This window comes from Lycium ferocissimum, unplaced genomic scaffold (assembly GCF_029784015.1).
Source record: "Lycium ferocissimum isolate CSIRO_LF1 unplaced genomic scaffold, AGI_CSIRO_Lferr_CH_V1 ctg4242, whole genome shotgun sequence".
NCBI lineage: Eukaryota > Viridiplantae > Streptophyta > Magnoliopsida > Solanales > Solanaceae > Lycium > Lycium ferocissimum.
In genome coordinates, this window is record NW_026725616.1 from 1 (window position 1) to 56,729 (window position 56,729).

Below are 56,729 nucleotides of genomic sequence, written 5' to 3' on the forward strand. Positions count from 1 at the left end.
CAATGGAATAATTCTAGTTCAGTGCAATTTCAATCAATTCACAGAAATAAGAAAGGAATTATCACCTCAACCTTAATCCAAGAAAAAATGGGTCGTAACATTAGACAACTGTAGTAGAGTTCATATGTCGTAACATGCAGTTAAAGAATAAGATTTATTTTGTTGTACAACAGGCGATAGCACAGAACACACAAGATGCAGAGCGGAAAAGCAATATGACGTTAGAGACTTAACCTGAAATGTGAAAATCATCCACTGACGTTACAGAGAAGATTAGGGTTCAGATTTTACTATGAAGAAGATGACCACACTATCACATGCCGAAACCTTGAAATTAAAAAAGGAAGAAAACCAATTACCTCCAAACGCATGCATCCAAATATTAGAAAGTTGTGCAAAATTCCCTCCATATGGTGTTAGCGGAAAAAAAAACATAGGAAGTCCGAAACCAACAGGAAAAATTAAAATCAAAGCTCGCCTGCAAAAAATCCAATCAAAACATGAGAATAAAAATAATAATCTCATAAAAAGGAGGTGAGAGAGAGGGAACAACTGAAATGTAAGTGACCAGAAGAAGGAAGAAACGGCAAAATTGAGTCAGACTCTTGATAATCAATGGACTGTAGTGTAACCCAGTTGTATCGACCAACGGGAAAGTGCTACAGCACGTGTCATTGAGAAAGGAAAAAGAGGGTTGAAATGAAAATACCAAAATGCCCCTAAGAGATGATATTATTTTGGGAGTACCCTTCGTCGTACAAGGGAACTTCCACTTATTAATAGTTTAAAATTAAAAAAATAACTAAATATTCTTAAAATTGAATAATATTCTCTTACTTTAATTTTGTTCTGTAATGATATTCAACACTTTTATATTTGTAAATGACGATAAATAAATATATGATTACTCAATTTCTCATATTGGATTATCTTAGTTGTAACATGTTTCTAATACGTAAAAAGAAAAAAAATAATACCAGGAACATCTTTTTTGAAATATTAAGTGGATACGAATCTTATACCATAGTAACATTTTTGTAGCTCATAATTCAATGTATGTAATTATAAATAATTATCTAATATTTTTTTTGATTGAGCTTAGAAATAACGTGCGAGACGTTTAGAAATAAGATTATTTTAAAAGCATGAATATAAATGTTGGTTGATCAAAATATCCTTCAAATATTTAATGACTTTTATACCCTTAATAAGCCTAATCCTAATTCTCTAAAATCTATAAGAAACGTAAGGAGTATTATCCTATTACCACTAGGAACTTAAATCTATAAGAAACGTAAGGAGTATTATCCTATTTCTATACTGCTTCTTTACGTTTTTGAAATTACCAATTTTTCATAGTAACTTGAGTAATTTTTCTCCTTTCTTTTTCTATTTTTCCTAATTTAATTGATATGCAAGCCAAACACTTCTAACAAAAAAAAAAAAAAAAAAAAAAAGCCATTGTTCCACATTCCCCTTCGTAAACTCTTTAAGGAATATTAATTTTTAAGCTATGAAACCGCTTCAAAAAGAAGATAAAAAAACCCAGCAAACTTCTTGAAAGATATTAAATAGCCATCACAAAGTTGATTGGTTATTTTATGCATTGGCAATTATAAAATATTATGTTGAAAACACAATAGTTGAATAGTTTCTTCGTGTAAAAATTCCTTTGTGAAAACTATCATGACGTCAGAACAACGATAGGACGACTTTTCAAAATAAATTATTATAGCTTACTTTTATGATCAACTTAATTTTTGTAAAATAAATGACTAAATATTCTGAAAACCAATTGACATTCTTATTAATTAATTTTGTTTAGTAACAATTTTCAACTCGTTTATATTTGTATGTAAATGACAATAAATAGATTGTGGGTCACTTAGTTCCTAATATTGGATTTTCTATATTTTCATGTGGGGAAAAAGAAGAAGAAAAATATACCAAGAACACCATTTTCTAGATACAATTTTATGCAATAATAACATTTTTGTACTTCATCAAATAAATTTATTTAATTACAAATAATCTTACCTAATATTTTTTTACGACTATTGGGATTGTTAGGTAATAACGTGCGAAGCACGTTTATAGAGACCAGTTATATTAAAAGCGCAAAGGGCCTTAGAAATGTTGATTGAACTTTTTGCCCTTCATTAAAAGACTCTACAAAAGACAAAATCGTCATTTACTATTTTCCTCAAATTTTATTAAATTATTTTACTTTATAAATATATACCATACCTCCAGATTTTTCGTCAATTTAGATTTAGGAGTATTAATTGCTTATTTGCTTTGGTTCATTCTCCATTTAGGTTTAGGAGTATTAATTGCACCTCTAGATTTTTTCATTCATTTATATATAGATTTAGGAGTATTAATTGTCTAGGAATCCTTCCTTTTTTTTTTTTTTGTCCTTTTTCATATTACTTTAAAATTTTCCTAATATTTAGCCTTTCTTTTAGGTTCCCTATAAACTATTGAAGTCCAAAAAAACTACAAAATCAACGTGATCAATATTTTTGGTATTTTGAATTCAACTATAAATATGCCACTTTGATATTATATTCCACATATACAATTTCGAAAATTTAAATCACCAAAGAGAAAAACAAAAGGAAAAATTGTGTTCAATTACTTTCCATCCAAAACTCCTATTCCCGTAATTTCGTTGGTAAGTTACTTTAGAAGATTTTTCCTTATCTTTAATTTTAAAGAATATAATTGTTATTAAGTACTATTTACATATTTTGGTGGCAAATAAAATCCTATTAGGGTTAGAAGTGCATCTATGCATCTATAAAAGAATTTTATCAATGGTGAAAAAATAGTTCGACGGCCTTTTCTTTTGAAATTGTATTCTTTTTCCATTATTACAATCTTTTATAATTTACATGGGTTAAAATTGCATATGATTGATAGAAACAATTAATGATCTGATTATTTTCTTATTTTTTCATAGATTGGTTGATTCATGTCACAAATTTTATTGCTCCGGTCTGCTGATTTCCTCTGCCTTGCTACCTAGCTCGAAGGCAAAAAACGTTAGAGTTTTTTTCATTTTAATCGTCAAAAGTCTATTAAAATGCATATCTTGACTTGTATGTACATACTTGTTGATATATATACACTCATGCGCAACACATAAGGTCAATTAGCAGATTTTCATTGTCATTCACACTCTATTTTTCCCTATTAACAATAATCTTCACATAAATTTATGTATAAATAAAGCTAACACTTCCAAGGATAATATTGATTATGGTAGTTCTTTAATAGGAAGGATGGTTTTTGTCCACTCTTTTTCTCTCATAGTGCATGTAGAGACGCATGCCAGTAGTTTGGCTAACAGAAATACTGGAATATGGTCTCTCATGCTTTTACTACGGATCTTCGAGGTACTACTACATGCTGGCTTCGAGGATAATTCTTTCTTTAATTTGTTGAATACTTTGGGTGCATAATATAATTTTGCACTCATAAAAATGGATAACAGTTATTTATAGAAGGATGTAGAGTTAGTAAGTTGCTATGTTCATGATTAATATCTACAATTTTTTGTTTTAATGAAAATTGTAACTTCTTAGGGAAAAAAAAAAAAAGAGTTGAGCAAAGGAGGTGTTTTTGGCTATTCATTAAGCAGTTTATTATATTTTCTCTGCACCTTTTGTAAAGAATTCATTGTCATATCATGTGAACTTTGTCACAAGAATTTTATTCATTGCTTTTTACATTCTAAAGTTTACATAAGACAAACAAATTTATTTTTGGATAATGTTAATTATTGTGAGAAAATCCTAGGCCAACATTTTTAATTCTGGGAATTAAGAATGCAAGTTTACAGATGACATTTCCATATTTTACAGAGCCTTAATTGAAAATGGATGCTATTACTTGGACTTCCGGTTAACCTTAAGGCATTAACGTTAGGGATATTCATAGTTCGGTTTGAATGAAATATATATTAAAAAAAATTACTTAACTTGATTTTTTAAATACAAGAACCAAATCAAACAAATTAGTCATTTTTAATTAGTTCGATTTTTGCAAGTTTTATTTTTTGGGGTTTTATTTTTGTCAGTTTTTTCGGTTTGTCAAATTTTTAGTATGAATGATTGATTAATTGAATAATGATGTGATCTCTTGGGAAGAGTTTATTTCAAAAGTCGAGGTGTAACATATTAGAAGCTCCTTATCTTGGACAAGTTGGAGTGTCACCAAAATTTAAAGAATCAATTTATCACAAAAATGTTCTATTAATGTAATTTTAAGAAGGAAAAAAATGCAATCAACAAATTATAAAATAAAATAAAATAGAATGAAAATGGGATGGAACTGAGATATATAAACAATCTAAACCTTAAAAATAATATACCTAGGAAATAAAAATGAACGGGGGAAGGATTAGTTAAAGGTGAAATTTCCTGCATACCATTTTAACTTCGTTTTAAAAAATTATTATTTGCAAAGATAATAAAGCACATTGTAAAACTATCTCAAACATTGAACTCTACTACATTGAAATAAAACAAAGTCGCCGATTGTTACACCTTCCGTTTTGTGAAGTAAGGAGATTTTGGCTTATTGGTGGTGTGTACCTTTGGTTCGGTAATCCGCACCAGAGTTTTGGATATGAGATATTTTACCTTGTATGTGTATAGGAGTATAAGTATGCATTCTTGACATTACGAGGGAATTAGAAGTGAAACGAATTGAATCGGAGCAGTTCAAAAAAATTGTTGAAACCAGTCAGCGTCGACGGCCCAAAGGACGACCGTCGACACGTTGACGAGCCGTCGTCTGGCACCGTCGATAGGGTTCTGCAATCAGGCATCTCAAGCAGCAGTTCGACGGGGCATGTCGACGGACCGTCGACCCTGCTCGTCGACCCGCAGATCTGGAACTTTCCAGCCCTGATTATAAATATAAGATCCCACGTTTTTATTCCATTATTCTCCCAAAAAACAGATCCTACATTTCTCTAGAACTCTCCAAAACCCTCCCTCTATTTCTACAACAAATCTATACAAAGAAACCAAGATGAAAAGCAAAGATTAAGAGATTCATGTACTAGGAAGCCTATTCGGATTTGTGAAGAGTAAGAATTTCTTTGGTATACAAGTGGGGGATTTCATTCTAATGGAGTAGATTGACTCAAGGCTTATTCCTAAGTGATTAAGGTGAGTTTTATGTTTATTTCATGTTATTAAGAGTATTGAGAGGTTAAAAGACTTGAATTATGGAAGGGAGGAGAATATGGAGTGTAAATACGAAAATAGTAATATTCTTGAATCATGACTTGACTTGAATCATAGTTCTTGATATGTAATGAGTATAATCTTGCTATGAATAGTATTAAAGATGTTGTAGAGGCATTGTATGACGATGGATACGGTATGGTTCCATTGTTAGGGTTATGAAGGATTTTGATAGGGAATGTTGAGGATTTAATAATGTCTAGCTTGATTAAGCTGGGAGTTGTTTATTATGTGGAGGAAGTCATAGAAATAAAGGGGATGTTACCCAATTTTCGTTAGCTTTAGCTTAAGTCTAAGTATGTCTTCAAGTATCTAATCTTAGTACCAATTCCCTTGAAGGTAGAATCGCAAGCTTGAGAGGCACGCAATTAGACGATAGAGTTGAAGAAATACAAAGGTATGTAAGGCTAGCCCTTCCTTCAAAGGCATGATTCTTATATATATTGTGACTCCTTTCCGGTAATTCCCATGACCTTCTTACATTCCAAAAGATGAAAGCTAAAGAGTATTAAAAGTTTGCTAAGAGATATAGATGAGATATATTCCACGATAATGAGATGATGCTATTATGATGTTAATGATCTTTATACGATTCCTTGATGCTATTAATTGTTGATAGCCTCACCTTATAGTGCTAGTTCCTTCAAGGTGAGACATGACGATCATGATGTTCCATAATGTAATCGGAGGTTACCGACCTTACGTCACTCCGATAGAGTCACAGTGTTTACTTGAGCTCTTATGCATGCTTCATGATAAGTATATATATATATGTATGATTTCACCACGCCTAGATGGCCGAGCATGACACCTCGAAGGCGGGTGGCTTATGATTACACCGTGCCTAGATGGCCGGGCATGACACCGCTAATGCGGGCGGCTAAGATAACACCGTGCCTAGATGGCCGGACATGACACCACTAGTGGGTGGCGTGTGATAGTTACCCGGACGCGGGTTAATATATTTGGTATGCATGATATGTGTTTTCCCTTTAAAGTTAAGCAGGTTATACTTTCGCCTTATGTTTCATTATTTCTTTACTATGTAAGTATTATTCATGCCTTAAATACTCAAGACATTTTTAAGACCGACGTCCTTTCTTTTGGACGCGTCATTGCCCACAGGGAGGGAGGCCCCGAATTCTGAGAGCTATTCAAACGGACTTCCAGGAGCGCTCACTATTGAGGTGCCATTTTTAAGACATTATTTTGTGTACATATTTGGGCACGACGGGGTCCTGTCCCGTCCTTATGTCTAGTACTCTAGTAGAGTCTCGTAGATACGTACGTGTGGGTAGTAGATGTCCCATGATGACCACATTGTATATTTGTATATTATTTTTGATAGCCCGAAGGGCTTATGCACATGAATGTAGATATGTTTTGGAAGTGATAATGGTTTCCTTGGGGCTAGTTGTGTTGAGAATAATAAATGCATTCAAGATGAGTATGATGACTAGCATAAAGAGTGGTGCTCGGTAGTCAGCTCTGGGTACCCGTCATGGCCCCCTAGTCGGGTCGTGACACCGATGATAAAGTTTGTCAACTACTACTTTACAACAATTTATTCTTTCTTGTATACAATATTTACTTATTGACGCCATGCACACGTGCAAAGCATGTACACGTTGTTTGAACTTTTTACCCTTCATTAAAAATTCTACAATAGATAAAATTGTCATTTACTGTTTTCCTCAAATTATTATTTAATTATCTTTATAATATAGAGAAGTAAAAACACCCACTATTATTTTTGGAATCTTTTTTGACTTTAGCAAATACTTTTTGAAAAATATTTAGAATCAAATAATTGTTTTATTAAGTCTTTCCTTATTTAAAGTAGGTATGAATTTCAAATATTTAGGACTTTAAAATTCATTAAAATTTTACCTTATATAAAACTTTTCCTTCCTAAAGTAAAATCATAGGATATTTAAGACTCACTAATACTTAGTACTTTGAGCTTAGCTAATATAGAATTTTTATAATTAATTATGTAACGTGAATCCTTGCCGACTTATAGCCTCGTTTGGCTCTTTCTAAAAACAATTTTTTATTTTAAAAAATTTTTTTCAAAAGTACTTTTCAAAGTATTTTGCTAAAAGCAAGTTGTGTTTTGACAATTAATTTAAAAAATCTTTTGAGCAGAATTAGTGTTTATTGCTTTTAAAAGTGCTTTTATGTGTATTTTTCTCAAAAGTACTTTTCAAAAAAAAGTGCTTTTGGGTAAAAGCTATTTTTTAGCTTCTTGAAAAGCTTCGATACTCCCCAAAAGCACTTATTTTCTTCCAAAACTCGCTAAACACCTTTTTTTTTTTAAAATAAGCAACTTTGAAAAAATAAGTACTTTTGGGGGAAAAATGCTTGGCCAAACAGGCTATTATTCAAATAGGACTCCAATTTCAACCTTTTAGCTATTTGGGATATATTTTGTATCTTACATGTTCTTGAATTCTAGAGCCATAACAACTTTCTAGCAAACGATTTTTGACCACATATGTTTACTGTCAATTTTTTTAAATTGACGGTACATAAGTTTACCGTCAATTTAAGTTCATTGTTTTAAGTGTTATTTGGTTCTGTCATTAACCTAATTGTGTGATTTTATTATGTATTTTGTGTGACTTTGAGTTTTTATGCTTAATTTTAGTTGAAATTTGTTCATATTTTTAGTTGCCATAATTTATATTCGTTAGAATTTGTGACCTCACCCAAAAGAATGAGGGCGAAACTAAAATTTTGGAAGGCACATTGCGTTCTCACCATTGTTTGCATCTATTTTCTTTCTATATAATATGTATCTTTTTTGGAGTTTCTTTTATCTCTGTGCCGACATACCTTTACCTCAATTTATGTTCATTATTTTAGTGTTTTTTTGATTTTATCATTAACCTAATTAGATTTTATCATTAACCTAATTATGTGATTTTATTATGTGTTTTGTATGACTTTGAGTTTTTATGCTTAATTTTAGTAGAAATTGGTACATATTGTTTTAGTTGCCATAATATATATATTCGTTAGGATTGTGACCTCATTAAAAAAAAAAAACGAGGGCGAGACTAAAATTTTGGTTAGCTGCAAGCAATTTAGCGGTTTTACGACGAAGTTCATAATTAAATTTAATTTTCTTTATTATTTTTGTTATTAAATGAGGTATGCGCTTTGGTTAGACGCAAAGCGTGTACGCTGAGACTAATAAGATAAAAAATATGCGTTGACATAATTTAAACTCTCTAAAGATTATACGTTCACTTGATTAGTTCACAACTTGACTAAGTCATCCAAAGTAGGACAAAAACTTGAATTGATTGATAATTGCTACGATCACTTTCTAAAGTTAATAAAAAGTAACAGGTGGCCTTCAAATTTGCCATAAAGATGACTTAGGCTTATATTTTCAATTGATTAGAAGTACAATTTTGGAATTCAGGCAAATCAACCACACAAATAAATGCATGGCTGTCAACTTTGCCATAGACTTGGGCAACCACAGCAAGTAGAAAATTGAAGGAAGATTCAGAATTTGAAATTTATGTGTTTCTATAACAATTTTAAGTTATATATATATATATAGTATAAATATATACATCGTTAATGTAAGAAACTTTTAGAATTATCTAGTCATTCAAAAAATATTTATATGTAAGTTCACTTGAAATATAAAATTTATAATATTGAAAATAAGATATATTACCGGCTCACAAAAACAAATAACTGACGATAGTGACTAATCCGACACACTTTAAGGAGTTGTTTCATTGGGAAACAAGTTATCCATGGATTGTTATCCCACCCTCTCACAGGAATAAAAATAATACTATAATCCGGGGATAACTAATCTCGGAATTAGTTATATCTCAATCAAATATGGGATAAACTCATCTCAAATTTAATTTCAGAATTAATTATCCCTTATCGCTTGTACCAAACGAGCCCTATGGATTGATATTCCAGTCAACTTGCTCGTCTCTAAACTTGCCTTTCCTGGTCATGAAGTCATCTAAACAAACAAAATTTTGCCCCATTTGTCACTGCATTCTTGAAATGATGACTGATTACATTTTCATGTTGCCATGTTGGAAAGGCACTGACATGTAGAGGTGCCTAAAGTCCTATGTAAACCTTCTACTAGCTAGGTTTACAACATCAGCAAACAATAGTTTTAGAAAAGAAAGAACAATTATAAATAGTCCAAAAAATAATAATATGGAAACTACTTTACTGGGGTTGAAGGATATGAGGAATATTAAGTTTTGGTTGTTGGTGCTTTATCTAGTGGTTATGGCCCATCAGTGGCAGAGGTAAGTCTATGAACGGGCTCAATTGAATCCACTTCGTTCAAAAGTTACACTATACAAGTGGATTAACAACAAATCTTTTTGTGTATATATAAACTGTTAAATCTCCTTAATATTATCAGCTCAATGATAAGGCCATAGAAGACATTGCTTAGCTTTAAGCCTCCAAGGGTTGAAGCTCCAAAAGTACTAATCTAATTATGTATATTATAAAATATAATTTCTATAATTATCATTAATATCAAGTTTCAAGTTTTTCTCTCTCTCTCTTTTTTTGGATTTGGTGGAAATAAAATAACTAAACCAAATACTGTAACAAAAAATATTCAGTCCAGGTTGATATCTCGATTTAATCCGAATAATTCACACCCCATCATAGTACCACCCAAATAAATCATCTGACCAAACTATAATGTGCTTCACCTTTTTAGTTCAATAAAAATGAACTTGATTAATGGTGTTTGGACTAAAAACGTTTTTACTTTATTTTGTTGATATTTTTGAGTGTTAATTTTGGATGTATAGCTTTATTGAGGTATGGTGTATACTTGGGAAGATGAAGATGTGAAAATGAAGAAAATAAGATATATTTGTAATTTTAAAGAGGAACCTTTTGGTTATTTTTTAAAGCAAATGACCGTGTCACGACTCTATTGTTGTGTGTGACATACATATTAAACATAAAAGTGGTGTTTATTAGACACACCACATTAATGCTCGTTAAAAGATAAATTAAAGTGCAAAAAAAAAAAAAAAAAGCAATAGGAATCAAACCCCGTGCCTCTCGCATGCGAAGCGAGCGCTCTACCATATGAGCTACAACCCCAGTTATTATTGAGCAAAGAAATTAAGGTGTTAACAAATGTATTAATCGTTCTCTCCATTACTTGTAACTTTTTTTTCCTTCTTCCTATTTAATAGGTGTGAACAGATATGATTTGGGGAAATAGTTTTGTTTCAATACTGAGACTTTACTTACAGGTTCAATTAATATATTACCATGGTTAAATAATTTAATAAGATAAAAACATGTCCTAAATAAAATTGATTTAGTGAGAAAATTTTATGTACAAACACTTGTTATATATTTAATAGTTTGGTGTTAACACCTTATACAATAAAATTACAAATTTGAATTTAAGTTCTATGTAATTAATGTATAAGAATATGTATACAATCAAGTCATTTAAAAGGTAGTTACATATAACTCTATTTGATAAGCATTGATTAATAACTTATAATAAATAATAAGTTATCTGCTATAAAAAAAAATTACATTAATAAGATAAAAAATATGCGTAGACATAATTTAAACTCTATAAAGATTATACGTTCACTTGATTAGTTCACGACTTGACTATGTCATCCAAAGTAGGACAAAAACTTGAATTGACTGATAATTGCTACTATCACTTTCTAAAGTTAATAAAAAGTAACACGTGGCCTTCAAATTTGCCATAAAGATGGCTTAGGCTTGTATTTTCAATTGATTAGAAGTACAACTTTGGATTTCAGGCAAATCAACCACACAAATAAATGCATGGCTGTCAACTTTGCCATAAGACTCGGGCAACCACAGCAAGTAGAAAATTGAACGAAGATTCTGGATTTAAAATTTATGTGTTTCTACAATAATTTTAAGTTATATGTATATATAGTATAAAGGAAAATTTACAGCCCATAATTATCTCTAAAACTTATTTATTAGTAATAGCTATCTTTCTTTTTAATTACTTTTGGTAGCTTAATTATTTATCAAATTACCATCTATAACTTATTTTTGTAAGCTAGTATTTTCCTAAAAATAAGGTATCTCTCTCCCACTTACCCACAATCTCTTTTTTTTGTCTTCAAATATTTTCTCTTACATCTTCAATTCACAACCGTATTTTACTTCCATTATTCTTCACCATAATTAGCACGATTTCTTCTTCTTCCTTATTAGTTACCCAATCTCTACAGGTAACTAATTTTCGTTATGTTATTTGTTGTATTTTCCTTCAATTGTTCATAAATTTCATCGTCTTTTTTACCTTCACTTTTCATTCAATTTTTTTTATATATATTTTCAGCCATTGTTAGACTATCTTCAACAAGCTCTAACTCTCCATTTTAATGGCGGATATTGATACTCCAAGCAAAAATACACGAGTGGCAACAAGAAAAGCAATGGAGGATCTCCAGCTAATGACCGAAGCTCAGTCATAACAATTCGTTTGCTAAATCTCCATGGATAGGCAGAAATAAGAGGAAAATCCTTCTTATGTTTGCTAATCATGTGGTGTTGTTTATCTTATGAGTGATGAAGAATAGTATTGGTTATAGCAATATGATATTGTAGCATCATCTAGGAGCAAGAGAATAGGTTGTTGTTGTAGAAACATCATTGATGAGAGTTGTGGAGCTTCATGCCCACCAAGTGTTTAATAAAATGTTTCAGTATATTTCAGTGTATCAACAAACAAGATATCTAATTTTTCAGTATATTTCAATGTATTATTTGTTGTATTTAAATGTATTTATATATTTTTTTTTTGGTCTAGAGCCTATTTTTACTCCACCTTGTTTTCACGATTTTTGTATTTCGCTATATTTCAATGTATTTCTGTATTTTGTATTTCTAATTTATGAAAATAGTTTCTGATATATTTCATTGTATTCCATTGTATATACGCATACTACAACTTTATATTTCTTAAACAATCAACCATATTTCATTGTATTCAGTGTGATATTTTTCTATATTTGGAAGTTTCGATCTTTAGTGGTTTTCGAATTCAAAAAGTTTTGATTGTGATAAAAGTTGAGAGAGATTGTGAGTCGTTATGGAATGTGTGAAATATGGTTGATTTAATTTAACTTACCATTTAAAAAGAAAAGAAGAATCTGTTCCAAAAATATAGCCTATTTTTACTCAACCCGATTTTTGTATTTCCGTGTATTTCTTCGTATTTCAAAAAATCGGTTCCATAAATAGCTCGATTTCCTCTGGAGCGTGTTTATCGTTCATCGTATTTCTCTATATTTCAAAAAAACAGAAATACACGCGTTTTTAAAGAAAAGTAGCTACTTTGGTAATTTTGCATTTTATAGTTATATCTAGTTAGAAGCCAATAAAAGATAGCTATTTATGTAAGTTTCACTAGTATAAATATATACATCGTTAATGTAAGAAACTTTTTGTATTATCTAGTCATTCAAAAGATATTTATAGGTAAGTTCTCTTGAAATATGAAATTTATAATATTGAAAATAAGATATATTACCGGCTCACAAAAACAAATAACTGACCTGATGGTGACTAATCCGACACACTTTAAGGGGTTGTTTGGTTGGGAAACAAGTTATCCGGGGATTGTTATCCCACCCTCCCACAGGAATAAAAATAATACTACAATCCGGGGATAACTAATCTCGAAATTAGTTATATCCCAACCAAATGTGGGATAAACTCATCTCAAATTTAATTATCCCTTATCGCTCATACCAAACGAGCCCTAAGGATTGATATTCCAGTCATGAAGTCATCTAAACAAACAAAATTTTGCCCCATTTGTCAATGCATTTGTTACACCCCGTAGTTTCGTACGTGAAAATTTATAAGTGTTTGACGTTCTAAGTATGGATACTGGAGTTCTCTTCAAGGATATATGATATTATACGAACTAATCCTATGGTCATGACGGCTTACGTTCATATAGTAAACTATGGAAGGATTGGAGGGCGAGTGAAATAAAGGAATTAATTTGTTGGAACTTTGGAAAAAAATATGAGGGACAATTTTGGTCCAAATTGGAGAGAGTATATCTTATAGTATATGAGGAGTTTTGAAGTAAAGCAAAAGCCTAAATCGAAGTTCATGAAGTCTAGTTTCCAACGCAACAAACCGCTCGTCGATACGACATCGAAATAGAGAATTATGGACATTACAAGTTAGGCTGACAGAGCAGAAACGCGTTCTACAGTAACCGTCGTGCTACAAGAATCGCTATAAGATCAATCCTTTCTCAAGTTACAGTACCGAACCGACCTTAAAGCCTTATAAAAGAGGTTGTACCCCTCATTTTTCATTCCAACACCTCTCAAAATCTCCCAAAATTTCTAGAGAGTTCTCCCAACCTTCCCCCCACTAAATATTAACGCAAATTAAGTATTATCCCCGAATTTAAGTTCGGACAACGCATAGCTGTGATTACACTATCGTATTGCGGTAAATCTTGGTTGGAATTCAAGGTAAATATTGGAGATATCATGGTACTAGTGAAAATAAGGTATGAATCTCTCCTTATTGATATGGATATAAGTTTATTTACGGAAGTAGAGTTGTTGAATAATTGTATAGTGGAGTTGTTGGTGGAAAAATTGGACAAATGTCGTGGGGATATTTTATGGAATATATTATTGATAATATTGTGGTTGATGTTGGTATTGTTGTTATTGTTGTTGGTCATTGGACTATGATTTCGGGCTAGGTATATAAACGGAGGAGATTTTGCTCGAATTTCTACAGTAGCCCAAAAAAAGGATTTCATTTGAATGCTTGAGACAAGTGTATGATATTGAGCCAAATGATAATATGGATGGTTTATGTGTAGATTTGCGAGCTTGGAAGAATAAACGTTGAACGACTAAGGCGACCGAAAGGTATGTAAGGCTAGCCTTTTTCTTTCAAAGGCATGATTCTTAAGCTAGAATTCTGTCCATATTTCTATGCCGTTCTTATTCCCAAAAGTAAGAATTCAAGATTTCCAAAGCTCTTATGATGTTAAATGAAAAATGTTCTATAATGATTGTGACGATGTTTACGATTCTATTCTAGAAATTATGGAAAGCTATGATTTGAGGGCATTATGAGATTATTGAGTCATTCCGTGAATCCCTTGATCTTTTATTATCGATGGTCTCACCTCATGTTACTCGTTCCTTCGAGGTGAGATATAGCGAAGATAATGATTATTTTCAATGCTATTTAAGTTCATGATTCTCGAGACTCCCATGACATCGTCGACTTCACCTTACGATAGTTGATCTTCTAAGGAAGGATATAGTGATAATGCTAATGCTAATGATGATGTTGATTTTATTTATGTATTTTTATGTATATGTATGTATGTATGCATTGCATCCCGGACCGATCGGTGGGGATAACACCGAGTCCGAAAGTTTCAGCCGGCACGGATGACACCGAGTCCCGAAAGTCTCTGGGTATGAATATGTTAGACGTATGTATAGTAAAATGTACGTGAAGACATACGTATGTATGTTGTGTATGAAATAGTTCTCCCGTACGAGTAGTTTACATGACAAAGACCTTAAGAAGAGCATCGGTGATAATTACTTACTTTGTCTTACGTTATCTTCATTCCGATATCATACTACTATTCATGCCTTACATACTTGCTTTTACTAGGAGGATGGGCGTTCGGTTAACTTCGGTTTGATTTTATCAAACTTCGGTTTGGCTATTTCGGTTTCGGTTTTTTGAAGGTGGACACCGAACACCGAACCAAACTAGTTCGGTTTCGGTTTTGTGAAGTTTGGTTTAGTTCGGTTTCGGTTTTTTCAATTCGGTTTTTTTGATATGATATTAGAAGCGATTCTATTTACACTAATTCATATTCTCAAAAGCAACAAAATATAAAACTAACAAATTAAAATCAAAATCAAACAAACGGGATACACAAGAACAGAATACCATAACCATAATATAGGATTACTAGGTGTTATATACATGCAGTAAGAATAATTAAGAAAACACATAAAGGACATACATTAATCCTAAAGACACATCCTAGTCACTTTTCTTTGTTAAGGATATTTGATTTTCTCAATCAAGTGAAAAATTAGGGATACAAAGCAAAAGAGAGCTTATTACAATTGGGTTTTTTTTTTTAAACTTACGTCCAACTATTTTAATTTTTTTTGGGTAATGTATAAATTTCGGTTTAAATTTTGGTTCTTCGGTTCGGTTTCATAAAAGTTCGGTTCGCCCATTTCGGTTTCGGTTTTTTGAAGGTGAATACCAAACACCGAACCAAACTAGTTCGGTTCGGTTCTTTCAATTTCGGTTTCTTGAAGTTCGGTTCGGTTCGATCCCGATTTTTTTGATTTCGGTATTTATGCCTGTACCTACTCAATACATTGTTCGTCATGACGTCCCTTCTTGTGGAATGCGTTCGCCCGTGAGTGTAGTGTGAGAAAACGATGATCTTTCATCGTAGTACACGCCTCGGTACCGATTTTGATTGGTGAGCTTGACTTCTTCACGAAGCATTGCCGAGTCTGGGTTTATATATATATATGTATGATTTTTGTGCGGGCTTGTCGGGGGCCCTGTCCCGACTTATATACTTCAGTCATGTTCATAGAGGCTTTGCGGACAGTTCCTGTGTACAGTCTAGTTATGTTGTGTCGGTAGTTATGTTGGCATTGTAGCCTATTGTATATATATTTATGCATGATATTATGTTCATATTTAGCCCTTAGCCTTATTTTACCATTCGAGATATGAAGGACGAGAGTTATAAGTTGGTTAACTCAGGTTCGTGTAAGTAAAAGGTGCCGCTAATCACGCTCTAGGGTGAAAATGGTGTGACAACATTCTTCAAATGATGACTAATTTCTTTTTCATGTTGCCGTGTTGGAAAGGCACTGACATTATACCATTTTATTCTCAACAGAAACTTTTTATCTTGGGTTTTGGGTTATGTGGAATAGAGGTGCCTAAAGTCCTATATAAACCTTCTACTAGCTATGTTTACAACATCAGAGTTTTGAAAAAGAAAGAACAATTATATACTATCCAAAAAAAAAAAAAAATTACACTAGTATACTTACGTGAGGTGAAGGATATGGGGAATATTAAGTTTTGGTTGTTGGTGCTTTATCTGGTAGTTGTGGCCAATCTGTGGCAGAGGTAAGTGTGTTAAGAAGGGGTTCAATTGAATCTCCATCGTTCAAAAATTGCACTACAGATGGAGTAATAATAAATTCTTTTTATATATATATATATATATATATATAAAAATATATATACATTATCGTCTTTCAATGATCCCACCTTTCAGGTAGAAGACGCGTACACTTAACCCTCTTTAAGCCTCCAAGGAGGAATTAGGCTTGGGTATGTTGTTGTTGTTGTATATAAATATATATATAACTATTAAATCTCCTTGACATTATCGGCTGGATAAGGTCATAGAAGACATTTTAGCTTTAAGCCTCCAAGGATTGAAGGCTCCAAAACTATATTATAAAATATACTCCCTCCGTCCCAAATTATGTTGCACTATTTGACTAGGGCACAAAATTTAGAAGATTTTTGAAATTTATGTTATTTATGTAGTTGTAAATCATATCATAAAGTTAAAATATTTCTAAATATAAAAAATTGACACTCTTTTTGGGACAAACTAAAAAGAAAAGTATGCCACATAAATTGGGACAGAGGTAATAATTTTTATAATTATCATTAATATCAAGTTTTAAATTTTATGTTTTTCTTTCTCTTTTCTTGGATTTGGTTGAGATTATTCGAATGAGTGAGTAAATTATGATAAATTTACCTTTATTTTCCTCTTCAATTTTGATTTTTTCCTCTATGTATTTTATTTATAATAATTTAACTTTTCAATCTCAATGTAGTTTTCCTAGATTAGCTATTTCTCTTGTCTCGTTTAATTGAGCCATAGTTCAAGAAGTTCTTTTGTCTCATTACTCTATGGAGTTTATGGCCCCTGATTCATTGTACTACTTACTACTACTAATTATAGCTATAGCTAGTGTTGTATTAGTTTATTGTTAGTGAACTTACGAAACAAGTTGTCAAGGCAGAAAAAAACAGATCAATCAAGAGATAATAATTTCTCTTATTATGGCTTGACTTTAAGCAACTAATTAATTCTTTTGAGCTGCTCCTGCTACTTGATAATTAATCGTATTTCTTATTTTTCATACCCTTTTGTTAGGATTTCTAGCTCCACCACTGTGCCCAATATGTGTTGGGAGGAAGAGAGAAGTGCTCTATTAGAGCTACAAGCAAACATGATGAGTTCAAATGGTGGACTCTTAGCCATCTGGGCAACCTATAACGAGAGTGGTTTTTTGGATTGTTGTTCTTGGCCTTCGGTAAAATGCAGCTTAGCAACAGGTCGGGTGGTTGAACTCGATCTCAAAGCAGCAAGGCTAGGATCAAGGGATGGTTGGAGTTTTAATGCCTCTCTATTTCTTCCATTCAAATCACTAGAAGTTCTTATATTGTCTGAAAATTATATTATAGGGTCGACCAAAAATGAAGGTTGATCTCTTTTTGCCACATCTCTTTTTCTCTATAATCATTTGAGATCTGGAACTCATCGGCTCGATTAGCCCAAATTCCTGCTATATATGGTTCATTTAAGGGGCAAACGTGTTCCTCACGTACTAAGAATTTATTTATTTAGAGAACTCAAACTTGAAATCTCTGGTTCAGGAAGGAGGAATTTCATCCAACGAACCACATGGTTCGCGATTAAAACACACACAAATTTTTTATGGAAATTTCCGAGGGAGTCCGCCGGAAATTGTCTCATCGAAAGCTATCCGATGGACATTCTGTTGAAAATTCCCTCAAAAATTCTATCAAGAAATATTTTGAAAGCATTGTTTGGTTATAAAAAGTGACCAATTTTTGGGCAGTTTTTGAATATGAGTTTTTCAAGTTTCAAAAAGTGGTTTAGACTACTTTTGAAGTTTTCTACACACAAAACTTCAACTTCTTTTCAAGTAGTAAAATGCATGTCCAAACACAATTTCAACTTTCAAAAACCATTTTTTTCATCTCATCTTAAAAAACTCTTTTTTCAAGTTTCAACCAAATATATGTCCAAACGCTAGCTATGTATGCACATTAACCATGTTTTTTTTTTGTGACTTTATTTACCAGGGTTCGACAAACTGTCACATCTGACCAACCTGAAAGTACTCGATTTGAGTTCAAATCATCTCCGCTTTCCAAATATTTTAACACCTCTATGTTGGATTTCATCTCTCGAGGTTCTACGACTTAATCGTGTCTTGGGCACACAAGTGGATTCTGAATTCTCTTCGTTGAAAAATCGCTCTATGCCTATAGGTACATTGTTCAAAATACTACTACTTTCTTTTTTTCGTGTATAGATATAAAAATTATTAAATTACCTTGCATAACGAGAATTTTAATAGTAATGATAAAAGGTAACTCCATAATAGTTTTATGTTGTAGGTAAGAATTTAAATCATGGTACTATATCAATTTTTGAATTCCCTTGCTTGAAATTCTGGCTCCATCAATGGATGCCGCCCTTTTTTTACTTCTAAAAATTATGGTTTTTGGACTAACTTACGCTCACGTCGACTAATTTCATACCCTCTTTTGAACATACAAATTAATCATAGCAGTATACTCTATCCTTCTTTTTTTATGCATATAATAAGGGTTGTTGTGATATATTTTTGAACTGTGGCCATTGTTGGATGATATTATGCAATATTAGGACTCACTTGAAATAGTTCTATTTTTAGATGAAGGCCTAAGTGAGAAATGTCCCGGGATGAGCAATTTAAGGGTACTCGTGTTGACAGGTTATGAAATCAATGACATCAATGCCCTTTCTGCACTGGGTAAGCTCCTTTCCCATACAAATATATGTATACAATTTAACATGGAGATTATACTATAAGATGACTAAAAAAATTATATAAAAAGAGAAAAACAAGAAGTGAGTAAAGACAGTGGATCAAATAAGACTAAGGGTGTTTCTTGGTATGGAGTAATATAAGTATATTTTAATCTTGTTATGTTTGGTTGGTCAAAATATTTTCTCTAGAAAAATAAATTTCTTAAAAGCCACCATCAAAAGGTTGTGTTCGGATAGATAGGTTTCTTCCGCCCTTAACTAGAAGTTTCAAGTTCGAGTCCTGAGAATGCAAAAAAAAAAAAAAAAAAACTAGTAGGGAGTGCTTCCCCCTTAATGGGCCTTACTCGGTGCAAATATGAATTAGTCGAATCCTTAAAACATGTAGCGGATACCGGGCAGAAAACCCCAAAAGTTCCTTAAAAGTCGAGCATATGTGGTAATAGTAAGGAAAACAAATTTCATAAGTGATATTTAGTGCTAATTATCTCCTCCCCATCCCCAACAGTACATCCACCATCCCCTCACCTCAACAGTGTTTGCTTATATTATGTATAAATATTCTTGGGACAATATTCTCCACTTACTTATCAAACACTAAAAATAAATTAAAAAGTTAGTTTTTAGAAAATATTCCCTCCTAAAACCACAAAGAAGAGAATGGCTACACTCAAACATTTTGTTTTTGTCCCTAGCTAATAATGAATTTCATAAACCAATGCAGGTCTTGGTACACATACTGGATTGAGGAATTTAGAGAGACTCTATTTGTTTGACAATGACTTCAATTCCACCATCTTTTCATCTCTCAAGCATCTTCCATCTCTCAAGCATCTGGATCTCTATAACAATAGCATTGATGGAAAAATTGAAATGAATGGTTCGTTAAACTTCTTACTATCCGAGTTTCACCCTTTTATCACATGCATATAGCTTTATCGTCGTAAAATGACTGTGGTGGAACGGATAGGATTGCCTTGACCCTTAATGAAAGGTCTCGAGTTTGATCCCTGTCAATGAAAAAATCTTGGTAGGGGGCGCTTCCTCCATTGCGGGAATCTCGATTAATCGGCCCCAAAGCGAGTACTGAAAACGCCCCCAAAAAACATGTTGCTTCATTAACCTATCAATCATCCAACTAAATATCTCAAGTATCTTCTTTTTTGTTTGTGCTTCTTATTTATTTTGATTTACTTGTCTAGATATAATTGCCTTGAGCAATTTGGAATTTCTAGATCTCCGGAAGAACAATTTTGAGGGCTTTGTGACTACCAAAGGTACATGGATTACTAACTTCAAAGAATTGTTATTGTACTTGTTATTGGATTATTTGATAAATGCAATAATTGTCTACCTTATAAATAGTATTGATTTCTCTATTATTGTGTGACAAAGGATAGATTTAATGTTAACAATAAGATTTATTTCTTCCTATGCACCAACAAACAGGTAGTAAAAGAATGAGTTCTCTAAGGAATTTAAGACTTGGAAATTCTAGTTCCAACTCCACCAACATCTTACAATCCTTAAAATCATTCTCATCTCTCAAGGGGCTTTCTTATAAAAATAGTGATCTCACTGCTTCTGCCATAACTTATGGTAAACTCTAACTCAAAGTCTCTCTACATTACTTCTATCACTATTTTTTTTTTATTTTTAATATTGGTGTTGTGATTCTTTTTCTTTTCTTTTCTTTGACTCTCTCTTTGATATAAGAATTAAGAAATCTGAGCACACTGGAGTACTTGTACTTGGAGGGATCTTATTTAAATGAGAATTTTCTTTCAAGCATTGGACAAATGACTTCTCTTAAAGTGCTGACTATGGCTTTTGGTGGGGGTTATGGCACCCTCCCTAATAAAGGTAGTGTTATTTTCTCTCTTTTTTCAGACATTACCATGATTCTATTCATATATGCATTACTAGTAAAGATGCCCGCGCTACGCGCGGTGCATTAGCCATTTTTTTAATCGCAATTGTTCATCTTTTTTTTTTTTCCATTTTGATGTCAAATCCCAGAAAAAGTGGGCTGACATTATTTCAATATTTCCATCACTTTAAGTAACTATTATCATAAACAATCTCTTTTCGAAGTTATGTCACCAAGTGCAAAAATTAAATGCAAAGATATCATATTCAGTACCAGTGAATACTACATTCAACACTAAGTAAGACATGCGAGGATGGAGAGTACACTTACTCACGTGTCTAGTAAACTTATCCGTGCTTCGCGCGATAATATCATCAACATAATCTCTAGCCCTTCCTCTAATACTCGGAGATTAAAGTGACATATGTTCCACAATTATTTTTATATAATAAATAGTGTCAAAATTTATTTAGTTTGTTTCTTTCACTTGAAATTCTACACATTTTGACCTGCTAATCTCAATTTTTTTTTAAAAAAAATTCTAGTAAATATTAAGATAAAAACGTATGTTTTCACAATTTTAGAAACTTAATGAATTTATATCCAAGAGTTGCATTTATCTTTCCTTACTTGTGTAAACAAAGAAAAAAGAGAGACTTTTTCTAATTTTTGAAATAAAGAAAACCCGATAAAAAATTATTTGATATTCTCATTATCTTCTTGATATTTTTGGAATTCTTTTTTGCAGCTTTGTTCCTTTTCTTTTATTTATCCTTCTTTTCTTATATTTTTCCTATAATTTCCGTCTTAATAATTTACTTTACATATTTATTTTTAAACTATTTTCTAATTCCCACCTATTGTCACTTGATTTTTTATTATTATACTTTTACGTATTCTTTTCTGTTTTTCTTCTTTTCTTATCTTTCTCTTATTTATGCCCTTAAATTCCTCCCCTAAAATCAGAAACTAATATTCTTTTGTAAAATAATCAAGTAACGAATTCCTTCTACTAATAAATTTAGAAAAGTCAAACCGTGTCAAATTTTTTATCATTCTCTTTGTCCAATAAAAATAATTTTGAAACATTTGTTATGGATTTACAATCTAATTTTAAGAATAAAATTTAGATATTTAAATATTTAAGAAAACATATTATATGTTGTAAATCATAATACACATTTATTCGTTTTTATTCGTTTTTATGAAGAAATTGGCTGGACAACCTCTTTAAAACACCATAAAAAAATCCTATAGCGGATTTTGGAGAAGTTAATTCCTTTTTGTGGTTCCCACTTTTTCAATTGTATGTGTATGCATAGGAAAATAATCACATATTTTTAAAGTTATCATTTGTTTGGGGAACATGCAGAGATAATTATTTTTTCTCAATTCTCTCTCTCTCTCTCTCTCTCTCTCTCTTTCCCTATTGTAAACAATGAAAAGATAATGAAACGCAATTTGAATTTAATACAATCACCCATAAAATTTAAATAGTCATTTTAGGCCTAACAAAAGGCAAAGTTACAAACTATGAATTAGCACTATAAATATTCGGTTTGGAACAGAGTAAAAATAGGAACAACACATATATATGTATATACCACCTTTTTTTCGAGCTCTTGAGGAGTGAATACAAAGCTTTGATGTTGTCGTCACCTATCAAGACTTAAAATCATTTTAAAAGCAAACACAATAAAGAAAATAAAAGAGAATCTACAACAGTGTGCATCACGAAAAAAAATACCTCCGAAGATCATTACCTTTGTTTTGTAATTTTCATTGTCCGGTGAATTACCCTCCAAATCAACCTACACCAAAAGAGATTCTACAACAATGTGCATCACAAAAAAAAAATACTAAAAACACTTTTACCTTGTTTTACAACCATTTTCGTTCACCTAAGAAGAGTATATATTTTTTGTATTTTCAAAACGAAAACAACTAATACATGAAAAAGCTCACCACAATATCGGTTGTATAGAAGAGTCAGATAAGAGTACGAAAAAGAAAAAGAGGGGCAAAAAAGCACCCACCTGGGAAAAAAGGAAAAGAAAAAGAGGGAACTTTATGTGCAGAGATTTTGGAATGAGGAGAGGAATGAAAATGATAAATGAAAAAGAAGAGATTTTTTTTTTTTTTTTTTTGCAATGAATTAAATATGTTTTTTGTATTTATAGTAACCAATACAATTGTAACTTATGAGTAATACAAAACAAATGAAAAGAGTAATATATGTCGAGTGATGGTCATAAAATCAGCATTGAATACACTAATTGATTGTAATAAAAGTAGTATTATGTGCATAATATTGAATGCATTAACCGATCATTGTGATAAAATTTGTTTTATAAGTGCACTAATTTTCAGAAAAATAATCTGGGAAGATTTTTTTTTTTTTCAACGGAAAGAATGGCTAATTCAAACAAAAATAAGAGAAAGTGTTTTTAAAAAAGAGCATATATAGGAAGTAGACTGAACTGCAAAAGTAACATAATAAAGAAAAAAATAAGAAAAAAAAGATCATTAACATTTACTACTATTCTTAATTGCCTTCATAACTTTTCATTATTTTTTTCTCTATTACTACAAGTAACGAATAGAAGAGGAAGAGAGTAAGAGAATTAAGAGGCATAATTAAGAGAATTAAGTGATTAATGTTTTGGTTTTTTTTAATATAGAACATTAGTTTTTAAATGAGGAAAAATCCAAAAAAAAAAAAGAGAAAAAAGATAAATGGTTTTCTAGGCTATAGAGAGGTACCACATCACCTTGTCTATATCTAGCTTTCTATTATATATAGATATAGATATAGATATAGATTGTTGTGGCAAAAAGATCGTGAGTTAACTGACATACAATCATACCAACACAAATAGAAAAGAAGAAATAACGCAGAGATTTAACGAGATACATCCTCGAGGCAAAAGCAGAGAGAGCTTTTCACTCTGAATGAGAATACTCGTGCAAAAAATCCTCAATTACAACTCCTTTATACATATCCAACCAATACCTAAAACTACAAGGACGTGAGTTATCCAACCTACAAGGTCAATGGGTTTCTCAAACTTACTAGTAAATCTGACATATAATTAGAATTCACAGGATTTAAGAAAAACTACAATAACAAATATGTATTGTAGAATTTTTGTTTTTTTAGCTAAATGTCATCTGACCCTTTTCTCTTTGAAATATAGGTTGGTGTGAACTTAAAAACCTTCAAGAGGTGTCATTCTTAAACAACAATTTTGAGGGAACACTTCCTTCATGTATTGGAAACTTGACATCACTTCGATGGCTTAGTCTTGCTGGGAATCACTTCACTGGAAATATAGCCTCATATCCTCTTTGGAAGACACTCACATCACTAGAGTACTTGGATATTTCATATAACCAATTTGAAGTTCCACTATCATTCAATCAATTCGCCAACCACTCAAAACTTACCTACTTGGATGTTGGCTATAATACTATAACTATAGACACCAAATTCAAGAATTGGGTCCCAAATTTCCAGTTGCAGCTTTTTTCTATTGAGGGATCCATAAACCTCCAAAAATTGCCTTCTTTCCTCCATTACCAGCATGATTTGAGAGTTCTAGCTATAGGCAATAATTATTTACCAGGAAACTTTCCGACTTGGTTGTTAGAGAATAACACCAAACTTGCGGGCCTTTATGCTACAGATAACGCTTTCATCAGACCATTGAAGTTGCCAGCCAGTAGTCATCTCGGTTTAAAGGAACTTTATGTTTCTAATAACAAACTAAGCGGACATGTTCCGGCAAACATAAGTTCAACCTTCCCAATGCTTAATGAACTGAACATGTCAACAAATTTGCTTGAAGGTCCTATACCTTCTGATATTGGCGGCTTTTCATTACCGGCTAGATCTATCTCATAATTTCTTGTCGGAGGAGTTCTTAGTGATCCGGCAATTGGTTCTTCAATACTTGAATTACCTCACATTTTGTCAAACAACAATTTGTCGGGGCAAATATTTTCGAAGGATATCAGACCAAGTATGCTATTTTATTTGTACTTAAATGAGAATAGGTTTGAGGACCGTTACCTAGTAACATTTTCTTAAACCCTCTTATTACGGATGCTAGCGGCAATAACTTCTCTGGAGAGATTCGAGATGGATTAGAGATAACACAAGATTGTTACGACTCGATTTGGCTAGAAATAATCTTGAAGGCTCGATTCCAGTTGGGATTTGCAATTTGAAGCTCATTCAGGTCTTAGCTTTGTCCGAAAATAGAATTTCAGGCAATGTTCCTTCTTGTGTGAGTGGTTTACCCCTTAAACACATCCATCTAGACAAAAATCAATTAGGTGGTGAACTTAAAGATTCACTTTTCAACATCTCTTCTCGATAACATTGGATCTTGGCCACAGCGATTTTTACAGAAATATCCCACACACCATAGGCTCACTTTCATATACGAACCCTTCTCTCAACAATAACCAATTGGAAGGAGAAATTCCAACAGATTTGTCCGCTAAACAAGTTATCCATCATGGATTTGTCTTTTAATAAGCTTTATGGTCCTCTCCTTCCTTGTTTGGGTAACTTAACACAAGCGGAAAATGAAGCAGAAACAAGAAGTGTATATTATGGTTCAACTTGCAGGTCAGTGCGGCTAGAGTTTGAGGGTTGGATAAGGTTAACAAGGCACTACCACATTTCATATGGAATTGTAAGTTCCTTCTTTTTGATGGATGTCGAAACCCAGGTCCAGTTTTCAACAAAAAGAAACCTGTACACTTATAAGGGAAGGATTCTAAAGCTTATGTCGGGTATTGATCTCAAGTAACGGATTAACAGGTGAAATTCCCATTGAGCTAGGAAACTTGAGCAAAATACATGCATTGAATCTATCGCACAACCACATCTTTGGAAGAATCCCAAATTCTTCTCTAAATTACATGAAACCGAGAGTACGGACCTATCCTACAACAACTTGAATGGGAGAATTCTGTGGGCCTACTTGAGCTACATTATTTGCGATATTCAGCGTTGCATACAATAATTTATCTGGTGCGGTACCATCATTTAAAGCTCGGTTCTCAACTTTGACAAACGCTATCAGGGAATCCTTTGCTTTGTGGTTATCCATTAGACAACGAGTGTAGCGATATTAAATCGTCAAATACCTCAAATGATGGAAGTGAGGAATCTACAGGCTTTGTGGATATGGAGGATTTATACATCGGCTTTATTGTGTCTTATGGAGCGATCTTGATAGGACTATCTGTAGCACTCTTCAATCCTTATTGGAGAACAGCATGGTTCAGGCTTGTTGAGGTTTTGATGTTCTCTTCTTATTATTTTCTGTTAGACAATGTTGTTACACCCCTCAAGAATAGATGGTTGTGGAACCTTAGGTAATTGTTTTTCTCATTCTTGGGGGCGTTTGGTTCAAAGGCAAGTTTTGCTAGGATTAGTAATGCCGAAATCAATTATAATGGCAATATTTCTTATTGACCGTTTGGTTTGTTGTATTAAAAATAACATGCATTGCATAACTTCTGAATAGGGTGTATGAGAATAGTATGGCATTATTAATGCCATGGTTTATTATGCATAAGAAAAGTATTGAATAGGGTGTATAAACAATATGCGGTATTAATTGTACTAGACTTAAATTTGCAACCAAACATTGTACTATAATTTATAAGTTTTTTTCTGAAGAACATTGTACCATAATTTATACCAACATTATTCTACCTGATATGTTACACCCCGTATCTAAGAACTAAGGTTAGACTCATATCATTAGAGTTTTAGTGGAAAAATTGAAGGTTTGAACGTTTTGCGAAAATGGTTGATAGCGCACAACGAGCGGATAACTCTTTGATTAGTTGGGAATTTGGGAAAGTGCCCTCGATGAAAGTTGTAGTACATAAAAATAGATTTCTAACGATATAAGGACCAGCACGATCGAAGTTGGAGCAAGGAGATATGATCGTCTCCAATATGGCTAATAGTAAGGCGTTTAAAAGTCTATAGAATCGGCTAAGTTTTTGATAAATACGCCTTCCGGCCGAATTTCGTGAAAATCCGTTGGTAATTTGAAACTTAAAACATGAAAGTTGTAGCCCTTTGAAATAGATTTCCAACGGTATATTATGGGCCTTGACCAGAGCTATGTATAAGAAGTTATGCCTATTTTACCGAACACTGTACAAAACCGACACACACCGCTTCTCGGGGTGCGTGAGGGCGCGTGCGAAGGCCCCGCTTCGCGGGCCGATCGGGAAACTCTGAGTAGTTACCTACAGAATATTGCGCGATTCACACCATCGCGGACCCAATTCTAACGAAACGGTCGATTTCGGGTCAAAGTTGGATTTCGCGTTTTAAGTTATATTTAAGCTTGGGGTTTATTTTCCCTAACATCTCTAGTCACGAAAAATCACCCTAAAGTTAGAGGGAACAAGTCCCAAGCCTCAAGAACCCTCCAAGGTAAGTTTTATCATGATTCTAGATTGAATTCAAGTCCCTAATCTCTTTCTAACGTGAGTAAACCCTTCTAATCCATAGAGTTGTGATTGGAACATTATCGTTGAATGTGGAAACCCTAGAACCCAAATTCAAGAGGATTGAACGTCAAAAAGGTAATCTTACACTCTAATCATTCATAATAGTGAATTGATGAGTTCTTGGGAGAATAGTAAATGGGTTTAGTAAGGAGAATTACACGAACTATAGTAGGGTTTTGGATTGTTGACTTGAGATTGTTAGAATCATATGGGTGATGGAGAATGATGTTAATTACACCGAATTAAGATTGTAGAATCACTAGAAGTAATAGAATGGGAATTGGGTGAAGAAATCACCATTAATGAAGGTTGTGGAGCTTAATCATGCCCGAGTGTTTGATAAAATGCTTAGATGATCAAAGCACGAATATTGTTGCTAATATAGAATCCCCTATGACCTGTATTGCTATAGATTAAAGTCGAAGGGATTGAAGGACAACGTACGCTCAAAAGCAGGAAGTCAAGGTATGTAGAGTTACTATCTACGTGTGAACATCATTGTTTCTTCCCCATGTTTCCATGAATTATGATTACACACTAAAGTTTTAGGATTCTATACCATATTCATGATAAACCTAGACACTTGAATGATTATATTATGTACGAATTGTTATAATTCCGTTTCATTGAGTTCTTAATATTTCTTTATGATTATTGAGAATCGTCCGTAATCATGAAAACCCATATCTTGCATTCCAACTTTGCATGCATGTTTTAAATAAAAATGCTTATTTCATGAATATCCTACATGTCAAGTTTTCATGCAATTGTATTATATGCTATGTTCATCCATGACTCAAGATGTACATACATATTTACAAGTTATTTCATGAAACCATGTTTTCAAGTTGTCGTGAAATCATGATTACATGTCAAGTTAATTCACGAAAATCATGTCTTAGCCAACTATATTATTTCATGTTTTTGGGAGTTGTATTAATACCGAGAAGGCTCGAGATAGCACCGAAACTACGTAGCCACCGTAGGACAAGGATCGCTCCGCCCGCTTGGGACGATACCTTCGTATTTTCCCACGTTCGAGGGATTTTGGATCCATTGCATGTTCATCTCGTGCCCGGGCAAGATACGAGATGGCTTAGGCAGTCGGGCGAGGATCGGACTCCACGTACTCACGTGGTGATATCACATGGTCGGTTTATGAAATGCTCTCCCTCGTATCATGTTTTACGTATATATATATATATATATGTATTCGTGCTCATATTTATGTTGGTTTCGGTGTCCCCGAGTTTTCGATTTCAATTTCGTGTTTATATATCCATGTCCCATGTTATTTCTTTCGATTGTGTTTTATACTAGTACATTCAATGTCGACGTCCTTTATTGCCATGGGGCTGCATTTCACGATGCGTACGCATGGATTTACGGTGACGACGCCACTGCTCGCAGGACGCACGTCTCGTATATTGGTAGCCCCATCTCTTCGGGGTTTAGACATTGTCATTCTTTATGTCATTGATGCATTAAAGGTATCTGGGGGCCTTGTCCCGGCAAGTATGTTTTTATGTTCGGATTCATGATTAGAGGTTTCATAGACTAGACAAGTCTTAGTTATGTTAGACTTTGCAAGGTGTTTAGCCATTTTGGCACTTATGTTATTTCCGCATTTGTGATTTAAACAAGTATTTCATTAAATTAATATGACATCTCATGTTTTATAAAAAGCTCATCACGTTCATGTTATATTTTCCGCTCATGTATGTCTCTGATGATTCGGCAAGCCATGTGGTTCGCTCGGTCACGTACGTAAAGATGGCACCGAGTGCGTGTTTCGCCATCGAGCCATGGTTCGGAGCGTGACAAAGCTTGGTATCGAGCCTAGGTTCAATGATCTTTAGGGAGTCTATGAAACCGTGTCCGATTGGGTCACTTTTATATGTGTGAGGGCCCCATTACATTTAAGCTTGATTGACCACCAAGACATTCGGGGATTGTCTCATTTCTTTCACTCTAGATCGTGCCATGAAGCTTAGAGTAATAAGTAACCTTCTCTTCAATCAAATTACATACGTTTCGAATGCGAGGGCACGAACGGATAATTCAAGGTCCAGTAAGGATGTTTACCCACGGGGTACAATTGTGCGATACTAACTGGTAACGAATGAGACTTGAAGTGCTATTGAAAGTGGAATACAATGTAAGTTGCGAGAAGGGTGTAGTAGAATGAATGGTAAGTTGAATGATAATGATGTTCTTGAGAAAGGAGAATGAGAGGCAAGAGGATATCGGAAAATTAGAAAAGGAGCTAAGTACGGGGAAACGTAAATCATGAAGGATCTCGAAGGTGGAGGCGGACGATTTTCTCTAGGAAGCCTATCGGGACCCGCTCCGTCTACTGACTAGTACACTGAGTCTCGAGGTCTAGATAAAAATCAAAAAGGTCGGTTAAAAATTTGGAAACGAGTTTAAGAGCACCGGCCTCTCGAGTGACATACCGGTGTGAGCCACGAAGTTTTCGGAATCTTATGTGTAACAAGTGTTATAGGGACACGAAGAGGTGTATCGTTTGGGCCTTAATGTGTTTCGATGGCTCTGCCTTAATTCTCAAGCTCGGTCGGGTTGTAATAAAGCTAAGCACAGTATTTCGGTTCTCGATGTTGCTTGGAAGCTTGACGAGTCGTCAAGAATAAAAGGCATCCCAGTTATCACCACGGAATGAAATTTTCGTACGAACTATGCTGTTAATAAAAAGGTATGTATGAAATAATAACCATGAAGCGACGATATTAAATTTTCGGGAATGATTTTAGTTTGTTTAAGTTAGTCGGATCGAGTTTGAGAGTACGATGGTTGTAAGTTACTATAAAAGTAATTATTATTATGAGATAAGGAGATGTGACGGTCTCGCTTAAACTATGTGAGTAAGTGTTTATCCCGTATGTATATAGTCGATATGATTTTGAAGTGTATAGAAAGTTTGGGTTTAGTTGTTCATATTTCATATAAGATAGATGAAAAGTTTCTTAAGTGTGATCCATAGTTAAGGAAAGATAGTATACGACCATAGGATAGCGACGATGATGAAGGAGAGTTAGAAATAACTTAGGTTATTTGAGCGGAAAATAAGAAAATATGAAGCTAGCGGGTGATTAACGAAAAAAAATAGTAAGTAAGTTTTGAGTAGATACAATGCATTAGCAATTTCAGCGCGAAATATTAGAAATATGATTTGATTTCCTTATTCGGATAGACACCTTAAGTGGGTGACGGTTCGGATACATCCGAATGTGTGTTAGAAACCAAGGGCTTAAGTTAAGTTCGAGTAGAGTGATTAGTGGAAAAAGAAATCGGCTAAGCGTAAGAGAGTAAACTACGGAAGAATAGCCTTTTTTAAGAGTTGTCAAAAGAGGTTGTCCTAAGATTTACAGTGTGAGCAGAGTTAAGTCGTTAAGATGGAGTATGCTAGTTATGAATACAGTAGCAACCGTTCGTATAAGTAAATTTAGTTTTTTTCCTCGAGAAATTGCTCAGGAAGTGAGTCGCCGGTGTTTGAAATTACAAAGGAACTACGAGAAGATAAGGAATGTTAATTGGATCCCATCAAAGAAAAATTTGTAAGTATAAGACGTTAGCCTTGGTCTAAGGGGGAGATGCATAAATCGCCGGTAAGTCCGGTGAGATAATTGAGAGACTGAAGGGTTAGTATGAGATATAAAGAACCTCGAGTTCAATTAAGTTGGCATTATGAGATAGTCTCCATAAGGAATATGCCTCAACAGAGGAAACCCAAAGTGAGTACAATGATCGTCGAACGAATCATGTCAAGTTCAATTACTATCGATTAGGTGATCACGGAAAAACTATAAGATCATGTCCGATATGTATCACAAGAGTAGTGCCATTGCATGAGACTCTAATCTTTAGGGTGCTAGTCATAGACTTAGCGCACAACAGTACTATGAGTATTTTAGGAAGTATCTCAGAAAAAAATCATGTATGGGAAGTACAACTCATGATTTAGGCAGACAACAGAACTATGGTGAAAGAAGTTCACCGCTTATCCAAGCTAAGAATTCGACTTTCGGACTCGGAAGATGGTGGAGTTGTTGTTCAGAACAGGGCTGAATCCTCCTTAGTAGCAGAAGTGAAAGAAAAACAGTTTAGTGATCCTACTTGTTGCGACTGAAAGGAGGGAATTCACAAACAGACTACGACGCTTTGAACAAGGGGGAGATGATGGGTACCATGAGATACCAAGGCGGACTATGCGTTCCGGATATAGATGGGCTCGGAGATCGGATTATGCCGAAGCCCACAATTCCGGGTATTCCATTCACCCGTGTTCCACAAAAGATGTATCACGATCTTAAGGAGATTTATTGGTGGAATGACATGAAGAAAAATGTGGCATGATTTTGTGGCTAAGTGTCCAAATTGCCAACAAGTGAAAGCCGAACACCAAAGGCCAGGTGGGTTGACTCAGAACATAGACATTCCCGTCTAGAAATGGGAGATGATAAATATGGATTTCATAACAGGTTTGCCTCGCTCTTTTCGAAAGCATGATTCAATTTGGGTGATTGTAGATCGACTTACCAAGTCGACTCACTTCTTTGCCGTTGAAGACTACGGATTCGAGAAGATTATGCCAAGTTATATATTCAAGAAATCATCCGAGGTGCATGGGACTCCTTTGTCCATCATTTCAGACCGTGGTTCTCGAGTTCCTTGCGGACTTTTGGAAACCTTTCGAAAGGATTGGGCACGGAGTGAACCTCGGCACTTTTCACTCGCATGGACGGATGGCCGGGCGGAAGCGTACTATTCGGACTCTTGAGGACGTGTTGAGAGCATGTGTCCTAGATTTCAGGTAATTGGGATGACCATTTGCCTCTCATTGAGTTTTCTTATAATAGAGTTACTGCTCTAGTATCTAGATGGCACGTTTGAGGCCTTGTATGGGCGGAGATGTAGGTCGCCAATTGGTTGGTTTGAGGTTGGTGAAACGAGTTGTTAGGGCCGGACTTGATGCATAGAGGTATGGAGAAAGTCAAGTTGATTTAGAGCGTTTTGAAGACGGCTCGGAGTCGCCAAGTCCTATTCGGACATGCGGCATAGAGACTTAGAGGTCGAGTTGATGATTGGGTGTTTACGAAAATTTCGCCTATGAAAAGGCGTTATGAGATTTGGGAAGAAGGGAAACTTAGCCCCATATTGGGCAATATAGAATCACACAAAGGATCGGGCAGAGTGGCTTATGAGTTAGAATTGCCAAAAAATTTTCTTTGTACACCCGATATTTCATGTATCTATCTTTGAAGAAGTTCATGGGAGACCGTCTCTAGTTGTTCTCGAAATCATAGGGGTTAAAGATAGCTTTGTCTTATGAAAGAGATCCCACGGTGGCTATTATTGATTGTCAATCCATGAGTTGAGAACTAAAGAGATTGCTAAAGTGAAAGTACTATGGAGAAATCGAAAGTTAAAGAGGCTACATGGGGCCAGAAGAGGACATGAAGTCCAAATATCATCTCTTTGGAGGAAGAATGCGAGAAAATGTTGAAGGTAACTAACTATTCATTTAGATCCTTATAGTATGATCTCTATGTTTTCGGTATTCGAACGGCTCGGTAGACATTCGGTTCGGTAGTCATGTATTCATTCGGTCGGTTCGGTGATCACGTGGCTCGATCGGTTAGTTTAGGTATCTTAATTCTGAGAATAAACGCTACCAAACTCCATAGAGTCTCGAGAATTAGCGCGATTATAACCAGAACCATCGTTCGAGGACGAATGATCCCGGGGAGATAATGTTACACCCGTATCTAAGAACTAAGGTTAGACTCATATCATTAGAGTTTTAGTGGAAAAATTAAAGGTTTGAACGTTTTGCGAAAATGGTTGATAGGCCTACTTCGGGCAGTGATAGTTCTTTGATTAGTTGGGAATTTGGGAAAGTACCCTCAATGAAAGTTGTAGTACATAAAAATATCTTTCTAACGATATAAGGACCAGACAATCGGGGTGGAGCAAGGAGATATGATCGTCTCAATATGGCTAATAGTAAGGCGTTTAAAAGTCTATAGAATCGGCTAAGTTTTTTGATAATCTTCCGGTCGAATTTCGTGAAAATCCATTGGGAATTTGAGGAAACTTAAAACATGAAAGTTGTAGCCCTTTGAAATAGATTTCCGACGGTATATTATGGGCCTTGAGCGACATGTACAAGAAGTTATGCCTATTTTACCGAACCGTACAAAACGAAGACACACGCGCTTCTCTCGGGAGCTCGAGGCGCGTGCGAAGGCCCCGTTTCGCGGGCCGATCGTGCAACTCTGAGTAGTTAACTGCAGAATGTTGCGCGATTCACCTGCATCGCGGACCCATTGCGAAACAGGTCGATTTCGGGTCAAAAGTTGGATTTCGCGTTTTAAGTTATATTTAAGCTTGGGGTTTATTTTCCCTAACATCTCTAGTCACGAAAAATCACCCTAAAGTCAGAGGGAACAAGTCCCAAGCCTCAAGAACCCTCAAGGTAAGTTTTATCATGATTCTAGATTGAATTCAAGTCCTAATCTCTTTCTAACGTGAGTAAACCATCCAATCCATAGAGTTGTGATTGGAACATTATCGTTGAATGTGGAAACCCTAGAACCCAAATTCAAGAGGATTGAACGTCAAAAAGGTAATGCTTCTACACTCTAATCATTCATAATAGTGAATTGATGAGTTCTTGGGGAGAATAGTAAATGGGTTTAGTAAGGAGAATTACGAACTATAGTAGGGTTTTGGATTGTTGACTTGAGATTGTTAGAATCATATGGGTGATGGAGAATGATGTTAATTACACCGAATTAAGATTGTAGAATCACCTAGAAGTAATAGAATGGGAATTGGGTGAAGAAATCACCATTAATGAAGGTTGTGGAGCTTCATGCCCACCAAGTGTTTGATAAAATGCTTAGATGATCAAAGCACGAATATTGTTGCTTAATATAGAATCCTATGACTGTATTGCTATAGATTAAAGTCGAAGGGATTGAAGGACACTGTGATACGCTCAAAAGCAGGAAGTCAAGGTATGTAGAGTTACTATCTACGTGTGGGAACATCATTGTTTCTTCCCTAACTGTGTAATCCATGAATTATGATTCTCTTTACTAAAACTAGGGTTTCTATACCATGCTCATGATAACCACAGTCCCATGTTCATGATTATATTATGTACGAATTGTTATAATTCCATCATTGAGTTCTTAATATTTCTTTATGATTATTGAGAATCCGTCGTAATCCATGAAAACCCATATCTTGCATTCCGTGGGTTCCTGCGTAAATGTTTTAAGTAAAAATGCTTATTTCATGAATATCTACATGTCTACAAGTTTTCATGCAATTTGTATTATATAATTATGTTCATACCATGACTCAAGATACATACGTACTATTTACAAGTTATTTCATGAAACCATGTTTACAAGTTATTTCGTGAAATCATGATTACAAGACAAGTATAAGTTAATTCACGAAAATCATTGGCTTCTTAGCCAACTATATTATGTTCGTGTTTTTGGGAGTTGCACGAATTACCGAAGAAGGCTTAGATAGCACAAACTACGTAGCCACCGTAGGACGAGGATCGCTCCGCCCGGTTAGGACGATACCTTAATTTTACACCGAATGGATCCATCGAGGCACGATACCATCTTATACACGACAAGGTATGAGGCTACTGTTCGGTCGCGGCGAGGGGACCGGACTCCGCGTACCAACGTGGTGATATCACATAGTCGGTTTATGAAATGCCTCTCCTACTTATCATGTTTTACGTATGCTATATATATATATATATGTATTCGTGGTCATGCTCGTAGTCGTGCTCATATTCGTATCCGGAGTTTTCGATTTCGATTCTTATCATGTTATTCCATGTCCCATGTTATTTCTTTCGGTTGCTTTATATACCAAGTACATTCAATGTGCTTTGACGTCCTTTTATTGCTCGGGGCACCGCATTTCACGATGCGGTGCGGTTTACGGGGACGACGCCTGCGCTCGGTGGGATGCGCACGTACCGACTTATTGGTGAGCCCCATCTCATTCGGGGTTTAGACATTGTCATTCTTTAATTAGTCTGCGTCTAAAGGTATCTTGGGGGCCTTATCCCGACAAGTATGTTTCCGGTCGGGATTCACGATTAGAGGTTTCATAGACTAGTCGAACTTAGTTATGTTAGACATGCAAGGTGTTTAGTCATCTTTGGCTCAACTTATGTTATTTCGCATTTGTGATTTAAACAAGTATTTCATTAAATTAATATGACATCTCATGTTTTATAAAAGCTCATCACGTTCATGATATATTTCCGCTCATGTATGCCTCATGATGATTCGGTAAGCCATGTGGTTCGCTCGGTCTGTATGCAAGTCAGTGTTTCCGCCATCACGTGGTTGGGCGTGACATGATCTATACCACCAAACAACCCCTTATTGTTTGGACTAGTAGGTGAAGAGGGTTCAGACTCAAAATATGGGAAACATACTGGCAAAATCTCTATATACTTATAATGTGAATTATATTGTATCAGATGTTACTTTCATGATACATCTCTTGCTCAAGGTAAATACATCTCACAAGATCACTAACACAGTACACATATATCATCCAGAAATAGAACAAAACGTTAAAGTGAAACATTACCATTACATCTGTAATGATACCTATTAACTCAGAAGCAAATATATACTTGCAACCTCACCGCTAAAGGAACCATTTCATTCAAGCAAATTCAAGATACGGATTCATCAGTTTGGTAAAAAAGAGAAGTGAATTAATTTCTAAGTTTAAACTCAAACTTAAAGTTGATATACAATAACTGATCTATGCTATGCAATATTGACGAGATGTTCTGAACCTAAAACTAATAAAATAAGAACACACAGTGAGCTTGTTTGGATGGTTGTCACTTATTGTATTCTATGCGTTAGTTTAAATACGATATTTGTTTTGATTGTTATTTAAATTTTATTGTATCAATTCATTAAATCTGGACCACCAGTTAAGGAAAGGAAATCTGTGTCGTTGTATGACCAACATTTACTAGTTACCAAATCCAAGAACTCCATTACAAAATGTCCAAAATAAATATACGCAATTTTCATTCAATTCATAGGCCATAGCATCTTCAACATAGCACCCCCTCTCCCCCCCCCCCTTTAAATTATCACCACGAGTAAATTATTACATTATCGAGTGCATTACCGATTGGAAAAGTCTACCTTCTCATAAGTGGTCCGCATCTTGTTTGTCCAAAAAGACTACACCGATGACTTATAGATCCATATGATAAAAACCTAGGAAGACAGGAAACACCTACATAAAGTTCTTTTGGCTTATAACTCCAATGCTGTTGACCATGTACCTTGAACGCTTGGTTGTTTAGTGACATGACGAGTCTTCAGCTTTACCACCTTTCTGCCAAGCGAATTCCTTAGCTTGGTCGCTGCTTCGAGTACTTCGTCTTGACTCAAATTTTTCACACATACAACACGCTCGTTCTTGTTCTCTGATTGAAGGAAAATCAGTACACACACATGAAAAGAAATTACAGGAAAAACGCAAGTATACCAGGCATAATCAGGAATATCATCTTCACAACACACATTTTTGTACAGTTCATGTATAGGTACTTGTGGCTACTTCTGGACAGGGTTGCGAGGTGGCAAAATGTGTTTGATATGACACATTATATTTGACACTTCCTTTAGCTGTCAATAACAAAACCTATCTGCTCGCTTGTAGCCCAAAGTGGCAAAAGAATAAAACTTAAGCCCTGTTAAAATGGTCCTCAGGAGTGCAAGTCTCTATTTTAGTTTTTGCTACTTCCATGGTTCTCTCTCAACTACCTGATCCGGCTTTTTTTTTGTTAATGTGTTATACTTTGGCATACTGTTCATAAATAGTGCAAAAAATGGACATATAATCAATCGAAAAATGCACAAAACACACACCATCTTATGTCTTTGTTACTCCATTGTTTAACGGCTGACTGTTGCAGCCTTCTCCTCATCTCTACATATGAAGAATTTGGCCTTTGTTATGCACATTATAGTGATTTGTCCTTCCTAAGGACGTAGACGTCCACAATCCTGTTGACGAACCATCTGATTGGATGACTTAAAGAGTAAAGCTTGTGATGCTGTCCTGTGATATCTTTGATAGGCTGATCACAAGTCTAAGCATTTTAATGGTGCATGGGTGAGTAGACCACGAGATATTGTAAATAACACAAAAGAGCCTAAGAGGGGTTCAATTGGGCTCGAGAGCACCACTAAAAGAATGAATGCATAGATCCCATAGTAAGGAAAGCCATGTTCAGGTCAATCAAAAAACATCTGACGTCCAATAGGTGGAAACCCAAAATGAATAGGATACATGAAGAGTAGGGACTATCTGGGGCAGTAGAAGATTACTGTAGGAAGGGCGTATGCAGCTCCCTTATCGATGTTGAGAGACAGTAAACCATCGCGGAGATAAAAAGGGTTCAGAGGCAGGCAGCAAGCTTTGGGCTGGGTTTCACAAACCAACTAGAAACTGTGACTGGCACTGTGCTTAACCCATTGAGTGAGTCTAACCAATCAATGAAAATTTCAGCGGAGTTCACCTTAAAGCTAGACAAACTCCATGCTACTATACAACTAAATCGGTCTAACCCAACAACCATCACAACCAAGACACATGCCTAATACAAAAACTACAGTAACATAACAAGAAGTCTTAATGTGACTAATTACTAGTCATAAGGGCCATTCATATTCACAAAAACATGTCCAAACTAAAGATAACCATACATTAAACACACAGGAAGCAACTAGATTTTAGCACAACTAAAGATAACCATACATTCAAATGATAAAGAAACTCATACTGTCACAAATAATGCCTCAATGGACGATATTGGGATCAGTGGAGTACGTTTGATCTCTAAATCGATCTTGAGACTCAGTGTATCTCTTCAGCTATGTCTTCTGCCAATTACAGTTCAGACAGCTATAACTTAGAGAGGGTTCCAAATCAGAACGGATTTCATCGAGCCATAATTGAAAGTAACCTTGCTAATTTTTCTCTCTTTGTATGCATCCCCCTCAGACACAGAAAGAACATTACTTCACAGTGTGGAATTGAGGGACAAAGCCTTACTGTATAATCCCTTCAAGCAAGGATGCTGACCACGATTGAGTTCAGTGACTACCTCAAGTTGCGAATTTTTCTACTTGAATGCTGGGAATTCAGATTCCATGAATGCCCTGAAATAGTAGATACATACCTTAACATACGCCACATAATAACTATTTTTATACATATTCCTCTGTTGGAATCACTAATTAGAACAGCCATGGAGATTCAGTGATTCAGCGATGAACTTGGAGAAGAAATGAAAGAAAGGATTTTTGTGGTTCAAAGTGTTCAAATGTGGAAGGTGCCTAAGTGTCAAATGAAATGTTCCAGACCATAAAAATGGTCTGGGCTGTAGTCTATATGTAAATGTTGGTCCTGGTGAATTAAGTGATCAAACTATATGTTGGGCCAACAACTTGAAAGAGTGACATTTCGGCATCAACATACAAGCCCACAAAGAGGAAGCATCCAGAATTATTTAAGTATATCCCATTGTGTAAATTCAGAGAATAAAAGATCCCACTATGTAAATTCAGAGACTTTGTTTGAGAGTAACTAGTAGAAATTGGACACATGGCATAGTTAGTTAGAGAAGATGCTCTTTTACTTGTATAAATTAGGATGCATTGTATAGCTTGATCATTCGATCAGAATTCAATAACAGAAAATTTCATACATTGCTTCTTTAATTTCCGCATGGTATCAGAGCAAGGTTGAAATCCTTGCATCTAAATCATTTTTTAATTTTCTGTTTTTGCTTTATCAAATTTTACAATGTCCAGTTCTGGGAAAATTACAGAAACTTTGGCAAAAACCACCCTAGTTGGTAATGCTTCTGTTTTTGCTGGTTCTACTACAAGTGATGTAGTAGATGCTAGCCATCCCTTTTATCTCCATCCCTCAGATTATCCAAGGATGAGTCTCGTTTCTTCAGTTTTTGATGGAAGAGCTTTTGGTCGCTGGAAAAGAGAAGTGATAATAGCTATTTCAGCTAAGAACAAGCTTGGGTTCACTGATGGATCCATAGCCGTTCCCTCTTCTGGTTCATCTTTGTTGAAGGCATGGATCCGATGCAATGACATGGTTCTATCATGGCTACTGAATTCCCTTTCCAAAGAAATAGCTGAGAGTGTTTTATACTCCATTAGTGCGAAGGATCTGTGGAGAGACCTGGAAGAAAGATATGGTCAAGCTAATGGTGCAAAACTATTTCAACTTAGAAAAGAATTGAATGCTATAACTCAAGGAAACACGAGTGTTACAACTTACTTCACTAAAATGAAGAGTCTATGGGATGAGTTAGATGATTTAAATACTTTTTCTGCTTGTATGTGTGAGTGTATTTATGGTGCTAAAGAAAAAGGACACAAAGCACATCAAGATGAAAGAGTTTTACAATTTTTAATGGGTTTAAATGATGTATTCATAGGGGTAAGGAGAAACATTCTGTTGTCTTCCCCTTTACCATCCATTGGACAAGTATACTCTTTAGTGATACAACATGAAAAACAAAGGGAAATTCATACTGCACCAGTTTATCCTGGTGAATCATTTTTTACTGCTGCTAATCAACAAAGAGGGAAAAGGTTTAATGATTATAAGATGCAGAAATCCAGTTTTGACCCAAAAAGAAATGGTTTAATTTGTGGATATTGTAAGAAACCAGGACATAGTATTGATAAATGTTACAGGCTCAATGGTTTTCCTACTGATTTTAAGTTTACAAAGGGAAGAAAGTTTGAAGGAAATGCACAAGTTAATAATGCTTTTGGTTCATCTGATGAAATCCTAGAAAGCAGTACTGCTGGATCCAAGTCCTTAAGCCAGGAGAATGTGAGTCAACTACTGGAACTTCTTCAACAACTCAAGACTGGACAACAGACTGAAAATGTGACTGAGGCTTTAGCTAACATGAGTTGTGCTGGTATAACATAGTTTTTCAACTATTATGTATGCTTTGTTAACATTGACAATAATTCTTGGATATTAGACAGTGGTGCTACTCAGCATATGACTCACAATAAATCCCTTATTTCTAAGTTAACTCTTCTTCCTAAACCTATTATTGTGAACCTTCCTAATTCATATAGAGTAAAAGTGACACACTCAGGAACAGTCTCAATTTTTCCAAATTTATTACTACCAAATGTCTTATATATTCCTTCTTTTAAATTCAATCTGTTTTCTGTCCAAAAATTGTGTAGACAACTCAAAATCTTATGTGTTATTCACTCCTTATACTTGTTTTATGTTGCAAAGAAGGGCCCTCTGGAGCTTGGTAGAGAAAGAGGAGGTTTCTACATACTCAAATCAAGCCAACCACCATCAAAGAGTCAAGTTTCTGCTAGAGCAAATTTCCGAACAACCAAAACTTTATCTAGTTCTAGTTCTATCTTAAATTCCAGTATTTTCAATTCAACAAAGAAATCCATTAAGTCTAGTTCTGTTTTGCATTCATGTTTGTATTCTTTTGCTAACAATGTAAAAGAACAGCTATGCACTATAGGTTAGGCCATATGCCTTTGAGTAATATGAAGAATGTTTGTTTTGATTCCATTTCTGCTTTTCACCAATTTTATACTCCTTGTGTTATCTGTCCCATGGCAAGACAGTCCAAACTCCCTTTCCCATCCAGTACTATCTCAACTAAGAATATTTTTGATTTAATACATATTGACACTTGGGGACCCTATAAAACTCCAACCTATAATGGACACAAATTTTTTCTTACTATTGTGGATGATTTTAGCAGGGGGACATGGACTTTTCTCTTAAGTTCCAAATCAAATGCTTTTCCAGTTCTTAAGTCTTTTCTAATCATGGTAGAAAGACAGTTTCAAACCAAAGTCAAGATAGTAAGATAAGATAATGCTTTTGAATTAGGGAGAGGGACTGAACAAACTGACTTTTTTGTTTCTCAAGGAATTTTACATCAGACTTCTGGTGTTTCAATGGGTTGTGGAGAGAAAACACAAACACTTATTGGAAACATCTAGAGCACTACTTTATCAATCTCATTTGCCTATTAAATATTGGGGGGATTGCCTTTCAACAGCCACATATCTCATTAATAGATTTCCATCCAGGGTCTTACACAATAAAACACCTTTTGAGTTGCTTTTTTAAACTACACCAAATTATTCTAATCTTAGATGTTTTGGATGTCTTTGTTTTGTGTCTACCTTGGCAAATCATAGAACAAAATTTGACCCTAGGGCTGTACCTTGTGTGTTTTAGGGTATCTTCAAGGCAAGAAAGGATATAAGGTTCTTAATCTTTCTAATTTCAGAATTTCTGTCTCAAGGGATGTGGTTTTTCATGAAGAATATTTTCCTTTTGCTTCTTTTAACACTCATTCCCCTTATTTTCCTACTACACATCAACCCAATGCTATTACTCAGCTTAGTGATTCTTCTGTTTCTAATCCATCTTCTCAATCCCCTGATACACCTAAATATACTGACAGTCCTCCCTCTCCTTCTACACCTCAATCTGATCCAAACTCTCCAATTGTTTCTTCTTCTACACCATATAGTTCTCTCAGTCTTCTTCACCTAACCTCAATCCTCCCTCTCCTCATCTTCCCTCCATGTCATCTTTTCCCTCTACCACTGATTCTCTTCCTAACACTGAATCCATTTCTATTCTAAGAAAGTCCACTAGAGAACACAAAGTACCCTCCTATCTTGCAGATTATATCTGCAGTGCTGTCCACCTTACTGATGTAAGCACAAATTGTCTCTTAAGTTCTGTTGAACCTCTTTTTCTATCACTAATCTTTCACCTTTCTAATCAACATATGTTGCATACTTTGTCTAATGTTCAAGAACCTGTTAGTTATAAATAGGCAGTTCTTCATAAGGGCAGTTTTTCATAAGGGCTGGAAAGCAGCTATGGAAAGTGGGTTTTTAAGGTTAAGCATAAGAGTAATGGAAGTATTGAACAATTAAAAGCTAGACTGGTTATTCGAGGTGATATCCAACGAGAAGGAATTGATTTTAATGAAACTTTTTCACCCGTGGTAAAAATCACTACCATAAGGTGTCTCTTGGCTGTACCAGTTAAAAAAGGTTGGGGTATATTTCAGTTGGATGTTAATAATGCTTTTTTACATGGTGATCTAAGTGAAGAGGTATATATGAAGTTCCCTGCTGGAATTATTCCACTCTCACCCTCTCATGCTTGTAAGCTTCGCAAATCTATTTATGGTCTACGACAGGCATCAAGGCAATGGTATTCAAAATTAACATCTTCTTTAAACTTCAAAGGGTAATTCACTCATTCTCTGAACGAATATTCCCTTTTTGTGAAGAGATCTGATTCCTCTATTTCTATGATCGTAGTGTATGTTGATGACATTGTATTAACAGGAAATGACAATTCCGAACTTCATTCTTGAGCTTTTTTTTTCCATGAAGAATTCAAAATAAAGGATTTGGGGAACTTACATTTCTTTTTAGGCATGGAGGTAATCAGAGAGTCCCAAGGTTTGATTTTGTCTCAACGAAAGTTCACCTTTGATCTATTGAAAGAATTTGATGCTGCTCATCTGCGTCCGGTATCTTCTCCCCTCGATCCTACAGTGAAGTTAGTTATCAATAAGGGTGATCCAATTCCTAATCCTAATTTGTATCGACACTTGCTTGGAAAGCTGAATTACCTCACTCATACGAGGCCAGATCTTGCATTTTCTGTGCAACATCTGAGCCACTATATGCAAGATCCTCGATTACCTCATCTTACAGCTGCTTTACGAGTTCTTCGATATTTGTACAAAGATCCAGGTTTGGGGCTTTTCCTCAATGCTTTTTCTTCTTTCAACCTCTTGGCTTTTTGCGATTCTGATTGGGGTACCTGTCCAAATTTGAGAAAATCGGTCAGTGGTTTTTATATATCTCTTGGAGGATCGCTTATTTCTTGGAAATTGAAGAAACAAACTTCAATTTCCCTTAGCTTTGCTGAGGCAGAATACAGATCCATGAGACGAGTAGTTGCAGAACTTACCTGGTTAGTGAGATTGTTTCAAGATCTATCGATTCCGATCACTTTGCCGGTGCCATTTCACTCAAATAGCCAGGCTGCCATCCATATCGCAAAGAACCCAGTATTTCATGAGAGGACCAAACATGTCAAAATTGACTGTCACTTTGTACGACAGCAATTTCTTGATGGTTTGATTTCTCTTTCATTTGTTCCATCTTCTTCGCAGCTTGCCGACATTTTCACAAAACCACTCACTGGTCCTCTTCATCACCGTATTTTGGGAAAGTTGGGTGTCCTTTCGTCCCCTCCACCTTGAGGGGGGGGGGGTGAGGGGTGGGTGGGTGTTGGAATCACTGATTAGAACAGCCATGGAGATTCAGTGATTCAGTGATGAACTTGGAGAAGAAATGAAAGAAAGGATTTTTGTGGTTCAAATTGTTCGAATGTGGAAGGTGTTCGATGTCTCAAGTGTCAAATGAAATGTTCCAAACCATTTTATGGTCTGGGCGACAGTCTATATGTAAATGTTGGTCTTGGTGAATTAAGTGATCAAATTATGTGTTGGGCAACAACTTGAAAGTGACATTTCAGCATCAACATACAAGCCCACAAAGAGGAAGCATCCAGAATTATTTAAGTATATCCCATTGTGTAAATTTAGAGAATAAAAGATCCCACTATGTAAATTTAGAGACTTTGTTTTAGAGTGGCTAGTAGAAATTGAACACATGGCATAGTTAGTTAGAGAAGATGCTCTTTAACTTGTATAAATTAAGATGCATTGTACAGCTTGATCATTCAATCAAAATTCAATAACAGAAAATTTCATACGTTGCTTCTTTAATTTCTGCATCCTCTTCCTCAGTCATCCGGAAACTAGCAGTCCATTCAATTTCCTCTTTTTTCTGCTAACGTCTGATTAATATTTGTTATTCCATTTTTTTTCACTAATCAAAAGTCACAATCTTTTCCTCTAACAACTACATTTTAAACTTCAAATAGGACCGCACTTCCTATTTGATATTTCCCCTCTCACTTCATTTAACACGAAACTCAAAAATTCCCAGTAGAAACAGTCTCATTATGATTCTGATTAATGTAAAAGAGCAATGTAAAAGATAAAAGCCCTTTTCAACTTTTGTCTGGTTTGAACGATAAAACTTTTGAATGTTATGCCTTAAAATAAAGATATGTCGAATATACCAAAATGCTCTCTCATTTTGTGATTTTAAATATATATGCGTTGAAAATTTGGAATTAAGGATTCTAAAAGAAAGAGGCGTTCTTTTAGATAATACATAAATGGGACCTCAACTTAATTTCATTTTTAAAGATGCTTCTAACTTTTGGGTGTACAAGAAAGAATTTAACTCTGTTTCAACTTTGAGCCCATTTGGATTAGTTGATTATAAACAGCTGATAAGCATTTTTAAGTGCTGAAATTAATTTTATAAATAAGCAATTACGTGTTTAAATGGAAGTGCTGAAATTGTTAATAAGCAGTTGATTTTTTTGGTAAAAAGTGCTGATAAGTTGTTTTTTTGTTAGAATGACGCAAATATCCTTAGAAATTTTACAAAACATTATAAATTTATATGTATCCGTAGAAAGAAAAGGAGGAAAGACATATGCAGAGTGAAGAGGAAGTTAGGAGTTATGCCTTTCGAAAGTTATTTTGAGAATTCGAAAAAGTATTAAGGATAAAATAGTAAAATATTTGGTCACACTAAAATTGCTTATAAGCTAAAAAGTCATAAGTTGGGGATGACAGTTGACTTATGATTTATGAAAACATAAGCACTTTAATATTTACCAACACGTAGATAAGCTAAAAAGTCTTTATAAGCCGGGTTTGACTCACTTATAAGCTTAGCCAAACACCCTCTTTGTCAGTTGAACACTCCAACTTACAAAATGATCATCTGAACACTCCAAAATTTAAGGTATCACGTCAAAGATTTGTTTTACGTTTAACTTTTACAGTTAGGCTTCTTGTCTGTACTTGGCTGGAGCATCTTGTCCTGGAGGATGAGGCCAAATTTAAGGGCCCTGTTTATATATTATGCGCATTTTACAAACAAATTGAAACAGAGTGAGTACATCTTTTCCTCTCTCATTTCGATTAAGATGGGACTCGAAAATCCAAAGTAAAAACAGTCATAATTATGATTCTTGATTAATGTAAAAGGCAAATATTAGCAATAAATATAAAAAGTCTTCAGGTTAAGCATTATTACCTTATACCTCTGCTACTGCCACCCCAATTGCAATAGCTGACTACCACTTTCTTTAGCTGCCAAACACCTCTTAGTGCAATCTCTGTCAACCACCCAATTTAGTATTTTTTTTTTTTTCACGATTAAAATTATTGCAAAAATGTGAAATTGTTAAAATAACTGTCCGAGAAAAAGAGAAATACACACATTGGGCTTCGGGCCTTGATCTATTCATTTGAAAAACAGGCCCATTTTTAGGTTAGAAATAGCCGTAATTGACTGCTTTTTTCCACTCTGTCTTTTAAAAAATAGCCATTATTAGGATTTGAGTTTATATGAATAAAATTTCACTCGTAGAGTCTGAAACTCCATAACGATAACTTTTCGATTATATGACATGGGCTGAAAAAGTACTCCCTCCGTCTTAATTCATGTGACATATTTCAGAATTTCGAGAGTTAAACGAGTTTTTTTTTTTTTATTTTTTTTTATTTTTTTGAAAGACTCTGTCTTTCAAAAGTTGTCCGTTATCATAATTTGAAGTTTTATAAGACATAAAATTTCACTCGTAGAATCTAAAACTCCATAACGATAACTATTTTTCAATTATATGTGATGGACTGAAAAAGTACTCCCTCCATTTCAATTTAAGTGACATATTTCAAAATTTCGAGAGTCAAACGCGTTTTATTTACCGCGATTCTTTCATACTCCTTTTAAATATTTTGAATTGTTAATTATTGTGACTTATAGTACTTTTTACGTAGTTTTTAAATATATAAATTTTATTTTGTAAAACTTAAAGATTGTATATTCGAATTTACGGTCAAAATTAAGAAATTTGACTCTCGAAATTCAACTGTGTGGCATAAATTGGGAGAGAGGGAGTTGCTATTTGTAAAGTCTTTCCACTTATACCATCAAATTACTTAAAAGCATTAGAGGTAAGTTCTTTCATACTGTAACACCTCGTAAAATTCGTACTAAATTGTATTCATGACTCAGGAGGTTAGGAACCCAAGAAGGAGAGTGTTGGAATAAAAAATATGTTTCAGTTCAGAAAACCCAATGTTACACCACAAGGGACGGACCGTAACGTGTGTTACGGCCCGTCATTCATACCGTAACGGGTATGCCTGAAAATCACCGTCTTGTAACTTTTGGACCAAAGGACGGTTCACGTTACGGACCATTACACGTGTTACGGCCCCGTAACGGGTGGCGTATCCTAACCTAAAATTTTCAGAGCTTATTGGAAATTTGACGCATGTTACGGTCCAGTATTACGGACCGTAACCTGTGTTACGGACTGTAACATGGTCCGTAACGATGCCGCAACTGAGACATTAAAAGACGGGAAACTCATTTTTATTCACAAGTTTCATTCCTTCAAGCCCTAGAACGACCTCCTACCCTCTCCCATCATCAAGAACAACAAGGTAAGCCTACTCTAATCATTCTAAGTCTATTCCAATATTTATCCTTGTAATCTAAACAAGAAATCATTGTTCCTAACCTAGGGTTTTCAAGAAAACCCACCTCAAGTTTCAAGACTCAAGATTTTGGAAATCTTCTTCAAAGTTCAACTCTTTAATTCAAGTTTTGGAGCAATTAAGGTATGTAGACGCTATCCACATGTGGGAATATACTTGTTCTTCCCCATGCTTCAGTATTCCATGTTTACACGCACTAGGTTTAGGGTTCTAGGTATATTCATGATAAACCCTTGACACTTGAACCATGATATATTATATTGTCAGTTATAATTCCGTTTGATTAGTCTTAATTTACTGTTTTGGTGATTGAGACTCAGTCTGTAATCTATGAGAAGCCCATAATTTGCCTTCGGGGCTTGCATTTCACAATGCAGGTACTGATTTACAGGACGGCGCATTTACTCAGTAGGACAACTCTCGTATCAGCCTTGTCCCAGCAAGTATGATTTACAGTCAGACTCATGATAGAGGTTTCATAGACTAGACAAGTCAGTATGTTATGTCAGACTTCAGTGTCGATTAGCCATTTTGGCTCTGTTATGATATTATCCGTGTTCATGTTTTTAAACAAGTACCTTTTAAATCATTATGACTTCATATGTTTTCTTAAAGCCCATCATGTTTTATGTTATATTTCCGCTCATGTATGCCTCATGATGATTTAGCAAGCCATGTGGTTAGCTCGGTCACATGCAGTCAGGTACCGAGTGTCGTGTTACGCCGACGCTATGGTTCGGGGCGTGACACATACCGTACTTTATGGCCATAAATCTTTTGACATATTTACCACTACAGTTTCAAGCTAAGAAGATTTTTTTTTTCCTTAAACTTTGTGTACAGAAAAAAGTACAAGCTATGTCATGTAAATTAAAACCAATAGAGTAAGCGATAGTGATAAAATTATGTTGCTCTATAAAAGAAGGTCGAAGCTTTTTGAGTGGCACAATAAGCGTAAATAAGCTATTTTACGATCATGATCTACGAAGACAATCAAATGTGTGACGTGAAAGAGTATCAAATCTACATGTAAATTAACATGCTGATCATAATTAAACAAATAAAAGTATATTATCTACCAACTTAAACTTTTATATTGAAAGAACAATAAGGGTAAAGCTAATGAAACTACCTATTTTATAGGTTCAATTGATTGGTTATAATGAAACTGTCACTTTGTTGCACGGAGATTTTATCCTATTTTGTAATCTTCTCCCCCATTTCTCTTCCCCTATGTACAATAAAAAAAATTAAAAAGAAATGAAATTATTTTTAGGCTAAAACAAGTTAAAGATAATTTTAATATGATGTGATTTTTCAATTTTAGGCTAAGCAAGTAGGATTTTTCTCATAACGTCCCCGCCAATAAGAATATTCAACACGTAACTTACTTTTCGTTTCGGCTACTAATATACTGTACAACTCAGTTTTACAACAACTGCCTTTAATATGATGTGATTTTTTCCGTTTTAGGCTAAGCAAGTAGAATTTTTTTCATAACGTCCCCTGCCAATAGAAATATTAACACATAACTTACTTTTCTTTTCGGCTACTAATATACAACTTAGTTTTACACGTCCCAACAGCTACCTTCATAGCTTACCAAGAATGGACCAAGGCAGCTTCCACTAAAGTCGATCGATCCTTCACGGAAATTACTACTCCATTGAATTCCAATTCACAAATGTTATCTTTGAGTCTTTTCCAAGTAATTCAAAGACAATTTGCTCGTTTATTCTTACTATTCCATAAAATTGCTATAAATGAACAACCAAACAAATTCTGAACCTCAAACAATATAACTCCACAAAAGGCACGTCACAGCTATAAAGAACTACTATTGGATTTTAAACACATGTTCACGTCTTCAGCAGAATTCAATATTACTTCTGATTGAATTCTATACATATAAATAGAGTTAGATATACATTTTAGAATCCACTCTCTCATCATCTCAAAATTCAGGAGTTGATATTTTGGATCCGCCACGGAAAAACAACCCATGGAAGCCATCAACAACCCAAGAAGTGGCTTTTCACTACCAATGATAGGTATTTCCCTCTTGATTTAACATTTTTGGGGCTATCTACAGAGCATATATTCACAAGCAATATTCAGTCCTAGCTTTCATCTTCTTCAAGTCCAACTCACACACCACATATAGTGTCTAATTAGTGATCAAGTAATTAAATAATTAAGCACAAGAATAAATAAGCAACCCAAAATATGGAAATTCAATCGATATAAATGATAATCAAACGTCAACTTTCATGTTTGTGTCAAAATCCTAGAACTATACAGTTTAGCTCCACATAGACAAGGAGGAAAAAATAACAAATCATCTAATAAAAAAAAACGTAAAATTGAGTATTACAAAGAAGAGAAGGTAACACCATAAGAAAATGTGAATTACATGGGGATTTTTATTGGGATTTTATTAGAAAATTCACAGGTAACTTAGTTTTCTGTGGATTTCCTTAACAAAATAAACCCGAAGAAAAAACCTTCGTGGGTAATTTTTACCTGCGAATTTTAAAATCTCCAGATAAATTATATGGGGATTTTAATTCTGCAAGTAAGTTACTTGTAGATTTTCTTACGGAAAATACTAAAAATTTGCAAGAAATTTTTGGTAAAAATTCGTGAAAGAAGGAATTTTCATGCGGATTTTTCCTCGAGTAAGTCCGCATGAAAAAATCTAGAGATATCTTGGCAAAAGAAAGTTTTGGAAAATATTCTTTTGTTGTTAATTTAATTTCTACACACGTAATTTATTTTTTACTGTAGTATTTCTTTTTCTGAATATACACATATTTCATTTTTTTTAAATTTAAATCTCTCTCTTCTTACTAATTGCTATTGTCTTACACAACAAAATAATATTTGAACTTACAACCTAAACCCTATTAATGTACAGCACAAATAGACCCGAACTGAAAGTCATACTCTTAACAACCAAACAAGTCAATACGATATTCACACTCTAAGTTACAACTTACCGTCTTTGTCCGATGTGGTACATGAAGCAACCAATCGACATACACTTTGAAAATTCCGTGCTTACATCTTCTATGAGATATATCCATAACTAAGTATATTAAATAGACACATTAAAATTATAAAATCACTCAATACTTAAGTATTACTTATAATATTTACAAAGAAATGTATTTGTATAACATACTATAATTGAATTACATTATTTTTAATACATGTAAAAATAAAATAAAGTATATAATTTAGATATACAATAAAAAAAAATGTTTTGCTTGACACAAATCTATCTATTGAAGGAGACGAATAAAACTCACGCTAATGAAAAATGTAACTAATATTTTGATACTACTTAAAATATTCAATAATACAAAATTGTGTACATTTTCTAATCTATTTATTCTCATTACGTACGTGAATTCTCTTTTTCAAGTCCAACTCATGCACCACATATAGTGTCTAATTAGCGATCAAGTAATTAAACAATTAAGCACAAGAATAAATAAGACCCAAAATATGAAAATTCAATCGATATAAACGATAATCAAACGTCAACTTTCACATTTGTGCCAAAACCCTAGAACTATAAAGTTTAGCTCCGATAAACATACGAGGACAAACAACAAATCATTCGAATAAAAAAATGTAAAACAGTATTACGTAGAAGAGAATGTAATCGCGTAATTACGGCTTCTAAGCCCCTCCAGTTCTCTAGCCCAAAGTTATGAACTCCCTAATCTTCTATCTGAAGTTCTGTAAAAACAGTGTAGAATATGTATTTATAGAATATCAAAAGCCGCGCTTCTAAAAGAAAAATCCCGAAAGGATTGGGAAAGCTTCCGAAGTCACAGTTCGGCCGTGGGTCTCGCCTGGGCTTCTGTTTTTCATGTTACTTTTCCAATTGTTGTTTCAATGTGCTAACTTTTCACTTCTTTAAATCACTGCAATTGTGTCATTATGTTGTCTCCCATTATTGGATAAGCTTGAGCTTTTTTATTCCTTTTAATTTCCCAATTCAGCTTCTGCAATTTCTTGTTCTCTTTTCCTTTTTCCTTTCAACTTCACACTTATGATCTAATTTTTGTCCCAAAATTATTTATTTTTACACCGTTTTATTCCTACACAGTAAAAATATAATATTAAACACCAAGAAATATAATTTTTACTCAAAAGACGATTAAAAGTATTAAAATGTGAGGCAAACAATGAGTCAATATATGCATTTTAGGCCACACATCAATACTCGGGGTGGAGTCAAGCCTGGAAACTTTGTCTTCAATTGGTACCTTTGGTAAGCCACTCACTGTACTTGTGTCAAGGAATTCATTGAATATGTACTAATATTAAATTGAGAACCCAGTTGTTAGCACTTGAAATCATTGTTCTGAAATTCAGAACCCATGCAGTTGAAATAAAATAACTAAACCAAATGCCGTAACAAAAAAGATTCAGTCCAGGTTGATATCTCGATTTAATCCAAATAACGCACACCCCTTCATAGCACCACCCAAATAAATCATCCGACCAAACATGGTATAATATGCTCCACCTTTTTAGTTCAATTATAATGAACTTGATTAATGGTGTTTGGACTAAAAACGTTTCTACTTTGTATTGTTGGCATTTTTGAGTGTTAATTCTGGATGTAAAAACGTTTCTACTTTGTTTTGTTGGCATTTTTGAGTGTTAATTCTGGTTGTATAGCTTTATTGAGGTATGGTGTATATTTGGGAAGATGAAGATGTGAAAATGAAGAAAATGAGATATATTTGTAATTTTAAAGAGGAACCTTTTGGTTAGTTTTTTAAGCAGATGACTGTGTCACGACTCTATTGTTGTGTGTGACATCCATGCTAAACATAAAAGTGATGTTTATTAGACACACACCACATGAATGTGTGTGACATCCATGCTAAACATAAAAGTGATGTTTATTAGACACACACCACATGAATGCTCGTTAAAAGATAAATTTTAAAAACAAAAATGAGAATCGAACCCCGTGCCTCTCGCATGCGAAGCGAGCCCTCTGCCATATGAGCTACACCCCCAGTTATTATTAAGCAAAGAAACTAAGGTGTTAACAAATGTATTAATCGTTCTCTCCATTACTTGAATTGATTGATAATTGCTACTATCACTTTCTAAAGTTAAAGCAACAGGTGGCCTTTAAATTTGCCATAAAGATGACTTAGGCTTATATTTTCAATTGATCAGAAGTACAATTTTGGAATTCAGGCAAATCAACCAGACAAATAAATGCATGACTTGTTAGGTTTTTGGGTTTTCCCTTCCTATGTGGAATTGGATTAATAAAACCCAATCCAATTTGGACCAGGCCAATTTTGCCTAAAAATTTATATATATAGGATCAATTTTAGGTCTTATTTTCACAACACAAGAGTGAATTCATGTAGCCATATAGAGAGTAGAAAAACGTATAGTAAGACACATTTTCGTCGTAAAATTCTATTCTGAAATCCACTTTAAATTGCGTTTCCCAATTCGTTAACCATTGGATCGTGCTGAAATTTGAACTGGGGATTCTCAACATCTGATTCTTCGATTTCAACGGTGAAGATCGGATTTTGTGGTCTGTAGCTCCAGTTTTCGAGTATGAACAGTAGCTCATTTTTGGGGTTGATTTCTCTCCTTTTTCGCTAGTTTTGATGCTATCTTTTGCGTATTGTTGCTCCTGCGTCTTGCTTTGTTGTTGTAGCTATTTGGAGAACATTGTTGTAACTCTTGTTGTTTATAGTGGAGCTTTGTGGGCCGGAGGTCCGTGGATGTTTTCTCTTCACCTGAAGGAGTTTTACCACGTAAATTTGGTGTCTCTTCCATTCGATTTATTTTTGCTTGCTTTGCTATTTTATTGTTGGTATAGACACTGCTGGATTTCCATTTGTGCTAGTGTTTATTGTCTTCTCTTGGTTCAAATAGTGTGAAGTTTCGACTGGGTATTTCTTCCGCTTTTACCTCGTCGTCTGTAATTTGGTTATTGCTTATTTCTTCCCAACAAAGGTAGTATGAGCTTGTGGTTGTATTTGTTTGTGTTGATTGTCTATTTGAATGATGGAGGCAAATGAGCAAGACGGTTTGTTTAAATGGCGAATTATATATTTGGAAAAGCAAGATGAAAGATCTTATTTGTCAAGAATTGCATTTAGCCGTGTTTTGCTTCTAAGAAACCCGAGTCTATTGAAGATGAGGATTGAGAATTTGAGCACTTACAGGTTTGTGACTATATTAGGCAATGGGTTGAAGATAATGTTCGAAATCATATTGTGAATGAGACAAATGCTAAAAGCTTGTGGGAAAAGCTCGAGACACTTTATGCTTCAAAGACTGGCAATAATAAGTTGTTCCTACTGAAACAATTGATGAATATTAGATACAAAAGGGCGACCTATTCTGATCATATCAATGATTTTCGGTGGTGTCCTTGATCGGTTCGGAATGGGTGTCAAGTTTTGATGAAGAAATACGTGGACTTTGGCTTCTTAATACTCGCGGACTCTTGGGAAACTCTTCGAGTTTCTTTGACTAATTTCGCACTCCCATGATGGTGTAACTATGAAATATGCAAGAGTGGTGTTTTGAATAAAGAGATAAAAGAAGATCTCAGCTTTCTTCAACTTCACGCTCCGATGTTTGGTTTGCGAAGACATGGGGAGAAGTAACTTCGGAAGGTCGAATGACAGAGGCAAAAGTAAAGCAAGTCAAGATCCTCCGAGAGTACAAAAATCTTACATATGACTATTGTCACTTGAAAGAGCATATCAAGAAACATTGCTACAAGTTTAAGAGACCTTAAAAAAGCAAAAGAAAGAAGGCGATAATGAAAATCGTGTTGTCATGTTGCTGAAAATGATCTTCTTGTTGTGTAAAAAATGATATCAATCTTGTTTGTGATGAGTCTACCTGGTTTATGGATTCAGGTGCCACTTCTCATGTCACGCCAAAGAAGGAATTATTTTCTTCTTATACTCCGGGTAATTTTGAAAATTTACGAATGGGCAATGATAGTGAGGTTGAGGTACTTGGCATTGGCACAGTTTGCTTGAAAAGTAAGAATGGTTCGAGGTTGGTTCTTAACAATGTCAAACATGCTCCGGATGTTCTTACTGAATCCACTCTTCGTAGAAAACTTGATGATGAGGGTTATGATCAAACTGTTGGTGGTGGCCAGTGAAAGCTAATTAGAGGTTCAATGGTTGTGGCTCGAGGTTACAAGATGTTTGACTAGTACTTATTTCAGGGCTCCGTTTGTGGTGACTCAATAAATTTAGTAGAGAATGATCCTTCATCAGAGTTATAGCATAAAAGGCTGAGTCATATGAGCGAGAAGGGGATTGATAACTTGGCTAAGAAGAATTTGCTTTCTGGAGTAAAATAAGCAAAGTTAAAGAGATGTGTTCATTGCTTAGTCGAGAAACAGAAAAGAGTTTCTTTTCAGAGTCATTCGCCCTCAAGAAAGCTAGATTTTCTGAAGTTGGTACATTCTGATTTGTGTGGTCCTTTTAAAGTAAGCTCTCGTGGTGGTGCACTTTACTTTGTGACTTTTATTGATGATTATTCTCGCAAACTCCCGGGTATTTTCTTTGAAGTCAAGGATCAAGTACTTGACGTGTTCAAGACTTTCAAGCCATGGTTGAGAGACGGATAGAAGAAACTAAAATGCATCCGCCGTACAATAATAGAGAATACATTGGTCCCTTTGATAATTATTGTAGACAACGGGGTATTCGCATCGAAAAACTCCTCCAAAGACTCCTCAAATTAAATGGTCTAGGAGAGGACGAACAGAACTCTAGTTGAGAGGGTTAGATGTTTGCTTTCGCATACTAAGTTTGCCAAATTCATTTCAAAGGCGTAGCACTTAATACTACCGCTATGTTATCAATTTATCTCCCTCTTGTTGCTTTGGATGGTGATGTCCCCGATAGAGTTTGGCTTTGGTAAGGATGTCTTTATGCTCGTCCGAGAGTCTTCGTGTAAGGCTTTTGTGCATGTTCCTGGGATGAGAGAGGTCAAACTCGGAAGTTAAAACTAGGCAATATATCTTCATTGGTTATGGTCATGACAAATTTGGCTATCGTTTCTATGATCAGTTGAGGAGAAACTTGTTAGAAGCCGTGATGTTGTGTTCTTTGAAGACAGGACAATTGAAGATTTTGGACAAAGCCGAGAAGGTTGATTCTCGGAGCAATGAAAGCTTAGTTGATTTTGATCAGCCTCCTATGACTATTGCACTCGAATAAAATCTTCAAAATAACGAAGACAAGTTGATAATAAAGATAGTGATCATGTTGGAATGACCGACGCATGATGTTGTTGATGCTCCGGGATGATGTGGTTGGCCAAAGAAACGAACCGTTATTGATGCTCCGCAGAGTTCTCTCGAAGATCTATTAGAGAGAAAGTACCTTCATCTCGTTATTCTCCCAATGAGTTTGTACTCTTGACTGATGGGGGAGAACCTGAAAGTTTTTTTGAGAACAACATCAAGGAAATAGCAGATCCTCGTCTAGGTGATGACTACGATGTTGTTGAGATGAAACGCGCCATGTTTACAGCTTTATCATGTCTTCACCACTTGCCTGACATTCGTCCAAACATGAAAAAGGTAACACTGCATTTTTTTACATTCTCTCCCCTTTATGACCTTCAAATTCCACCAGCATTTGTATTTTGATCCGATCTGTGCTAGAATTATAAACTCACACTTCTAAAAAGGTCGGTCGCGTGAACGATCCAATCACCTACAGATTCTTGGTTATAAAGTTAGAAATGCAGGATCTCGAAACAACACCAAAATGCAAAAGATTTAACATATATCCATGGACCTGAGTAAGAAACTTTTTATTAAAGGCCAAGTTACTCAATGTTCATATGCAAAACAGAAGAGAAAATGACAAAAATGGTCCCTTATGTTTGAGGGTGTTCAAAATTGTCCCTTAAGTATGCACTTAACAGTGTTTCGTTGGTCCTTTAAGTTTGCCAAAAGTTAAAACTTTCAGTCTCCGTAAAATATTTACCAAACTCTATTTGTTAATTTGTCGTAAACTATGAAAAAGAAATGGAAATCACACTTAGAGGTACAATTTTTGTAGTTTTTGCTATTTTTAGTTTATTTCTTGAGTTTGGTGTTAACTTTTGGCAAACTTAAAGGACCAAAACTGTTAAGTGCATACTTAAGAGACTATTTTGAACCCTCTCAAACATAAGGGAACATCTTTCTCATTTTTCTAAAACAAAAAATGATTGAAC

General features: G+C 34.6%; 2 pseudogenes; one reads left to right on the forward strand and one right to left on the reverse strand.

The window, feature by feature from the left end:
* Positions 1-9,349: 9,349 nt before the first annotated feature.
* Positions 9,350-26,480, forward strand: LOC132044360 (cuscuta receptor 1-like; annotated as a pseudogene).
* A 10,320-nt stretch (positions 26,481-36,800) lies between these two features.
* LOC132044359 (large ribosomal subunit protein mL43-like) lies at positions 36,801-46,085 on the reverse strand (annotated as a pseudogene).
* Between the last annotated feature and the right edge of the window lie 10,644 nt (positions 46,086-56,729).